Here is a 72089-nt window from a genome sequence, read left to right on the forward strand (position 1 = left end):
TTAAATTAATTTAATTCACTGAAGTTGTTTCTTTACAGGACATGCAGATCCAATTTGTAGGCATTGATACGGAACAAATTTTGGCCCAAATTAAGATTTAATTAAATTTAACCTTAAAATGAGTTTAAATTAAATCAGATTTCCCCCTACACAGTACACTGATATCATTAGATCAGGTCCAGTTGCATACAATCCAATTCAATTATGATTATGATGCTATAAAGTGATCTTCAGTTGATTGTGCAATGCTAACTTGTCAAATCTATCTAAGTAATGTATCTATGAAGCTGTTACAGTGCGTAGACCATAGTTGCTTGATCATACAAGATCCTGTGATTAAAAAAAACGTGTCAACACAAGAAAGTTGCTCATGCTTTCCTAGAAGGGGCATCTAAAAAGACACAAGCATGACTGACATCTGGTATGCTCCTTAATTGTCTGCTGGGGGATGATCCAGGTGGGAGAGATAACAAAATGGCAAAGAAGAACTTATCCTCTTAAAAGGGGGTAACACATTTTAGCATTGAGAGGAGGTCAAAGTTAAATGTAAACAAGGAATGATGAATAGAGGTGACATCCATCTGATACCCAGATCGGATATCGGCTCCGATATCGACTAATTAGCAGGATCGGATAACTGATGATGGTTGTTGATCCAGAATGGCGATCCAGTCATTTCTTCTATTATTATAATCACACACAGCAATACAGTTACGGCAATCTAGTTAGTTCTTTTCTAGGTTTGCAACGGTGGTTACGTAGAGCACACACAGCAGTCAGCGGTGTGCAAACACAGAGCAACATGGAGCCAGTACTGGACAGAGCCAAGTCTGCTAAACATTTCATACGCCAACAAGTCCGACTGCAACATGCAGCATCTGCAAGGCGTAAGTTGGGAGGGGGGTGATAAAGTTGGTAAATTCAACACCACAAACTTAAATAAGCACCTCCAAAAGCACCATGCTAAAGAACATGCAGAGCCTGATAACTTCACTCCCTTGGCAATATCCACAGTTTATTCCTTCCATGATAATATCGGATCGGGTATCTGTTGATACGCTTAGCCCAGGTATCGGATTAGGTCAGAAAAATCTGGATCGGTGTATCTCTATGAAATATACACAATGTACCAGAAACAATCTCCTGGCTTAAATCCAGCCTTGGCTTCGTCATGTTCTGCATTATCACTGATTTTATTCATTATTTTATTTTGTTCCAGCACGCTCAAACAGCTCTGGAGTCGTTTAAGTCAACCGTATGGGCAAAGTGTGCTTCCAGATTACACCCCTGCTAATGCAATGTTTGAAATAGACAAATAGTGTATACTCATGTTTTAGAATTCAGATGGGTCAATATGCAGCAGAATGATTATAATATGCTGTAATTTTGACTGTTGAGGTAATTTACATTCATCAACACAATTCCCCCCCTCCCCCCCAAAAAACCCCCAAAAAAAACATAATCTCAAATCACTTCGTAAGATCAATCAATCAATCAATCAATCAATCAATCAATCAATCAATCAATCAATCAATCAATCAATCACTTTATTTTTGGTCAATTATCCAACATTAAACACAGGAAACAGTAAAAGAAACAACAATAAACAACATAACAACATAAACACTTTGAGTTTAATTTAATGTCTTGATTGTCATTCTTAAACGTAATTGGATGCAATCCTTAGGTTGCAGGTTTAAGACCAAACAATTAATTAACATTTCTGAAACCTTTTTTTAAAGAAATAATCAAAAGACATATAAACAGACAAACTGGTGAAGAAGTATGAAACAGTAATTTGCACCTACATTTAAAATAATAATGTCATGGGATGTTAAGTCCAGCTGTGGGTCTGGGATAGAAACTGTTCTTCAGTCTCTTTGTGCAGGTTTTCAGTGCTCTGTAGCGTCTGCCAGAGGACAGAAGCTCTAAAAGCGAGTGTCCAGGATGAGATGCGCCTCTGACATTTTTCTGGGAGAACCACACACAGATGCAGTAGATGAGGTAGCTCTCTAAGGAGCACACCAGCAGCTTTTGTTTAACATTGTACTTCCTGAGAACTCCCTGAAAGTGCAGCCTCTCTGCTGTGCATTCTTGAAAATGATGATGGAGGTGTTAACACTCCATGTCAGGTCGTCCTCTATCTCCACACCCAGGAACCAGAAGCTGGAGACCCTCTACTCACAGTCACCACTGACGGACAAGAGGCCTAACGGCTGTTTTCTTCCGCCTGCAGTCTTTGACCAGCTCCTTACGTTTTTGCAGTGATCAGGATCAGGTTATTTCCTGTTGCACCTCCTCCCTGTGGACAGATTCATCCCTCCCCCAGAGATGAGCACCAGCATAAGATTAATACCTTCAAACGAGCTCCAGTTGGATAAAATCGATTCAAATCTAAATTAATTTAAGTCAGACGTTCTTCATCATTACAGTGAGATTCAAATGTATTTCTACAACAAACAAGTCAGTCCATTTAAAACAGCATGCTGTCAGATTTAGTTTACCATATCATGGCATATTATAATAAAATGTATGAGGAAACAAGCAGATTGCATCTGGACTGCTTTGCAAACCGATGCTTATAATGCCTGAAAATAATAGATAATCCTGTTTGAATTAAACACTGTTTCAGGTTTCACAACCATTAGTACCCTAAATAGAGCAACTCCATGAACTATGGGCCTGACGTTGATATCAAGCAGGTTCATTCATTTTACTTTGTTTATTATTAAGTAAAACATACATTGACAGCTGACATACAGTTTACATCTAAAACCCATTTACGGCGTGAGATAACCCTGACAGAAATTAAAAACTGCGTGCCTGGGTGTCCTCATTTTCTCCGCTGTGGCATGAGCTCAACAGTTACAGCAGTGAAACTGATTAATCTGCCGTCAGCTGCTGCATTAAGCCAATCAGTCCGCAGGGAAAATGTGAGCGAAGACTCTCTAACCACCATGTTATGCGTTGTGAAGTAGGGACACATAATCCGAGGAATACGGACACATTCTTGAGGTCTCGCGGAGATTTTCTCCTGCAATCCTCTGGGACATCTGTCTTAACACTTTATTTTATTTACCACTTGCTTCACATCAGGAGACTGTAATTAGTTACAGAAAATATAGTAATCTGACTATGAAGCCTGAACTGTTCCAATTTGACTCATAGATGAAAAAAAACTTTGCCTTTCATATAGTTTTTCTTCTGCTATTTTTTTTTTCAGTTTAGACTGTTTCTGTTTGTAATCTGTAAAGAAATTATTGACTGAAGCTGATGTGTCTCAAAGACAGATGTGTATGATATCACCGTTGGCTGGACGGGCCAAACATGGCGCTCCAGACACAGTTGCTGTTGTCATTCCTCTGATTCTGCAACGCTCCAAGTTAATAACCAGCAGGACTGTTTCATCAATATTCAATTTGTCTGAACATGTTAGCATTGTTCTGGCTTTTGCAATGTGAGCAATCAGAGCATATCTCGGCCAGGCTCCCAAATCTGAGCTTTTGTGTTTTTTATTCTGAGCTGATCATTGTGGGCTCTAAAGCCAGGAGCGGCCAACTCCAGTCCTCACGAGCCTGTGTCCTGAGTTTTTTTATGTCCCCCTGGTTCAACACACCTGAGTCAAATAAGGCCTTGCACACAGGTAGCCAGGTCCCTTCATCGTTTTTAAAAATAATCGAACACACAGGAGTGTTGTTGGTGTGAAACATCTGACCTACAAGCGTTTTTTTTCTCCTTTGCACGTTGATGTATTGGATCAGCTTGGCCTGCCAAAACAAACATGGCAAAATGCCTCTTAACCAACTGTAACATTTATAACCTTCCATGTATGCTTTTATTTTGAAGTCTTGATACCGAGACGTGGACAGGAAATGCTTTGTGGTGCAGAGGTGGAAAATAAACTACCGGAGATGCTGGTTAATTTTTTAGCAGTGTATTTACCCATATTATACATTGATTAAATGCATGTTGTAAACAATCAGTCACAACACCAACGTAGAAATCAGCACATCATTTTTATACCGCACTTTTGTGTACCAAATTGACCAACCTTGTCTAAAGCCTGTTTACCCAAGATGTGCAATTTGGAGGCATACGCTTCTTCCCAGCTGTCACACAGGGAGCCTTAGCATTGCCATTTTTTTCTTTTCTGAGAATATGGATTATTTGTTTCAGTTTTTGAAAATTATTTCTATTGCTGCTGGAGCAGTAGGAGTACACCGGAATGCAGAAATTAAGTGAAATGGGATTGCAGAGAATAGCTCCTTCTTGAGTATAAAAACATTATCCTTTAATATCCTTAATGGAAAAGCCAGTTTTAGTGCATTCAGAGTGAGTTTAATGGGGCATATACAAAAAAAACAAAAAAAGACCGATATGAAGTATCGGCTCTTTATGTTTGTGGTATTTATCTGATTGGAAGAGTTAAAGGTTATTCTTTTCTGTTTGGAAGAAATGCAGCAGACGATGGATAAATGAATCTGGCTCCAGTCTGTAGTGGTGTAGAAAGAACAGAGCCAAAAAGCTCTAAATTGACTGGTTCTTCTCTGCATTTTGATCCTCACCAATAGTCATAAGACATGGATTGTGATATAAAAAAAAAGAAACATTTGGATACAAGCAGCAGAAATTAAGTTTCCTCCCTAGGGTGGCTGGGACTGAGCCTCAGGCTGGTGGGACGACCCAGTCTGGGTTGCAGACATTGCTTGAAGGACCATAAATCCCTTCTGGCTTGAGTTTGCCTTGGGATCTAAACTGGAATGTGTTGCTGGGAAGAGGACTCTCTGGTTTTTGATCCTGTCAAGTACTGCAATGAACAGTTCATATGTTTGCCTGATTATCTAAGCTGTAAAATTTTTCTATGTTAACATTTCAAGTTGGCAATGACAGTGGCATCTTCCTGTATATAACGTAAAACGTCTGAAATCAGAAATTTATGAATATATTCTAAAACAATATTAAAAATAGTTGGTAATAAAAGGGGAACATGCATCACTTTGTCATTTAATAATCAAACAATCATATCAACCCAATGTATTGAGAAGAAAGGCCAGCTTTTGGGAACAATTATTCCTATAAAATAAAAGCGTTACAGTGATGTAGCTCCTTCCAGTACGCTTTAATATCACAGAATATTACCTTTTCTGATTCAGGACTGTTCCCAAACATGGAACATGGAAACTAGACATGGCCATTCCCCCTCTAGACTCCACTCGTTCTCCCCCTCACTGGCGTGGTTAAGACTACATTCATTTCCGTGGTTTCCAGCTGTAAACCACGTCAGCTACTGCAGGGCTCTGACCAGCGATGATGAAGCTGTTAATCCCAGTTTAAAGATGTTATTGTGCAACCCAAGTGCCTGATGTGGCATCTCATATAAATATACAAGCATTCTTATGGCTGAATGGAGCAAATTAAAGTGGAAATTTTCCATTTAAAGTGAATCAGAGCTGATCAAAAAGGAAATTACAATGATTTTCGTTGTATATCGCGGGAACAATGCAGCAACAAACTTGAAGTAGATGCAGACTAGTATAAAAACATTCCTCCATAAACACGTATTCATTTATAAAACTATCTGAAACATGTTTATAACCTTCTCAGATGAAAAAAGAGGAACATGGTTGCTTCAGATGAATAATCCTAAAGCATTTGGTGGTAAAAATGGTGGGAAGTTGGTGAAAGAGGAAGAAGCGTTGAGAAACTTTATTTTCAGAGCAAATAAAGTTCAGTGCTGATTAGTCAAGGTCCTACTGTACATTTGTAAATTTATTACACAAGATAATCCAGGATGAGGCTGACGCAAGGAAAGGGGCTTGATCTGATTTGCACGTCTCAAATATATTTCTCAAATCCTGCTTTCTTTTCATTGCTTTTCTCCAGTTTTGACCTTAATATTCTCCATCAAATAAAAATATGTGAGGAGTTCGAATTCACATTTTGGTTGTTTCTGTAAATCATGTAAATCACTTGCTACAAACAAAGTTTTCTAAGGAAAAGCACTAAAACACATCTCAAACAATGCTTTACCCTCTACAGCAGAGGCTATACTGTCTGAACGGACATGTTGTTTTGTGTAATTAGTCTTTTGTCATTCTTGATGAATATGCATTTGATGACTTATATACTTTAACCAATATAGAGAGCAGTTAAAGTCTTACCCAAAGTATATTAACTGTCTTAGTGTCCGAATTTATTCTAAAGCAATAAAATGAATCCAATGAGTCCCAGAAGCTGAAGCTGACATTTACTCGATGACAGGCAGAGACTAAAGATCTCCTCAAAATAACTTCAATCTTAAAAAAATGACACAGCGGTTTGTGCAAATTACATTTTATGATCCTATAAGCTGTCTCTTATTGCTTTGATTTTTTTTTATCATGAATATTTAAATTGTAAATGGAGGTAGAAGGTGGTCTTCTTTTTAGCAATGCCAATGGCAGACCTCTGTTTTCCACCTGCATTTTCTATATAAACAACCGTTGGCGTTTCTATAATGGTTAAAAGGTTCAAACAGTGTCTGTATAAACTGCTACGATATTTATGAAATCGGGATGTATTTGAGAGGACAGGCGTCTGTTTAGGTGAGGTTAGCCTCAGTCTCCACGACCAGCTTATACTGAAAAAAAAAAAAAAAAAAAAAGGACAGACATGTTGGTTCTAACGACGCTTTATGCGTTTGCTACTTTGTGAACCTTTGAATCATTTCCATATTTGAATAGGGTGGATCATTACACAAAAGCCAATATTTATTTATAAGGAAAATGTAGATAGGAGGCGGTGCACGGCTACAGATCTTCCTGTGTTAAACATGCACTGATAACAAAACATGCGAAGCATTTCTAAGCAGAGTAGCTCACTGAAATAAAAAGCAACCAGCAAAAAAAACCTCAATTATTATAGTGGTCTGGGTGAACTCTATTTCATTGATCTTTCCACTGTTCTATAAGACAGTAATTTTGACCAGAAGGGTTTATGCTGTATTCTTTTGATTCAGTCAAGAAGATCCTACTTCTATTTCCTGTAAGTAATCATCAGCTTTTGCATGAATGCAAACAGGTTAATGGTTTAAAGGTTTAGAAAACAGAGTTGTTGGATGCTTCAGACCTAGTTCCTCTTGGGCCGTTAGCTTCAGCTTCTGGGAACAACCAGTCTGTATTTATACCAAATGAAGATCCCAAGTGATTTAATCTACTACAGGTAAGATATTGACTGCTTATAACCTTCTAACACCCCCACTTCCACAATCCTGAATTATCAACTTAAGCTGTGCTTAGTTTAGCCAAAAAAACAAGATTGCGGAGCAATACATTTAATTTCAAAGTGGTAAAAATTTTTATGCTGCCTTTATATAGATCAGTCCTGATCTTATGGTTTTCTATTTATTACCTCATTAACTGATAAACAGATGCATCAAATAACACCGTGATTATCTTTTTTTTTGCCTTAAATGCTGCTTATTATTTGCCCTTTATGTTGTTTTTTGGACAAGAGAGCAAAGTGGAAGAGGAGAATGCTGAGCCACAGAACAGTACATTTAAATTAAATGTTTATTTTCTATGCTGAAATGTTGTTGAGTCTGGGTTAGCATCTTTTAAATCAAGATTAAAAACACATTTGTTTAGGATTGCCTTTGACTGCTCTAGTTAAACTGTTTTACTGAAACATCATTAGTTTAAGTTTGTAGTCCACCCGTTTTTAATATTTGCTTTTAGTTTCCACTGTCCCATGTTTTATTTTGTTTCAACTTGCCTTTATTCTGTTTTTATTTTCCTATGTTTTAATCATGTAAAGCACTTTGCGTTGTCTTCGTACTGAAATGTGCTACACAAATAAACTTGCCTTGCCTAGCCTATTGCATATCTGCAGATCTTGTTGCTGCACCAGTCTAGACCATTTGTTCTCGGGGTACAATGCAGCAGACTTGTCTCATGTGAAAAAGGATACATAAAAAAGGCAGGTCTCTTAACCTCTCCTGTTCTCTCTCCCTCCCTTGCCTTTGGCTCTTTTACCTCTCCCGTCACCACTGCATGTCCTCCAGGGAGATAAGGTCTAAAGAGAGATGAGGCGATAAGAAGCGCAGACTCAACACTTTTCTCATTTTGATTAGTTCTGGGTATCTCCAAATCTCGCGGCTTCAGATGCTTCACTGAACTTGGGTTAGTGAAATAACTGCCTTGTGTGCTTTTGCTGAATCAGTAGCCAGAGGGAATTTATTCGTGCCTTAAAATGTTGGCAGTCAACAAGCACAGAGCTGTTTGTTCTTGCATGTTGTTAAACGCTGAAGGTTGCCTGTGGGGTTTTCTGTAGTTGCTACCCTAAAATTCATCATTGCTCATTTTTATTGTTCTTTATTTTGATTTGATATTTGACTAAATCTCATTGTACATTTTCTCCACTTTAACTAAAGAACCAAAGTAAAAAGCTCATGAAATATTATTTTCTTTTGTGCAGCTAATCGGTTGGTTTGCACCTCCTCTGTGCTTCTTTTTTCCCACATTTACTATGAAACAAAAACTAAACTCAGGAGGTTTTGGCTTCTGCCAGGACTACTAGTGGCCGCTTACCGCAAATATGAGTGAATCAGATCTGTAACAGGCGAGTAAGCACGTAGGTCGGAGGTATTGAAAAGCAGGAAACTTGGAGATGTGTCATCCACACATCCCAGACTCATTCCAATGTTTTTGTCATAGGAGCGACAAATGTTTCCCCTTTTTTTTGACCAATGGAAATTTTGATCCGGATGTTATTCATGAAAGCCACACAATCAGCTGTGCTGTTCCGCTAATGGAAATAATCACTCTGAGCTAGATGTCCCTTATTCCATGCAACTTTAGTTTGAAGAAGGTTTGGAGAATAGCTTTTTGAGTATTTTTTTTTTAACTTATGACAAGCACTTAAATCTTGTCAGGTTATTCTTATTTACTACAAAGTTAGTTGTAAAAAAAAAACAGCCTTGGCTTTTGCTATTTTAAAATTTTACGAATTGAAAATATGGACAAAAAAGTCGAAGAGGAAACATGAAAAGCTGAAAAGCACATTTTAAAAGTATATTTTCCACGTACACATGTTTTTACATTTTTAGGTTTTTATTATCTCTCCCAGAACACCCTGTTATGCAGGATACATTGTACAGTTCAAACTAGTAAAAAAGTGTTTTATTTCTTTTTGAAGATCACTTCCAATTTATTATTTCAGTGAATACAAAATAAAATCCAATAAATTTGTTTTGTTTTTTCGTTATATCCTCTCTGTGCAAATATGTGTGTCAGAAATTTACCACCAGCTGTCAGCATTTTTAGAAAAGTATTTAATTTAAACGTCTTTTTTTTTCTCTTCTCAGACCTCTGTACATATCTTATTTTTGGGGATAAATAGGAAGACAACTGAAAAGTCAGAATGACCCATCGGCTGCTGACTTCTGACGTCCACTTAAACAAATCTCAGCAGAACTTAATTGGAAAACTGACAGACTAAGCAGTTGCGCTCTGAAAGCAAACAACCAGTGAAGCCCAAACTGCAAGTGTTTGATTATTCAGCGAAGCTACCAGCTAAGCAAACCGGGGAGGTAAAAATTTCCATGCATCCTGTTTCATTCATCCTCCTCTCTACAGCTGTCTCAGTTTCACTCTGTTTCTCAACACACAGATTTCCTGCATCTCCCTCTGTCTTTATCCCCCTTCCTCTGTTAGCTTGTTCTTCCACCAACAAGCAACCAGACAGATGATGCCTTGGCTCCAGCGTTTGGTTTATCTCATAGTGACAGACCATGACGCAATGGGCTGTTGGCCCCCCACAGGGATGGGAGGAAGTTGGGAGGGTCTCTTGGGGGAATAGAAGCCTGTGTGTGGGTGGGGATGGGTTTCAGCCCGGATATCTCACAGACAAATGTGAATGTGACAAACGGCACCACTAAAGCAATTCGCCTGACAGCAGCAACTTTTACCGAAGCTTAACTCCTAGAATTTAGCTTAGAATATATGCGGATCTGCATTGGTTCTGAAATGTTTGTCTGCTTGTTTGGGACCTCTTTTTGTGTAACTCCTCACTGAGTGGTCAGCACAACTGTATCTCGTTTCTTTAGGGACTTCTATTTAAGAGGGCAGGAGTTTTATGTTTTGACATGACCATCTTGGATTCTGTTGAAGCCAAAATGATGGGAAGTTGAGTTGTCGGTGGTTTTAATTGACATATGATTGGACTTAACTTTGGACAGGGTGGGATGTGGGGGGGGGGGGGGGGGTGAATCACTCAATTTAACAGAAAGGTTTGCATTGGGTGATTGCATACAGAGAAGCTGTTGATTATTTGCAGACGAAATGGACGGAAAGAGGCGATACTTAACGAATGACACGGGGAGTGAAACACAAGTGAGAAAATAATGTGAACATTGTGACAGTCAAGATACCTGCGTGAGAGAAACGTCACACAGCACTCATTTAAACACTTTACACACTTACATACTTTACAGCGCTTTACTTTTCTGTCAGGCCGTTATATTTTGACTAAAAACATGTTACATCTTCCCTTCTAAGTAACTGATTTACGCAGGAAGACCATTGTTGATGTCCAGCCTCCCTTTTCTATAGAGCGTATATAACAGCCCAGTTAAAGGTTCATTAAAACATTTCCTCTAAGAAGTTGACATTGTTCTTGGCCCCTTCGCACACTAGCCATTAGCTGTTAGCTTCTGAGACAAACTAATGTGGATTTAACTTGGATGAAGATGACAACTGGCATCTACTAGATGTAAGATTTATTTTTTTAAACTTATGGGAAAACACACTTAAAAGATTCTGTCTCTTTAAATGCACACACTGAACCTAACAGCCATGCTTTTGGACTGTGGGAGGAAGCTAGAGAACCCAGCGATAACCTATGCATGCACATGGAGAACATGCAAACTGCATGCAGAAAGTCCACAGCCTGGGATTTGAACCCAGGATCTTCTTTTTCAAGACAGCTGCTACAAACCGAACCACTCTGCAGCCCTCTAACAAAGCGGACTTGGCCTCTGTGTCGCACCACGTTTACGCCCCCAGGAAAACCGGCAGTCATGGATTTTTAATTAATGGTTTGAAGACACTCTGATAAACTCAAAAAGGTAAAAGTGCAAATTACAAAGTTGCTTTTGCTACATTTAATTTGTAAGACTAGATAGGATAGGCAATATTTGTGGCACCAGAGAGTTTGCTAAAAACTATTATTTCCTAAACTGGGATTTTTCATTTCCTCTCTACTGACAAGATGTAGTCAACAAAAAAGTAGGAGTTTTCCAAAGTTGTCAGTGTTAGATTATGCTAATGCAACAAAACATAAATGTATATGAAGCTTATTCACACATCTTTACCCGCGCTGCCAGTGTTTGTAATGGGCTCTGTCTCTGTTTTCCCCTCAGTTTAGTTGAAGACAGGATAAACTGGAGAACCCTCGCTGCAACACAGCGGCTGATTTATTACTTTAAACCAGTGTTTCCTGTTGCATGTTTTAGGTGTGTCCCTACTCCAAACTGTTAATTACCTAACAATTTAAATCAGGTATTTGGAAGGGGAAAATTGTAAAAAAGAAAAAAAGGAAAAGCGTATGTTGGTAACACCCATCTAAACAGACTGGATGACAAAGATTTTGATTTTAGAAAATCCCCCAAGCGTGTGTCATCTTTCTCGAGACCATTATAACTAACTCCGACATGCAAAGCATATTCCAGGAAATTTAAAAGCAACGTTTTACATTATGTTCTGCAACCAGAGAAGGTTTTCCATTAAAGTGGAATCATTTAAGATACAGGATTACACTTTGAACCCCTTTCTGGTTGGTACTTTGACGTTGCAAAAACGTTTTTGTTGATTTGATATTTGTAAAACAGTTTGTTATTTATTTGTTCGAATCTTTTCTAAATGGATTTTATGACCTGCTAAGGATATGAGTTTAAAAAAAAAAGATCTTTTGAAAACTGCAGAAAATCATTTGTAAAGGAAACACTGTGGGAAACGATGGTCTTGGATGGAGTTAAAAGGATTTTTTTTGACAGGACATCACTTTAAAAAGCCACAGGACTTGTTTTTTTAAGGCCAACCCCTTCATTAAAACCTGATGCTGTCTGTGTAAACAACTCTTTTCTTGGTTGTTTCTTTTTACAAATTACAATATATTTTGCCAATGATGACCGTGTCAGGTTAAGAAACATTGCTGTGTCTCAAAATGAACAGATAAGAAGCACTTTTGACTCATAAAAAAGATGAACTAGCCAGACAGTGACCCTGCAGGGGCCGGTGGCCTCTCACTGACCTGCATTTAGGATTCTCATCTCCACGTGTGGATGTGCTTGTTTCTGGACAATACATAGTGTATATATATCCTCCTGCAAGTAAAATCATGTCTATATAAAATAAGGACATGTTTTTTTTTAGTTGCACTTTAGCAATTCAAAATGGCAGAAATATTTCATCTGCCAAAAACAAAGTTTAAATGCGCGTAGAAGATTTATAACTGCGGTTTCTGGGGTCCCCCCATAACACTGGTGAGGAATTTCAGAGTCAGGACTTCAGAAAAAAGGAAAACACAAGAACAATGTGTTTGTGCTCGTGTGCAGTGTCTTCCAAAACTGAACCCTCCTGTGTTTTGTCACGTTACAACGATAAACTTTGTCTGACTGTGACTTTATGCGGTGGACCAACACAAAGCATCGCGTGTTTGTGAAAACGAGAAAAGGTTTTTAACATGTTTGCTTTACCAATAAAAAGCTGGACAGTCTGGCACGCATATGCATAAAATCCACATTCACTCTAATAACTCAAAATAAATTGCAGTGTCCCCAGCTGCCTTTTAACGACACACAAATAATATATAGAGTCCACCTGTGTGTAAATGATTCCCATTGAAATACAGCTGTTCTGCAGGTTTATGTGAGAGCATCAGTGAACAAATAGCATCATGAAGGCCAAGGAGCACAGCGCAGATAAGGTCGTGGAGAGGTTTAAAGCAGGAACATCTTACAGAGCGCTGTTCAATCCATCGTCCAATAATTGAGAGAATCTGGCACAACTGCAAACCCATTGCTGCCAGAAGCCCAGCGTAAGTGTCGGGGATTCATGGAGCCACGTGTCGCATAGAAGAATCTTAGCTGCACAGGTATTAGTCGGCTGATGTAGTGCAATCCAGAGTCAAATTCCTCGTAAGTCTACACGTACCTGGCAAATAAAGCCGATCCTAATCCAAAAATCTGTCGTTTGGAAAATCAGGGAAGAAGGAAGAACGAAACCGTGAGCTTGTAGTTTGCAAAAAGCCACGAAGAGGTGAAAGCAAACATGTGGATAAAAGTGATGGGGGAAAAAAATCAACCTTTTGAGCCAACATGCAAAATGCTACTTTATATTCCATAGGCACATCATGCCACCACTATGAAGCAAGATAGTGTCAGCATCCAGCTGTCAGGATGATTTTCTTCAGTCAGCTGGTGAAAAGATAGACTGGGCTTTTGTTGGAAGACCTAAATATTAATGTTAACAGACCCTCTCCATCCAGTCTGACTGAGCCTTTGATAACTTTAGGTGTACAAAGCTGGTGGAACATACAGTACCCAAAAAGACTAAAAACCAATACATCATTGTCTCTCTATTTCACAATTATACACTACTTTGTGTTGCTCTATTCCATAAAATCCCAATAAAATACTCTGCAGTTTAATGAAACAGGACAAAATATGGAGAAAAAATAAAGTGTTTTCTTCAGCAAAGCACAGTAAGTTGGTTGGTTTGGGTAATAGAATAGGAAAAAGGAAAGACTTGACAATGAAAGAAGGCACCCTACAATATCCTGCTGCTCGAATAAGTGTTGCCTGAGTCACTGTAGCACCAAAGAAAAACAGTAACTAGGGACAGAAGGCATGGAAAGTCAGGATAGCAGGGAAATGATGCCTTCCCTCAAGCATCTGACTCATACTGGGTAATGTTTTAAATAGAGGTAGAACTGCAGATGGAGATGTTTTTGCTTGTGTGTCCTGAATGTTGTGCGTTGTTTTTGTTGTGCTCTGTGGGCACAGTTAAATACGAAGACAACAACAACACACACACACACACACACACACACACACACACACACACACACACACACACACACACACACACACACACACACACACACAGCCCTGTGATAGGTAGCAGAGGAACACCGTCATATTTCTGCTTTCTATTTCACAACCATTCTGAAAAAGGGGAACCATAAAAATGAAGACAATGTTTTTCAGAATCATAAAAAATATTTGGGTCAGGGGTCAACCAGCTTCAACACACCACAGATTATTCTCATTTGATGGGTTTATAATGTGTATACAATACTTGAGCACTGATGAACATTTATTTGTGTCTGTGTCCATGTTGTTATAAATTTTACACATTAAAAAGCAATACAAGGCAGTTTTCTCCATTAGGACTGGGGCAATCTATAAAAAAAGACACTTTTAAGCGCTAACAGATTATCTTACTGAACAGTTTTACTATATTTTTCAGAGCTGGAAGTAGCAGAAACAAACTTTTATCGCCTCTGTATTATTGGAGTGGAGACAGAAGCCCAAGAGAGTAATCCTTTCCAAAACTCAGCAAAACACCACTAATGTTGGGGAAAACCATGAGTTTTATACACTGTGCACCAAGAGTTAGGTGAGGATTAAATCTTTAGCCTTGTGTCTATGTTTCTATAAAAATCTTTTACTCTGGGATCCTGTGTGAACTTTGTGGAAAATGAAACGTATTGCTTTATGTCATTTCTTTTTCTTTTTAACTTGTTACATCATAACCCGAGTGTCTCCTCTGGGTCTGAGTGGAAACCAGACGCCGGCGGAAACTGACTGCGAAATGCATATGGACGCGCACCAGAAGCTCGGCAGCCTTGGAAAGACATCTGTTTCACTGACCTGGGGTGCGAGGAAGAAGGAGCTCATGATCCGGGTTTGGACTTCAACGGTCATAAAATCTTTCCACGGTGAGACGGGGAAACACTGACTTGACAATAATAAAAAAGATGAGACGAGAAGAAGCAAATGTTTATTGGAAGGGTGGAAATCTCAAGTTATGTGACACCTAAATAACGTTTGGGTGCTTCAACAGTATATATATATGGTTATGATCAGAACGTGTCTAAGAAGATTCACACCTGATATATGAAGAGAAGGAAGTGTCTGGGCATGAATGTGTGGAGTTAGTAAAAGATCAAGAAAGGATTTAGGAGGCTTTCGTGTCTTTAGATGGGCTACATTATTAGAGGAGACCTACCTGTCCACTGAAGCACAGCAGATATAAATTAGGTCAGGGCCTTTGATGTTGTGCATTGAACTGCTCCAAAATATCTGCTCCGCGATCTGAACAGAAGAGCAACTGTTTTACAATCTCCTTCAGTCTTTTATTTGTTCCCCTCATGATGGATATCGCAAAAAGACAGACAAATCAAAGATTAGGCAAATATAATACAGAGATTTGGTGTGAAAACGTCTTAAGAACCAGAACTAAACAAGGAGAAGCCCTATGCTCTATTTATCTGGAACAAACTTCCAGAAAACTGTAAAAATTCCTTTAAATCAAGATTTAAAAACATATTTGTTTAGGATTGCTTTTGACTGTTCTAGTTAAGCTGTTTAATGAAACATAATTAGTTCAACTTTGTAGCCCAACTGTTTTTAATGTTTGCTTTTAGTTTCTATTCTCCCATGTTCTTGTTTGTTTCTACATTTTATTCCTACTTACTTTTATTCTGTTTTATCTTCCTATATTTTAATCATGTAAAGCACTTTGCATTGTCTCTGTACTGAAATGTGCTATACAAATAAATTTGCCTTGCCTTGCCTTAAGCCAACATTTTAATTTAGCCCCCCGTCGTCCAACAGATTAATTCAGTTTAACTAAAAGATAAACATCTCTAAGAATTATGAAAGAACATCAAGTTCTTTATTGTTCAAACCATCATAATAACAATAATAAGTAGAAGGCTTCCTGGATAACGTAAAGTTTTTTATTCTTCCTTTTTTAATCACAATCTAGCTAATACACAGGGATTTCATGGATGGATGGATGGATGGATGGAGTTTCTTCTCTTGAAGACTCTGGTACAAACACAATGTCCTTTTTGTAAAAGGCTTGTCAAATTATCTGTCCATTGTCTGTACCCGACTGTGCTGGCAGAGTCAAGTGGGGGCAGGTGCTTATCACCAGAGGTCACTGTCCAAAAGGCTGGATGCATCCTGCAAACAATTTACAACGGTAAATTTACAGAAGACCCTTGCAAGTTTATTTATTTCTTTATATTATGCTCATATATTTTACAGCTTTTGCTTATTTTCATATAGATTCATCAGATTTCCTGAACTGAACTACTGAGAGAGAGAGAGAGCAAACGAGGTCCTGTTGAATATAAATTTGAATTCCTGTGTTTTTCTAAACACTCTTCTCTGGTGGAGTAACTGGTTTTCAGAGAAAGGTGCAAATTCATTCCTAAAACGTCACAAACATTTTAGCCAAAAGCTGTTAACGAGCGGCATGGTTAACACGTCTATTTTTAAACTCTGGGTGTTGAGGATAAACTGTCTGGTACTGCCCTAAACTCCATCATCAAGTTCAAATATGAAGGGGATTTTGGCATAAAACAATTCTCGTTATTTATTTATTTTTTTTTACTTTTCTTTCCTCAGAAAAGTCCCAACTTAAGCAGCTGTGTATGATTCATTTTCTGTTGCGTCCAGTCAGCGAATCTGACTTTTTTTTTATACCTTTCTCTGTGAATACAACATACTGTTACCAAGTAAGAAGAGTTAAAAAAAAAAAGTAGTTTCGTGACTTTTTCATATTTCAGACTTATATAGCATCAGGGATGAAATACGATAAATGTGTTACAAATTTGCTAGTGAAAAACACGTGTATCCAACTCCCTGATCTTAATTAAAGCAACATATTATATGCATTGAATAAATGCTGGAGGACATTCAGTTTTCCTTTTGGGTACAACATGTGATTTCATTTTTGATGCTTTACTCCAGATGAAAGCAAGTATTAGCTTCCAGAGAGTGTTTGGGAAAGCGGATCCTTCAGGCAACTACCAAACTAAGAAGCACAAGAAGAAAATTGTTGTTTATTTTGTCCCTGGGGAGAACAAAGAAACTGTGATTCACCACTTTGCTTGACGTTCTCTTGACTCTAGGACCCTTTCCCCACCATAGAAGGACATAGTCTGCTGCAGCCGCCGCCGCTGCTGTGTGTCTGTGCATGCCTCAGACGTTGCAGCATTAACATTTTGTTTTGTGAAACAACACGTGTCCAAAAGGACAGAATCCCAAAAGCAAATCTTTAATTTCGCATCATAGTTATGGATAATGTCGAATAATGTCACCAATCAAAAACAAAACCACACACACAATGACAATGCAAACCGTGGTCATTAGGTGTGGGTCTGGTAAATGTCAGAGAACTGCAGATTGCTACAGTTTATTTTTTGATAATTTTGTATTTATGTGCAGGTATATGGTCTTAAACCAGACAGGAAAAACTGAGCAGTAGCGGCACACTGGTTTGCAAAAAAGTATTTACACTCCTTTAACTTTACCTACATTTGTCACATTACTACGGAGCCCGGGAGAGCTCACTTTAAGTGATATTTTTTTTCAGGTCGTGATAATGTGTGAGCATGTTTCCTTTAATTGAGCCCTTGAAATAATAAAACGTGAGCACGTTTTCTTTTAATTGAGTCCTCGAATTAATAAAACTTATTCGAGCACTCGTTTTAATTATTCGTGGGTGTGTTTTGTTAGATCGAGATCTCGGATATACTATAACAAAGCTCATGTTTACATGTGTCAAGACAATATTGAGTGCACATTTTACATATTGTGGCCACGTTTAAGTAGATCATGCACACAATGTTCTATAACCATGTTCACTAAATTGTGCTCTTGTTTTAGTAAATCATGCGCTCGTTTGAGTAAATAGTGCACTCGTTTAATAAATTGTGCCCTCGTTTTACTATGCTTAAAATGAGAGGTCAATTTAGTAAAATGAGCTCACACTATAGTAAAACGAGAGCACAATATAGTAAATTGTGCACACGATTTAGTAAAATGAGTGCACAATATAGTTAAACAAGTGCACAATGTAGTAAAATGAGCGCACATTCTCTCAACATGCAAAACATTTTGCGATGACCCCTCTAGGGCTCCGTACATTACCAACACACAGTGGTTTATTTTATTTGGATTTTATGTCATACCAGTATCAATTTTCTAGGATTGCAGCAGGCATTAAAGGGATATCACATATAACTCTGTGGTCATCACTCATTGATTTGGTTTCAGTGTGATGTTCAAAAAATTTGTCCGATTCATACAAATGACTATAAAATGTGGAGCTACTTCTTTGGGATCATCCTTAATAATTTAGATTAGATTAGATTAGATTAGATTAGATTAGATTAGATTAGATTAGATTAGATTAGATTAGATTAGATTCAACTTTATTGTCATTACACAGGTACAGGTACAAGGCAACGAAATGCAGTTTAGGTGCAATAGCAGCAACTGCAGGATAAACAATGGTTCCATAAGTACAGGACATGGGTTTTTACTGAATAAATAGAGATGGATGCTATTATAAACATAATTTTACAGATAGATTTGTCCTATGAATAAAATATATAGATAACTAGTATTGTGAACTAAATTTACAGCTAGATATGTACCAAATATAATATACAGGTGGATATTACTATAAATTAATAGTTTTGCAGATATGTATTTCCAAAAAAAGGATGTAAAAAACAAATGACCATGACCTGGTTGATTGGGAATCTTCACCAGCATATTGCAGATATGTACAATAGCATAATAATAACGTTGTTAATACTGAGTTTTTATGTACTGAATTAGCTTGAACATGAGTCTTTTTTTTAACTGAAAGAAATACGGAGTGTTTTTTTTTTGTTCCCCCTCCTCCAACCATTCCCTTCGTGACCTTATGAAAGCTCCGTTTCTACGTGCAGGAGTTGCAGATAAGCCCAAAGTGCCACAGAAGCCTTGAGGAGAAACAACAGAGGTGCAGCTCCCAAATACGTCGGCCGACTGTAACAGCAATTACTTAAATAACTCTCGCTGTTATTTTCTCAAACGAATTTCCCACACATCCCGTTTCTTGGTTTTTCCGTGCCACTTTCCCATGACTGCTTCCACGGTTGCAGCTCCAATACGTTCTCTTTTCCCATCCATTTATTTTAGCAACTACCTCTAGTTAGGTTGGCTACTGCACTGACGTATTTAATGGCATTTCTCCGGATTTCTGCATGTCTGCTTTCCTCTTCTTCTTGTTTTTCTCACATTTTCTTTGGCTTATTTATTTCCTAGGTTTCCCTTCGTGTCATTGTGTGCGTTTAATTTAGCCGCCCTGTCTTCTGACCATTGTTTCTCTCCAGTCTTGTCTGTAATCTTCGTCCTCCTCCCTGCCAGGATGACTCGAGCTGATCCGAAAACTCAGCTGTTTTTCTTCAGCCTTCTTCTTCTTCACCCTTTAATCACACCAGCTAGTCCCTATAAAAAGAGATGCTCTCTGTGTATCCTTACATGTGCAGGACATATGTGTTGCCCCTGTATCTGTGTGCCGTCCGCCGCAACTTCATGTGTCAGTCTGTAGGCTACACCCTGATAATTCATTATGATAACAGCTGCATGGGGTCTGAATGTGTGTATGTGAGCTAGAGGGACTGTTTCAAACAGGAAAACCATCACCTCATGAGTTGGGAATTACAACTAAAGATAAACAGATAATTAGCCTTTAGCTCTTTAGCTGGGGTTGCTAGGCAAAAAGCAAAAATCCCCCCCTTTGGGAGGCTTTTGGAACATCAAAGAGGACCAGATGCTGTCCTAATTTGTCAAGTTTTATCTCGTGCCTGCCTTCTAATCTGCTCGTCAACTCCCCTCTGCTCCAGAGTTTAGTCTTTGTTGTGTTTAAAGAGACAAAGAAGAACCATTAATTCAACCTTTTAATGCTATTTGGAAGGAGACGGCATCATCTGCAGTAGTCTGTTATGTTTTTACTTCATGATGGTTAAAAAGAATAACGCTCAGCAGATTAGCAGGAAAAGACTAAAGCCGTCCTTTCTAAGAATTGGACGTTTGCCAGATTTGGCTTCTGTCCCACAATCACTGTATCAGAGTCCCTCCTCCTCTTCCTCCTCCATTATCTGTACCGTACCCTTTCATATGCCTCACTTCCTCCTTCGCTCAGTTTTCCCTTTTTCAGACATCTGTCTTATCCCCAAGAGACTTCCTCTGCTCTCACCTCCTCTCCCTCCTCCATCTCCTCTCTAATTTCATCTTCCGCCCTCCCCTATCGCTATCTGGTCATCCTCCGTCTCCATGGTGTGCTTTTAGATAGTAGGGAGTGTCCATGGAAACACTGCTGCCTGCTTTAAAAATGCTATGGAAATTTTACAAATAGGAATAAAAAAAAGTTTACAGTAGGGTTTTACTGTATTTTTTGGATCCAGATGTGGTTACCAGGGAGGTAAAGCATTGGGTGGGGGCATTATAATCTATATCAAAAGGTTTTCTATTGCTTGTTTACATGTCCATTCATTTTTTTTTGCACAGTGAAGATAGAATCCATTAAGGTACATCTGACCAGTTCAATTCAATTTAATTCAGTTCTATTTAATTTTTTTATATAGGGCCAATTCATGAAACATGTCATCTGAAGGCACTTTTAAAGTCAAATTCAATCAGATCATACAGATTGGTCGAAAAAAATTCCTATCTAAGGAAACCCATCGGGTTGCATCAAGTCTCTCCAAGCAGCATTCACTCCTCCTGAAAGAGCGTAGATCCACAGTGGACAGTCGTCTGCATGTTGTCCATGACTTTGCAGCAATCCCTCACACTGAGCAATGCATGAAGCGACAGTAGAAAGGAAAACTCCCCTTTAACGGGAAGGAAAAACCTCCAGCAGAACCAGAACGAGGCTCAGTGTGAATGATCATCTGCCTCTGATTCGCTGTCTGATCCAGAGCTGCAACTCTGGTGCATAAACTGAAGGTCTGTTTTATTGTTTTCTGTAAAACTGGGGCGATACCTGATAATCTTTAGCTAAAAGATCTAAAGCGCTTTTGAATGTTAAAGAGTAACTCACCCCAAAATAAACTTTTTTTTTGCAGATGAACAGTACAGAATAGGGATTAGCGTGCTACTTTAATGTTACTGAGCATTTTTATTTTTTACGTTTTCATGTGAACTTCTCTAATTCTGTAATATTTGTCGTAGAGCTGCCCTCTTAAGGCCAACTTTTCCTATTGGTTCAAATGGTACATGCTTTCATCATCATAGCCTCATGTTGGAGTATAAAAGCGTCTCCATCAGACACTTTCCCGCCCCACAGCGAGTCAGACTCAGCAGCTGGATTCGCCACGGGAGCATTGATCGATAGTGTTCAGCGTTACAGTTTTGAACGTTAGTTCATGCTAGCAGAGCCGGCTTCAGGCTTTGCTGAGTCAGCACTTTGAGTCAGTGGCTCAAACTGATGACGTTCTGTCCAGCTGGGTTCCCTCAACCTCTGGTGAGGAGGGGGGTTTGAAAAATCATCCGCCTCAAAGGACCGATCTGTGGCCAAACCACCAGGGTCGCCCTATTTCCCCATCCTGACCACAGCCCCGTTTAACACCCACCACTCATCCCCCACATTTAGCCCCACCCCCCAGGGTCTCTTTTCAAAATTTGTCTGGGGGCCGGGTGAAGCTTTTACATCGGGGTGAGTTGCACTTTAAGAGCTGAACTGGATTTTTCAAGAGCAGAACTTTTTACAACACAGTTTGAGCTTTCTGAAAGTTTTAAAACCCTAAAAGTGTGTTTCAGTGCTTTAATGGTGGGACCCGTGAAAACGATAATATGTAGACTAGTCTGATTATCGATCACTGTGGGTTTTTTTTTTACTCACAGTTTGAGTTTGTGAAAACAAACAGCAGAGAAACAGCAGCGGGGGCTTTCCCAGGGCGGCGTTTATGAAACTAAAAGGAATTAGTAGAATGACAGAAAACAGAAACTTTCTGACTTTCCCTGCAAAGGATAACCAGTGCAGAACTTAAATAACTCAGGTTCTGTAACAAATTACAAAAAAAAATGTATGAAGAACCAAACCAGCTGCACCTGCGTGAGGAGCAGTAAAGTTTTAAGCCCCCTGGTTTGGGCAAAAATAAAGAAACAAATCACCATAGAGAATTAAATCCAGTATCTTACATTTCATCTCTCACACTCAACTTTAATCTTATTCCTACTGACTTCTTGTAAACTTTATCTCTCCTTAGTCTGAGTCCAACATAATGTCAGTGAGAATGTGAGATCTATGTGAGGGGTCTGGAGCCAGTCATGGTTCATTTGTGATGCTAAAGGTTTTATGAATCATAGCCAGAAATAACAAACCAAAGACTCCCTCAGCTGTGTTGCCTTAAACACTCAGATCCCTTTGTGGGTTATTACAAGATGGGGAGGGGGGGGGTGGCTTAGTACGTGCAAGTCTTGTATCAACACCAACTTGGGTTTTTACAGTGGTGTTGAGAAGGAGAAAATTGCTCAGAGAATTAAAAAAAAACTGATTGAATATGCTAAAATCAAAGAAAATGACATTCTTACAGATTTAAGCTCAAGAAGATTTAATATTTGCAGTGACCAAATAGTCTCTCATGAGGTTTTCACGTGACAAGAGCACAAAGTCAGTGAAAGAGCTCCTTCTTTTCCATCTTTTTCTAGTCCTCCCTTGTTTCCCTGTTGGTTGTTGTTTTACAGTCGCTCCCTCCCTGCGCTCATGTCCAAGCAGCTGACTCTACTTTCCGCCTTTCCTCCACTCTCTTGCCTAACCACTGCTGAATTTGTGCTCTATCATTTAGCCATACCGCACTGGGAAAAGCCCTCTTTCTGATGGGCTCACCTCTGTGTACGAGCTGAATGTTGCTCCTAGAGGGAGGGGACGACCAGGGTGTTTTTTTTTTGTGCTGCAAATTGACAATGCTCACAAACAAATTCACAGATACACCCACAGGGGAACAAGAGATTACAAGATTGCACACAGAGAACTGGACTCCTCCGTAGATTATTTAAGCGGATGAGATTAGATGACTTACCTTGTTATTATGAGAAAGCATGGGCAAGCAGAGCACCAAAATAGGGGTAAACATCGGTTTAAAATGTAATTAAACAACTGGTATGTCACGTCTCTGGAACTGGATTCCAGTTCTCAACTAGAAAAAGATGGGCAGCTCCCTCTGGGTCGAGGGTCAGTCCCGGCCTCAGGCGGAGGTGTTTAAGCACCTTGGTGAGTTTGTCATGAGTGACGGTTAAGTGGACTAAGAGATGGTGAAACAGATTGTGGCCTCATCTGCTGCGATGGTGCAGAAAGAGCTTTGGAAAACGTGAAGCTCTTTGTTTATTGGTGCACCTACATCTGGGCATTTGATCAGGGGGACTCCTGCAGACCTCCCTCAGTGGGAAGAATCCTCAGGGTAGACCCAGAACTCACTGGAGGATCCACACCGTGAGCAGAATCCATCCATGGTCTTCCGCTTATCCGGGGTCGGGTCGCGGGGGCAGCAGCTTCAGTAGGGAGGCCCAGACGTCCCTCTCCCCGGCCACTTGGGCCAGCTCCTCAGGAGGAATCCCAAGGCGTTCCCAGGCCAGCCGGGAGACATAGTCCCTCCAGCGTGTCCTGGGTCTTCCCCTGGGCCTCCTCCCGGTGGGACGTGCCCGGAACACCTCTCCAGGGAGGCGTCCAGGAGGCATCCTAACCAGATGCCCGAGCCACCTCAACTGGCTCCTCTCGACGTGGAGGAGCAGCGGCTCTACTCTGAGTCCTCCCCGGATGACTGAGCTCCTCACCCTATCTCTAAGGGAGAGCCCAGACACACTACGGAGAAAACTCATTAATTTTTTCCGCAGTGTGTTGAATATAACTGCATAAAAAATATCCGTCAGCCTGACAGAAGAAATACCTTCTGACATTATTTGGTGCCCAAGTCCAGAACTAATCGCTACTCTAAGGCCCAGCTGGGAAAACAAATGCATTTTAATGCCTTTCGGCCTATCATCCATGCAAATATTCTGCTTTACTTCACTATAAACAGTTATTAAAATTTTAAGAAAATCACAGTCTGGGACAAATGATCCGCCGCTGACGTCACATATGCAACCATTGCTATAGACTCGACCATGCAGTGGAGGAAAAATCAGTGCTGTCCAAGAAGCGGTTTTGTGATAGACTGTTTACAATGTGTGTCTAATCAATGTTCACCGCTATGGAATCATTAACATTAGCAACTGGTTCAGAGGCTTTTTGCTGGTTTGTTTTCACAAGCCCATTTTCTCTAATACGTTGAGGTGCAAAGAAGGGAGGGCACTTGGAGATCGGCTGTTTTACACCAAAGTTTCCCTCCCAACACAGAGGCACGACGCCATTCAACATCGCCATTGCTATGAAGGCGACGTAGGTTTAAGCGTCACTGTTCACTGACCCCCATGCATCTGGCATGTTTAAAACACCGCTCAGTGGTGAATTTGTGCTGATTCGTGTGGATGAAAAATCTCCTGAAAACGATCCCGTGTATTTAGAAAGATGAGTTACGTGTGTGCAAGTCCGTGTCTTTTAAAGGCATACTATGCAACATTTTTCAGTTAATTAATGTGTTCCATACCGTTTTGGATGATTAAATGAGTCATTTCAGGTCGAACAAAGGTTTTCTCGGCCGCCCTGGTGGTCTGTAGGGGAAATATTGTACTTGCAATTGCAGGAGCCCTCGGCGAGAGCTAAAAGAAAAAGAAGGCTGCAAGGCTGACGCGGACCTCGCGTTTCTGCTGATGTGATTGTAAGTAACATTGGAATGGTTTCTCTCTCTCTGTGTGCATGTTCATACTTTCACTGTATTAGTCATTGTTTGTACTGCTAATCTCAAAACAACCGCGCCTGGCTTGACGGAGAAACCAGAACAGCTGAGCATCTTTACAACAGTGCAATTTTACTTTCGCCCTCTGGGGGGAGCCTCGCTGGAAAATCAACCCCGGTTGCATAGTATACGTTTAATCTCGCTCCTATCAGGCTGTTGAATATGGACAATACCCAATGGTTTTCTGTTGATGTTGTGCTTTTTGTGTTTTTATTTTCTTATAATTACTCTCTGTTTTGTTCACACACTGCAAAAAAGGAAATAAAAGTAAGTACAATTTTCTTGAAATGAGTGTATTTGTCCTTGATTTGAGCTGGTAAATAAGACTATCTCTCAATGGAATAAGATTTTTGCACTTTAAATAGGGACAACTCATCTCCATCATCTTATTTCAAGTGCAGTATATCTAATTATTTTATTTTATGGGTAAAAATACTCAATCCATTGGCAGCTAATCTTATTTACCTGCTCAAATCAAGGACAAATACTCACTTTTCAGGACATTTTTATTTAATTTTATTTCCTTTTTGCAGTGTATTAATTAAAGATTTTGGTTAGTAGATGCAAGCGAGAGGTGAATGTAAGGCCTGATAGGACACAACTGAATAGGTATCAATAATGTTGTCTAAATTACAATATTTGGCCATCTATAAACAAAGCTTCAAAACCTCTGCTGGGATACTCAATTGTTGTATATGATTTCACTACGAGTAAAGAAACCAATTATAAACAACACAGGATGTTGTAAACATATATAGGCATAAATCCAGACAAAAAGACAGACAAGCAATGATACATTCAACGTCCCCCCCCCCCCCCCCTCGTTTGACCCCTGTGAACGAATAGCAGCTGTTTAGTGAGCTCATAATGGTGGAAGCCCAGTATTTGTAATGTCTGTTTTATGTGGGTAGGTGTAGACCCACCAGAATGAATATCTAGGCAGTGAGTCACAGAGATGGCAGAGTCAGGCAGATGCATATCCCGGTGTCCCGAAGCAAAAAATAGCTGCTTCCCACAGAGACCAGATTCACCTCAGACTTTAGGTGTGGATAATGGTGCATGAGTTGGGTCCTCTACCCGCCCCCTTACCGTAAAACATGTCTCATTCGTGTCCCATAAAAGAACACAACGATTAAGATTTTTCGAAAGTTCAATTATTGTACGCTCTGAGGTTAACGAGATGTAGACTGTTACACCCACTGAGACATCTTACATCCACAGACACATTTTTTCCCTGTTACCACTGCTTCCTATTAAAGATTCAAGCTCATGCTCTAAAATCATACATGTTCTGTGTTATCAGGACGCTTCAACAAATTTTCCAAACCTCTTCCTCATCTTGTCCAGTTTCAGAAACTTGTTTTGTTAGGTGCTAATGTTCACACGTCACAATACTGCAGCTCTCATCTCCATCTTCTAAACCGTTCCTTTCTTTCATCCGGCTATCAATCTGTCACAAATCACATCTGAAACGAGTCTTCGTCTGTTCCACCCTGCCAGCTCTCTTCTCTGTTACCTCTATGTGAAATGGCAGAGGCTTTGGATGTTTTACCCCAGGTACTTAAACTTGTTTCCTTCTCATTTAGACACATTTCCCATCTTTCTACCATTTTGATTTCTGTTTTTCTCCACCTTTCTTGGGTCTGTGCTGACCTATTCCCGCTCTTCATCCTGTCTTTGTACTTCAAATACTGTTCTAGAGCCACAGGAATAAATCCCGACTCTTCCTGACCACCTCTAGAGTCATCAATTTTTGACTCTACAATGGGGCATGCTGATGATGCAAAATGCACTTTCCGTGTTGTTAACAAAGAAGGTCGAAGGTGTACGACTGCAGCTGGACAAGAAATTTAGCCATATGCATAGTCACCACTAAGATTATCTTAACAACAACATTCTGGCTGCTATTTTATGTAAAAGGTGTTCCGCAGCGACCGAAGGAAGTGCAGAATGGAAGTTTGTGGTAACAGGCATAGAAAATTGTCTTATCAGAAATATCTTTGCTAGGCCTTAGATTAAATTCAGAAGCCAACGGGTCCAATAGCATCGATAGCCATAAATTCAAGATTATGATTAAAGGTATACTATGCAACCGGGGTTGATTTTCCAGCGAGGCTCCCCCAGAGGGCGAAAGTAAAAGTGCACTGTCATAAAGATGCTCAGCTGTTCATGGAGTTCTCGCCGTAAAGCAAGACCGACTCTCGCGGTCTTGCACGAGACTTCTGAACCTGTGTGTGCGGGCCGAGGGCTCTTGCAATTGCAAGTACGGTATTTCCCCCACAGACCACCAGGGCGGCCGAGAAAACCTTTGTTCGACCTGAAATGACTCATTTAATCATCCAAAACGGTATGGAACACATTAATTAACTGAAAAATGTTGCATTGTATGCCTTTAAAGGTTCATTTAAAATTTCAGAGCAATGAGAGATTCTAGCTTGTCTTGTATTGTGCTTTCTAAATATCTGGAGAGCTAGTGTGCCTTTATCAGAATGTCATCCATCAAAGGTTACTGACATCTACAAGGAGAAAATTAGCTCTTAGCACTAATTATGGTCAGATTTCGTAGTCCATGATGTTTAGTGACCTGTCTGACCAAAGCTGCCTGAGGACCTAAACCTAAACCTAAAGGACTTTAGAGCAGATCCCTCATGTCTGTCTCTTCCACCACACACCTCGCCGTTGTCTTTCTGCAGTTGTTGCAAACAATCTCAGACAGATCTCTGCCTTTCCTTACTCATAATTTGTCTTTGTACCGCTATAATATGCTTTTCCTAGAGCAACGCCTTTATTGGAACTCCTTCTGACCTTTTCTTCATTTTTTCCATCAACACTCTCAAAACATGCGTCCAGCCGCGGTATAGTGGCTTAACTCTCTGACTTTAATTCGGGGGTGTGGATGCATCAGGCAGGGCACCCTGCATAAAAAAATCTGTGTGCAAGTTGTAATAACTTGCAGTGGCGACCCCAGATGAAAGGACTCACTCTGAAAACACACTAAAGGTGTCCCAGCTGACTGCAGAGCACCAGCTGGGAATTACAAAGCAGACCCTGAGAAGTTTCTGTTTACTTAGTATGAATGGTCAAAGGTGGTACGCAGCTATTCCATCTGTTTATTAATGTGACAGAGATATATGTGCTGACACGGATAAGAATATCTTTGGGTTGTGGTTAGTAGTGGGTCTCTAAGCACAAACCACTGTTTTATGTTGCTCTTGCTAGGTCACTGTTGTTCTTGCATTTCAGAAGCCATACATGATATTACAGACTTTTATATATTTTATTTATTTAACCTTTACTTAAACAGGTGAGACCCTTGAGAACTAGTTCTCATTTACAACAGCAGAATCCGGTTGCAATGATTTGAAAGAGTCCAACCATGGGGTGGACAGCGGTGCGCTTGAAGTCTACAGGTTTAATGAGCCTGTACTATGTATTTAGTTATGTCATTTAAAAATTAAAAAATCTGGTGTGACGTTTTTACAGTTTTAGCTACATCTAAACGTCAGCAACAATTGTAATGAAAAACAAACTCTTAGCAATAACTAAATATAGGAAAAAGGGATTATTTTTTAGAATTATTTGGGGCACAAGTGTTTTTTTTTCCTGTGATTGGCCAAAGTTTAAACAAAGTTTAAACCTTCTCAATAAAAAGCAACATTTATAGGCCTTACTGGTTTTGGCAATTTTAATTTGTGTGCTGTGCCTTATATAAAACTATCAATAGGTTGCTATATCAATGACAAGAGGGCTTCTGGATACTTTTGAGATGTCATACATGAATAAAACGGCAAATGCTGATTGCAGGACTCTTAATTTACACGTTCTTGCACTTTACTCCTTTATTCTTCTTTTGTTATCAGTTCTGATTAACGGGATCAATATTTCACAAAGTATTGAGTTGGAAATTCAGCTAAAACTGTGAAGAAAGACCAGACCATGAAGTTCTGACCAATCCTGTAGAAAAATAGAAAAAAATAGAAAATTAGTATTCCAGGTCTGTTTCTGTCCACCATCCCAGCAACGGTGCGTTTATTTCATGTTATACACACACACAGACACTTATTTGGATTTGATGTTTTAAACACAGACCTGGACTATTTTAGCACCATATACTTATACTTTATGATGTTTATACCCACGGCTGCAGCCTCCTGCCCGTGCAAAGGAAGCTCTTTTCACATGTGCACTATTATTACATGATGTCAGTCAAGACAAGTGTGCAAAGAAGGCAAGGCGAGTTTATCCGTGCAGCACATTTCAGCAACACGATGAATCACAGTGCTGCACACGATGAGGAAGAAGGATCCCCTCATCTTAGGTTCACCTGGATGCAGCTTATGATGCAACCTGTAGATCCAGACTCTGATTCATGAGATCAGAACGGTGAGTGTCTTTTACTCCGAGGCTGTTGTGCTTTTGTGACTGCAGGCTAGGCGGTGAGGGCACATATCAGAGGAGTTGATAGACATCCCAGCCAGGTGAATGAATCACTGTCTTTTTATGTCCTGAAAAGAAAACAAAGCTGCGGATGACTCAAAAACCTTTAATAGCTCTTAGATCATCACGAGCCTTTTCCCCCTCTTTTACGAGTGTCTCCATTATAGTCCGATAATACTAAATAATGTCAACTCCAGGAAGTTATATTTGTGTCTCAAGGATCAACCCTTTTCCTAGGATCCAAGCCCTTCTGCTGTGCTGAAGAGAATGAGCGCATCGCTGCGGTTTCCACCCACAACAAACTGCTTCATGATTGAACCACATCGGCTTTTGTGACACATCACTTTTTTTTTGTGTGGTAGCAATGACTATTTTAGAGATTCCAGCGGAGAGATGCTCACAATGGAAGTCAGTGGTTGCTTTTTGAAACGCCAAATCCCTGTTAACCTCTCATTGTCTAACTTTTCATGCTTATGTCCATTTCTATTTGTTTTGTGCTCCTCATCGTGAGCTCGTGTTTTATTTCAGGGACATTACAGTGGTGGTTTCAGTCCAGCGTGCGGCATTCTCCGGATAAGGCAAGGCAAGGCAAGGCAAATTTGTTTATATAGCACAATTCAGTACAGAGACAATGCAAAGTGCTTTACATGGTTAAAATATAGGAATAAAAGCAAGTAGGATAGAATGTAGAAACAAAAAAGAACATTAAAAACAGTAAAACAGTTTAACTAGAACATTCAAAGGCAATTTCAAACAAATGTGTTTTTAATCTTGATTTAAAGGAACTCAGGCTTTTCGCAACTTTTACAGTTTTCTGGAAGTTTGTTCCAGATAAGTGGAGCATAGGAACTGAATGCTGCTTCTCCTTGTTTAGTTCTGGTTCTGCTCAACAGACAGGCAAGCGATTTTTGGTTGCATAAAAGGAAATCTTTTGCTCGTCTCTAATCGGAGGACGAACACGTCCGCACATGTCTGAGAGTCTGCATGGCAGTTTGGGGGAAGCCAAGGCCGTGACAGCCGCGTGAGCTCACTCAAACATCCCGGACCACATCAACGAAGGCCGAGACATGTCCACACCAACTGCATGTGCGCACACTCGCAGCTGCATCTGGACGCATCCTGTACTCCTACAGCCGTTCTGATTGGTCATCCAAACGGGGACCTACACAGCACATCTGTTGTTTACAGGTAGATCTAAACCTAGATTAGTGATTCCTGGATAGGAGTCCTCGTGAAACGGGGGGAAAAACAGCAACCGAGCAGCCTAGACAATGTGATCACGCCGGTGGAACCGGTGAAGTTAAATGATTAACAATTACACGCAAGGGAAGCCCTATTATCTTATTCAATTTGAGGGAAATAAATCAAGATATTTCCAGAGCATCGGTGGACTGGTGTAATTACTCTTCCACCACCGATGACCACAAGCATGCTGCACACACCCTGCCCTGCCTGCAGATTTGCTCAACCAATGTGTCCGTGTGTGTCTATGTGTGTGTGTGTGTGTCCCCTGATTATTATCTTCTGGGTGACCTAAGAAACTAAGAATGGCAGTACTCTGTAAAGCAGCTTCCTATTCATTACCAAAGCAAAGTAATTTATTGCTGTTTCTTGATGTCCAAGCTATATATCAGATTCTAAAAAAACATTTAATTGCATCTGTTAAGCCTTTGGAAGCCGAGGAAGGCTAGCAAAATGGTCACCATCGCAATATAATCATTTGTAATTAAAAAAAATTGTTTAATTAACTTGCAAATGTTACTTCTGAAATACGCTGCTTAAAACAAAGAGAGATGGGTTTGGATGGCTAAATAATTTCTTACTTTTGTTATAGAAATAGGATTAGTTTCTTGTTAATTCAATAAAGTGTAAAAAAAAAAACCACGCATTTTTTCTCAATTAATAATAGCGTAACAGATGTTGGAGGGTTTCCACTTGAAAACAGATGCATAATGTTGCTTTTGCTGAGCAGACCTTTGACTTCTGACCGTTCGTCTGAAGTCAGAGGGGTCAGCACATCGTCGCTTGGTTTGTTTGTTCCCTTCTCTAAACATCCGTTATAAATTGCTGTGTGTGCACGTGAACTTATCTATATGTCTGTTACCGTCTGTGTGTCTGGGCGTAACAGTGTCTTATCAGAAAATACCCTGGGAGATAAACAGCGGAAGCGTTGAGAGGAGTTAATGTGGATCTGGCATCTGGAAAAGCACGATGTCTGGTCCATTAAGAATAAGGGTTAACCATTTAAATCTGTAGGGCTGTGTTTTAAGTTAGAGGCTGGTTATTGAATCAAGCCATGGGGAGCATCAGTTTGATAAAAAAAAAAAATCAAAGTACCTTATGAGAACAATTATTGAGTTGCTCGCTTTTACACTGTTTGAGTTAATTGGATCAGAACCAGAGCGCGGACAAAAGCAGGGAGGCCGCATGTTGACATTGAGTTGTTTAATGAAAATAAAGCAAGGATGCTTACAAGAAGGCAGGGAAAACAGGAATCAGAAGCACAGCACAGATGAGACCGGAACGGGGTAATAAGACAGAGGACTGTAATGAATTAGAAAGCTGGAGACCCGATAATTCAGTCAGACACCAAGGTTTTTTATTAAAAACCTGATGTAGATGGATCGGAGCACACACAGGAACCACTGTAGAGAGGAGGGACAGGTTAGTGGCTGAGTCCAACTCACTGAGGTTTAATGAACACTGAATAAAAGCCAATGACCTTATCAATGACCGGGAGGTTGATCCGTGGGCTCCATTGAGCTGATCTAGATCAGTGACTGACTGATCTACATCAGGCAGATTGATTGGGGGACAAAGGCAGTCGGGGAATCCGATGTCCAGGCTTGGGTCATACACAGGTGGTCAGGGGAACTGGTTGAGGTCTCCACAGGGGTACAGGCATAAGGCAAATCCACAATCCAGGCGAAAGAAATGGTCACCGGTGGCACACTATGGGCAGAGGAAGAAGACGAATCCGACGTCCAGGCTTGATTCAGTAACGGGAGGCAGCAGGATCAGACAGGGGCACAGGCAGACAGACGAGGTCAAGGGACGGTTCAGGGTTTGTTGTCCAGAACAGAAGCCAACTGGAGAGTCCGACAAGGCAATCAGGCAGAAATCCATAGAACTAAAACTGGTCACAACAGGCAGGCAAACAAGGAATGTTGGATGGTCCACTAACATGAATGTTTTCAAGAATCTGGCAGCTACACACTGGGAGAGGCAGGTATATATAGTGATCTCCTGCTTAATTAGAGCTGCTGCAGGTGTAGCTGCTCAGACCTGACAGCCAGAGCAGAGCTGAGCCGGCAGGGAGTGACACAGTCCCTGCAGACAGGTTCTGACAAATAAGATAATTACGGAGGACCTAACAATAGCTATGTTTACATGCACAAAATTTCACGGTCGAATTAAAATGTATTCGGATTAAATAATCAGATCGTACTGTTTATATGGGCACACAATGGTAAATGGGTTGTACTTGGTCAGCCCTTTAACTAGTACAACGACCCCAAATCGCTTTACACTACAGTCAGTCACTCATTCACTCCCTGACGGTGGTGAGTAATGTTAGTCGCCACAGCTGCCCGGGGGATGATTGACAGAAGCGAGGCTTACATACATCGGCGGCAACGGGCCCTCTGATCACCACCAGCAGTCAATATGGATGAAATGTCTTGCCCAAGGACATAACGACCAAGCGAGTCCGCAACGCCCAGTGGAGGTGTGCAAAAAAAAAAAAAAAAAGAGGATTGGGTGTCGTTTTACTGCGAGGCATTGGAGGACGGTCTACTGGCTTTTACAGTAGCTGCAGCAATTATCGCTGTCTTGTTTTATTTGTTTTTGACAGCATTACTGCTGACTGCCAAATGGCACAACATTATATCTGCTGATCATGGCCGGTGCAAAGTTCTTTTCAGGCTCAGAAATTGCTGAAATAAGCACTATCAGGACGAACACTTGGCATGTATTGTTTCATTTGAAGATTAATATATGTTTTGGGTGCTTTTACCATATGGCCCCTTTAAATAACAAACTTCCGGGTTGCATTAAGGGAAGCAGCAAGAAAAAAAAAAACAGCAAGATATGGGCAAAATACATGGCAACATACATGTAAAACCAAAGGATCTGGAAAGGGAATTGCTGGACAGAAAGGCTTAAATGCTGAGGAGGCGATTACTGGAAAGCAAAACAAATGAGTGATTGCTAACAGATAACCGCTGCTGGGAAAAAAGGATGAAGGAACAGCAATCTGAGGAGAAGGGCTGGGATATGTAACCAAATAAATACACGGAGAGGCTAACTAAACACGGCAGAAATGGCTCTATAGAACTCAACAGACTGCAAAGCAAACACAAGGGAAGCACTGGGAAATCAAGACCGAACAGTAAGACCGTCAGCATAGAAAACATAATAAATTGAATTGGTGTATTCCCCCAGGCCCCAAAAACAGCAACCATCAAACCACTGTTGAAAAAGAACAAATTTGGACATTTTCCCCATTGAATAAAAGTATTAATATCAAATGGTTGGATCTTTCTAAATATTATCTTTGAAATTCTTCTACTGTCAGAAAACATGAATTTATTTCTTGGCTCTTTACACACGATTTGCCAGTGGGGATCTTAGGCCTGTGGTGCGTGTATACAAACACAAATGGAATATGTATTTGCTCTTAGAGTTGGTGCACACATGCATCTGGACCAACCTTAAAGTGCATCATGACACAGGCCTTGACATTCACCAGTCTAAACAATTAGTCACTGTCGCTAAGAGCTCTGGATGTTGACCTAAACATAAAAGTCATGAAGTCCTGTCACATGTCTCTGCCTTATTAGCTTTCTACAGAAAAGGGTTTTACTGAGAGACGGGATGCCCTCAGAACCAGGTCTGCCTGCTGGTGTCCACACAGACAAAGGAGGGTCTGAGGGAGTCGCAGGATCAAATGACGCATGGGAAGCATGTGAGGACAGATGGATGTTGGGGGGGGGGGGGGGCGGTTTTATTGAGAATAAACAGGTCAAAATCCAGGACACCTCATTATTGCCAAAGTTATTTTGTAATATGACAAATTATTGTAGTGTTTTTCATAGCTACAGAAATGACAATAGTGTATAATGTAATTACAGAGCTACAGCCATAAGGGCGGGAAATACGTTTGAAATTAGAGTTTACTAAGCAAATAAAGAAATCTTTAATATAAGCAACTTTATCAAGCTTATTATTATTATTATTATTTATATTTTCTCTGTTGTATGTGATTTTGCGCCTGTGTAAAGGGAAAACTGAGGCGGCGACAGAATTTATTCCAGGGGCAACTGTCCACTTAAATAAACCACAATAATACTTTACAAATAGTAAGTCTTTATCTGTTTATTTTAGATATTTTCTGGATGTTTTTATTATTTCAAGTCTGACTTTGCCTGGTTTTTATCCATTGTTTTACATATCTTTTCAGCATAGGTCGGTTAACGGGTTTGACTGATAAGGACACGACAAAAACACTCCTCTCTTAATGACAGAAACTGGACTGAAAGGGGCTAAAGTTTGAAGAAAAACTTTGAAAGATGTCAAAAGAACCTCAAAATTACTTTAAATAATACAGTAAGGTCGGGCTTTTTAGACAGAAAAAAGGAGAAGAAAGGGTTAGTTAAAGAGCTTTGGACAGTGCCACAGGGGGCAATCAGAATATATTGTACTCATTTATATCTCCTCTTTTACACCTTTCACAAATCAATGAGGCAGTCAGCAATACATTCTAATTAAATGTGTATTATTTAGGTTCAGTAAGCACAGACTGATCAACTCCTTCAGCCCAGGACTGCAGGGGTGTGTTTGGAGAATGAGATTTAGGTCTGAGGAATGATGTAAGCACTGCACACAGACATGCACGCACGCACACACACACACACACGCGTGCGCAGGTTTAATGAGAAAAAGGTGTATCCAGTTCAGTGTCTTTCAGTGCCTCCATCCCGTTCGGCACCCTTCCCCCAGCCCCAGCGTTTCCCCTCACTTTGTTCCACATCTGTTTCCCAAACTTGGGAAGGGGCCTTGGAGAGAACAGAATCTGGGTCAGACTTAACTTTCTCTTTCTGGGAGCACACGTGTGTGCACCACACATGGCAAACATGGATTGTATGATCCCTGGCTCAGATCGATTGACGGTGCTAATGGTGCATTTTGATTCAGTTTGACTCTTATTGGTCATCAAGGGAAAGGGCCTGGTTATTTTGCCACAATGGGTCATTTTTTTCATCCATGCTGCATTAGTCTTTCAGAAAAAGAAGTTTTGTTTCCCTGGGATGACCTAGATTAATTACAGGTATATGTTCATTTAACCATGTTACTATTTACACTTTTGAATATGAAATGAGGCTTCAAGCATGGCTAGTTTTATAGTAAAACTGTCCTTTATTTCCTTTTTTGTTTAACTTCTGGACAAAAGAAACAGTAAGTCTGGTAGTAAAGCCCACAGAAATGTAAACATATGCTGCCCCCTACTGACAAAAAGCAGTTACAATTCGCTGAACACCCTAACGTCTAAATAAATGTCATTGTCTGGATAGCTGAAATAAATTACTACAAATAATGAAACAAAATGTTAATGCTTATTATTTTCACCTTTTAAACAACGTTATATTCATATGAAATAAGTTTTACGAATGCCTACTTTTGTTCAGGTAGGATTAAGTCTTAGAAGAAATAAAAAGACAAAAAAATCAAACAGCTGTAAATACTAATTTGTCTTATGAAGAAATAAAACTATACAGATTTTTTCAAAGAAGCTAACAGCACTGTTAGTAATTTGGATTTTTTACAAATAACTTTAAGATGGAAAAGTAATCATACAAATAGCATTTTTCAGAAGCAATCACTCCACAATTCTCTGTACTTTTCTAACAAGAACCTTTTATGTAATCTGTTAAAATTCTATTGAGAAACACTATGCATTGAAAAAGTATTCACGCCCATGAACATTCTGCTATGTTACAACCAAAATATTCAGTGTATTGTATTGAGATTTTATGCAATAGCCCAACACAGAGTAGCTTATAATTGCAAAGTGTAGCATGCATCTGTGTTGAGGCTCCTTTATTCTCCTACCTCTAAGTAAAATCCAGGAGCTTTTATTTTACTCTACTTTACTTTTGCTGCAGGTTGTAGTGTAAAGAGGTTCAATATGTGTAAATGCTTCTGTGTGGATTTTAGCTGCATTTTTACAATTTTTTTCTGAGGCATTAAGCGGATTTTTGAGTCTTACTTCTGACTGGAATAAAAAAACATAAATCAGCCAAAGTCTGAAATTCAAAATTATCTGACTCTTCAGAAGCAAAATATAATAAATGTTTTGCGTTTCAATGTTTTTGGACAGCACTGTATCTTGTTTAACAGTGCATATAATAATTTTAAGATGGTATTTGAACTTTCTCCTTTATTCTGCTTGTCTTATCCCTCAGCCTTCCTTCTTGGGATATTTCTCTTTGGCCAGTTTAATAAAGTCATCGGCACTGTCCAGTGACACCAGACGGTCCTAAATGAAACACAAAGGGTAAAAAAAACAAAAACATCATTAGAAAGACCAATTACTACACACTTAGATGAAAACAGAACATCCCTGCTTTACATTTGACTTTTTTAATAATCTCTAACTGTTTTTAAATCAATTCAGCAAACAGACCAACAAAATAAACTGAAACTGATCTGTAGAGAAATATTTAAACATAAGTGGATATGAAACACCGGGAACAAAAAAGTGAAAGAATTGCTTTTTGTTTTTGGCAAACAAAAGCAATTTTATAAGATTTATTAAACATGATCGGAATAAAAAAGGCTGACTGAGAACAAAGATGTTGTTGAAGTCTATTTTAGGTCATTTGTCCGATTATAGCCGCCATCTTTGAAAAGGAACTCTTGGTAGACGGGCATCATTTCTGAACACCTTCCTTTTTTAATTTCTTGTACATACAATCATAAAAAGCAGAGATTTTCTAAACTCAACCATTAAAATGTAATTAAGAAAAACAAACGAATAAAAAAAAAAGATTTGCGTGAATGTGCATACCATGACATGAAGGTATATGTTATGATGTCCTGTTCCACGAGGGAATAGAGAACTGTGGTCCAGCAGCTGTTTCAAAAGGTCAGCAGCTTTGTCAAGATGTTCTTGATTTGGACTGAAATGGCTCTGCCTGTTCATGCACAGCAGGGAATCCACCTCACACTGATAACCTGCAGAGGTACAGGGGCGAGGAGCACAGGAACCTTACAAAGGAACTGCTGGAGATGCAAAAAGGTTTCTCAATTTAGCTTTAAACAAACGCTTTAGATAAATAGGCAACAGTTAAGAATGAAATAGGTTTAAATCCAATCCTGCTTGTAAAGTTTCAGATTTCTGTTTTGTCTCTGATGAAACACAGTCATGGCATAGTGGGAGACTTGATAAGAAGAGGGGTTTTCATAATGTCATTACAATACTACTACTACTACTACTACTACTTCTAATAATAATAATAATAATAATAATAATAATAGGCTTAAAATGTTTACTGTGACAATATGAGGTAACCTCTTTAAGCCGGTGAAACTTTTATGACAATTCATAGGCGTTTGCGATTGAATAAACAGATTATTAAATCAGAGCTAAACATCAGGTCGGAAGTGTACATTCAACCTGCATGGGCATGGATATCATATTAAACTTATGGGTTTTAATGACACATTGAAACAATCAACTTTCTCAGAGTAAATGGAAAATATAACACACAATGTCAATGACTTCATGAGTTGGGTGCACAAGTCTGAATTTATTGTGAATTTGTTCTAATTCAGATAAGCAATTGACACAAAAAAAAGATCAAAGCTAATTAGTCCACATATGAGGTTAAGGAATATTTATTCAACCCATGAAGGAAAAGAGCCAGAAAAGGCACGGAAAGCCAAGAAAGCAGCTTAAATATGTCAGTATGTTGAAAACCTTCCTGCTGTAAAGCGCAAATCAATGAGTGGGAAAATTAGTAAAAGCAAAGGTTCATTCATAAAAAAAAGTCTTACTCTTGCACAACATACATAAGGCTATGGTTACGGCTGAACATCTAACAGTTTGGCTGTTCCACTGAGCGCTGTAGGAGACATAAGCCAGAAGTGGAAAGAATATGATTTCACCATAAACCAGGCATGGCCAAAGAAGTCAACAGAATGAACTGAAAGAGTTATCCAAGAGCCAAGAAGCATAAACAGATATCTTCAGACATACCTGGTAATAGCAGGTATCAGCTTTTTCCCTTGAAAACATGAGAAAACGCCACAACACTCAACCCCAGTGACCTCTATGCACACTCACTGCACAAGACTCCACTACTGAAGAAAATGCACACTGAAGCTTTGATGCAGATTTGAACAAGGCAAGGGGGTACTGGGAGAATAAAGTCTGATCAGATGAGGCACACTGTGTTTAGAGAAAGATTGGTTCTTCACATCTCTCCAGAGTCAACATGCCACAAGCGAAGTCTACAGATGGGGTGAAAGACAACTTTACAGCATATGATGCTAGCAGACTGACACTTTAAGAAGAGGGAATGATGACATGTCCCAGGACATTGTTAATAAGACTCTGAAGCTGGTATGAGTGTGGATTTCAAGGAGAGACTATAGTCCCAGACATACAGCCAAAGAAAGTCTTAATTGGTTTATGAGAGAGGAAGTAAAACTCCTAGAATGGACCAATCAGAAACCTGATTTTTTCCCCCCCTGCTGAAACTCTATCTATGAGCTTTATCAGATGGTTTGTGTTGAAGAATGGGTCAAAATCACACCTGAGCAATGCATGTGACTAGTTTCTCCATAGATGAGACGTCTCAAAGCTGATTACCATAAAGACACTTTTTTTTTTTTACAAAGTTTTTCCATACATTTCAGCAACTATGTTCAATTATTATCCCCTGCATCCTTCCAAATTAGAATTGCGCTGTCTCACCCAGCTGCAGCAGGATCTTCTTCCATCGAGATCTGACCTCTCGCCTGGCGTAGCGCAGCGTGTGGATGTCATAATTCAGCTTCTCCCATTCCTGAACACAGACAAAAAGCATATATATGTATATAATATAATTTCCCTTCATAGTTCCAGCGGGGAAACTTACACACCCCTTAGGCTGCAGTGTGCTACCGACACTGAGCGGCACACAGGGAGCCATCTGTGGTCAAGCGTCTTGCTCAGAGTTTCAAACCGCCAACCTTTGGGGCCTCTCCAAGACGCAAACAGCCACTACTCCCACGGTAAAATCATGTTTATATTTGTTTATTTCTCATTTTTAACGGTGCATTGAAAGAAGTAGCACATGCAGGTTTTACTGTTTTATTAGTTCAGGCATTCTTCTGTGGATCCGGACATTTTCCGGCACAGAAAAGGTCAAGGTGTAAACAAAGAAAAACTATTCATGGGAAATTGCAGTGAGTGGTTTCAGTTTCAGCCTTGTGAGTTTTAGTGCCTGGACAGGGTTTCCCAATTTGGTTCCTTCATTTTATTGCTGGAAATTAAAAAAAGATAAATGGTTGTACATGTTTTCTGAGCAGAGACTGTAATAAAAGATGTTCCAAAGAGTGCTGACCTTTATTTTGTGTTCGTGGCCTCATGGTAAAAAAAAAAAAAAAAAAAAAAAAAAAGCAGTCTCACAGCATTCTAGGGATGTTTCGGTAAATATTTCTTTTGACCAAACTGCTCCACTTCTGGGATTGTTTTATCAGTACAATAGTACAATGTGTCCAGTGTGTCCTGCAGCCTGCTGTTCCCAAACACAAACACAATCACATGCTGAACACAGTCACACAGATAAACGGGAAAAATGTGAGCTCCTCGGCGGAGGGTTTTATGAAGCTGCAGTCCCATCGTTTAGAGGAAATAACGTCTTTGCAGCTGTACCAGTGCAGTTCAGCTGCGGGGTGAAAAAGAGAAGCTCAGCAATAATGCTCTGGGCCATGACTTAGCCGTCAAAGGCATGAAAGAGGACAGATCTATTTAAAAAAAACTAAACTGCAGCAGCAAGAGTCACATATGAGGCGTGGTTACACTTGGGCACAAATTCATTAAACGTTTCAAACGTCGTCTAAGAGAGGTCCTGCGACAACTTTTGCCTCTTGGTAAATTAAGATGGCGAGCCTTTAATCATCTCTATACTCAATGTTTTATATAAATACTTACCCTAGTGAAATTTTTTTTTTTAAATAACTTTAAAGTTAACAATACGACATTTTACATAACCAAATTGAAGTGAGCATTGCTCTTCCTGTCAATAAGGGGTGTAAAGCTTGAGCCCTTTAGTTAGAGTTTGGATAGCGGCGTGTCTTAGCAGTTCAGGCACTTAGGGAAACATGCTGCACACGTCTGTCTTTCTGGGGACCCAACGTCGAAAATCAACGTCTCTGGCCTCAGTTTAAACTTGGTTTAAAGCAATGTTTTATTTTCCAGCCATCAAATCGGGTCACACTGAGTTGTTTCTGCACTCTAATTATGTTGCCACCACACTGAAGCTCGCTGCAGGCTTGTGCAACATAAAGGAGCAGAAGAATCAAGCTGCAGCATTCTGTCACTTCTAACTTTACACTCAGATCATCAGAGAAGGAACTAAATCCCCCCAAAAAACAGCCCAGAGGAATGATTTTGTCTTTCCAGCTGATGTGGTCAAACAGAGGAAGGATTTTATTCAAAGAGGAACTTCAAGGCTCCCATACATTTTTAACGGGCCGCTTTTTGTTCAAAATTCCAAACTTATTTTGTTTTCTGATAAGCAAAAAAAGGAATATTATTAAATGGGATCAGCTTTATTGAGAATTTAACCATGTTATAATCGATCTAATGTGAACAAAAAATGACGCTATAGAATGAAAATGATTTGGCAAAGGCCAAACAAACAAGTTCACTGATGCATGACTTCACTGAAGAAAGAAAATTAATGAATGAGAACCAGGGACTGTACATTTACGCTGTGAAATGTGACCATGAATCAATGCAGTTTTTACGTTGTGAAACTGAACTCAGATCTAGTTCGTAATAAGAGTCAACCTACTTTTGTTTTTACCTGAATGCAGCTCAAACAAAAAAGTATTATTTGTCAACGTTTTCTGTCTGCGGACATTCATAATCAAGAATCTTTATTGCATTTTCTTTTTGAGACACCGGCTCAGGAAGCTCATGCACTCATAGACAATTACGTAGAATGTGAGTTAAACCTTTCATCAATATTCTGATTCATTAACTATGACTGTATATTCTTTAGCCTGCTTGGGTTACAATCACAGCGCTTGTTTCATATCCAAAGAGCTGACAAATCTGGAAACAAAATAAATGCAGGAACAGATGGTATTTGACTAGACTGGAGTCTGTTGAGCACTGGCAGCTTGCTAGGGCACCACGGCGCTGCCCATCAAAGTTGCAGGAAAGCGTTGCAGACAGTATATGCCAATTTATGGTCAATTAGAAGTTTTTTTTGTGTGTGCGTGTAAATCATTTTTTAATGGTATGGAACACCAAACAGATTACCGTAGTTTGTTTGTATGCTTTTAAACTTCTGGCTTTCATGTGACTATATGCTGGTCTCTAATCAGTTACTTCATGTTGCTCCCTGCATCCATGATCAATTAGAGCTTTTATTGCATCATTCTTCATTTAATCAGATCAGTTCATCCTACCTGTCAATCAAAGTCACAACCTTGGTAGCTCAGATGAGCAGGTGTGAATGTCACAACAAATATACGAATGCAAAGGGAAAAGTTTACAACAACGATAAGATAGTATAAGAAGATTTGGTTACTTATTGACAAAATAATACCTTCACGAGGCTTGTTGGAGGAAAAGAAAAGAAAGACTAAAACATCCAGCAGCAGTAAGCATGGACAGATTTATGTTCATTGTCTCAAAAAAAGCTAGAAAAAAAAGCACCAGCCACCGCAGGTGTTGAGGACACTTTCATGTAACATGCAATCAAAACAGTTATAACATGAGAGTTATTTCAATCATATGCATATTATTAAAAGTAAAGCATGTTGTGTCCCAGTCCTCAGATGCACAGACTTATTTCATCTGTTGTCATGCTTTAATCACAAACCCAGAGTCTATTGATACTGTAAGAGCTGCAGAATCGTCTGACTCACGGTTTCTCTTTAGCCCATTAGCACTTTGGAATGAAAATATAACTTAGCTATGTGCTATTTTTATTATAAATAAAGACAGAGTTTGTTAAAAGACATTTTAAAACTGTCTTCACAACACAGTGAATTTGCAACACAGGGTTAAATGTTTGTGCATGAGATATCAAATTATCATGGAATTTAGGTCAATGTCATTCACTAATGTGAGTCAGCATGATGGAGAATCAAAGACTTCTTTGAGAGCAACCTGTTCAGTGCCCTCTGATCTGATCCAATTATTTCATTAGAGTGCAGGAACTATAAGAATAAAGCAGAGGGATAAAAGTTCTGGCAACAAAATAAGCGCAGACTTTTTCAGGATGTGTGGTTTTAGGAAGAAGCCTTTTTATATCTGAGGCTGTCCTCTTTCTGTTTGGTGGATTTCAGCAGAACTTAGCAAAAGTATTCCTACCCCTGAAACCTTTTTAAATTTGACATTACAATCACAAATATCAGGATGCGGTGTTGATTGTATAGAACCATACAAAACAGCACATAATAGTAAAATTTTAAATTGTATAACTGAAAATCTGTTGATTGATTGAAGTGTGATGTGGATATTCTGCCCGTTTAGACTTCATACCCCTAAGAAAATTCAGAAACGACTAAATTAGCAAATAGTGGCCAGTTTAATAAATATGAATCCCTGTGTTCTTCAAAGGACTTGGAGGTTTTTTTGGAGAACGTTGGTGAACAAACAGCGACAAAAAGACCCAGGAATACAGCAGACAGGTCAGGGATAAAGTTGTGGAGAAGTTTAAAGCAGAGTTGGGTTATAAAACCACCCTAACCAAACCTTGGGCGTTTCACAGAGCTCCGTTCAATCCCTCGTCTGAAAACAGAACGAATATGGCAAAACCGCAAACCTATTAGACATGGTCATCCACATAAAGCAGAAGAGAAACAATTAGAGAAGTAGACAAGAGGCCCAAGGTGTCTCTGGAGGAGCTGCAGACATCAAAAGATCAGGTGGGAGCATTTGTTGACAGGACAACTGTTACTCGTACGGTCCATGAAATTTGACCTTCATTAATAAAGGTGTTTGGAGTTCTGCTTTTTATATAAAGTCAACAGAAAACGGACAGGAGATATATAATAATGACTTGGGAATAAGAAAAAAATAGCGTAGATGTGGGAATGTTGTGCTAATGTGTAGCACATGCTGTCCATTACCTCTGTAGCCTTATCGGCTCTGTCTCTCATGTTGATGAACGCCTGCAGCTCTCTGTCCGATCCACATCTGATGAGAGATCCCTCGGGTCTGTTAGGATCAGCCCACCCATCCACAGTTAATCCCCGGCTCTGCTGGTTGTCCCTCTGCTGTGTATCCAAACGCTGTGGTCCAAAGAGGCTCTCCTCCTCTGTGTCACTGTCGCTGGAATCACTGGAGACGTGCTCCGGTGGTCCGGACCTTGAAGTGGACCTCATGCTGTAGGAAAGATGGAAGAAGTGGAGAAAATTAGTGATATCAGAAGATTGTTTTAAACTTTCTGAGCTACTCCTTTAGAATCTGAAGCAAACATGCATTGAATTATTATATTGTCCGTTTCTCTTACCGCAGAATGGCCTTCTTCTCCTCTCTGTTCTGCATCAGATAGTAGTGACAGCAGCAGAGGGTAAAATTAGCACCCATTCCTACTATTTAAAGGTTTTCAGCAGACAAACATCATATGAGTATCCGTCAAAAACAAGCTTTCTGTCGCAGCTCCCTTCCAGAGTCTATGAGAAATCTAAATATTTCCAAATAGCAAAGTCCACATTTTTAAATGTCCAGGAGAACAACAATCCAGGCCACGTCCTCACTCATTACATTCCTCCTTCTAGCCCGGCCTGAAAAGGGGCCTAACCCGGCCCGAACGAGAGCTGTCTGCCAATTACATTATCCACGTGAATGGGAACAGGGGACAACAACAACACACAAACACACCAACACGTTGGCTAGTTCAGGAATGAATGGCACCTTTATGCAAGAATGGAGGGACGGACACGCAGGTTGCCAGGAGCGTTATTGTATTACGAGGGCAAACTACTGTTGGGTAAAAGTTTTGTATCAAAAATATCTTCAAAGTGTGATTATGTAACAGCGTTATAACAAATCTTCAATAGATAAAGCAACGTTGGGGTAAAATGTGACATTTCATGTTTTTAAGCATGTGCGATCACCTTGGATTCCCTTTTTCTTTATTTTGTTTCTCATAAAACGCAGATATAAATGTTTAGCTGGTCTGGTTGAGCAAACTTTCCATTTGGCATGACTACTGTACGAGTTAGAGTAGAGGTTCAGGAGCTAAGAGTGAAGATGATTTCTAAAGGAGCCAAAGAAAAGTCTTGCAAAATGATTTTAGCTTAGCTTTTTTCTCCACTTTATCCCATCATAGACCTCAGATATTTTTTTTTTACCAACAACAACAACAGTGGCATAACTAAACAGCTATTAACCTCTAAAACATGTTCTCTTTGCATTGTTTTATCTGCATAGCTGAAGCTTTTTTACATTTCATAAACCGTCATATTCAATAAATTAGAGTATTATTAAAAAGTTCATTTATTTCAGTGACTAAATTTACCACGTGGAAAGCGTTTTTATATTAATTACACAGTCTGGTGTGTTCAGGCTTTTATTACCTTTATGATATTTTCCACTGCTGGTAAATGAAAACATAACATCTAAGATTCAGAATATTACATCAGAACAATAAAAATATTTTTAATACAGACATAGATAGATAGATAGATAGATAGATAGATAGATAGATAGATAGATAGATAGATAGATAGATAGATAGATAGATAGATATCTTTATTGTCATTTTGTATGCACAAAGTGCGTACAGAACGAAATTTCGTTTGCATACAGCTTGAAAAGAATCACTCTAGAAATCACTCTAAAAATCACAGTAGATTGCACTAGTTTTCAGGATAAAGATGCAGCAGCGATTTATGTAAACAACTGAGATAAAAAAAACAATGTAACAATGTAAACAATAGTCCATTTGTGGCTTCATCAGTTCAGCAGCATGAAGCATATGTGCAAATGTGTAAATGTGCAGTTAGTGCGAGTGTGTTGCAGTGTCCATTTGGGTTTAATTGAAATTATTTTTATCCAAACAGGTCCAGGACAGACATCTCTCTCCCTAGCAACACCCTACAGCTCATTCTGGGGGATCCCAAGCCGTTCCCAGGCCAGACGGGCCCCTCCAGGGACTTCTGGTTCTCTTCTCTGGAGTCTCCTTCCAGAGGGAGGGGCCCGAACCACCTCAACACCACCTCATGACATCAGGAGCAAGAGGCAGACAGGGACCCGGGAGCAGCATGGTGAGACAAACTTAGTTTTAACGACTGAAAATAAAAACTTACAGAGGCAGACGTGGAGCAGGGAGCAAACAGGATGTGACATCACGGAGGACCCGACAATTGAGAATGATGACCAGGATGTTTATATGCAGGGAGGAGATGAGAGGAGAGCAATGGCGAGCAGGTGGAGTTAACCAGGTATGAAACACAGGTGAGAAAAATGAAGGCAGAGGGAATTGAGGCAGAACGGACACAGAAACGGCCATGGAGGAAAACACAGGAGGAAAGTCACCATTTACTTGCTTGTGCTCTGTATTGTAATGTGATTTGATTTGAAAATGACATGTTTCTCATAAAAGATCTATAACTAATAACAGCCTACATCGATTCTCACATTGTGCATATTTAAATCCTTGAGAAATAGCATTGGTTTCATTTTGTATACAACAAAAACACAAAACAACCCCTTTCACAGACATGATGGTAAAGTTGTTCCCTTTCTCCACAGGAGATGGCGCTGCTGCTTCATTTTAAAACAGCACACACCTCATTTATTCAAGCTCTTTTCTTTTACAGGGTTTTAAACTTTTCTGCATTTGTGCTAAAATAAACAAGCCTTTTGTTATTTCATCCCAGCTACTTATACTCAGTTTAACTATGTAGTTGATTAACCCAGTCAGAGACACACCAACACAGAACAGATGACAAACAGACTTTTGTTTACATCTGTTATTATATATAGTTTAATCAGTTGGTTTAAAAAAAGTTATGAAGCTAAATGTCTCTTTATTTTAGCCTACATTTTAATGTTGTTATCCAAATAGCAACATTAAACACAGTATCAGTATCGTTACCAAACCTTCACTTAAACCTGGAACCTACAGGATTTATTCACAAATGTTTTCTCAAACATAAGCATGTACGCCAAATATGACTTATCGTCTCCATTACAGTCAAATGTGCTGAAAGAATGTAGGATCATATATTAGTTTATTATATAGATCTATGGATAAACTTGTTATGAACTGATTTAAAAATACAGCGAAGATAGACTAAAACGTTTTGTAATGTCATTTATGGTTTCTCTTGCAATATTTTGTTTAATCACTGTATAATCAAATCATTGTTTTAAATACTTTTATTATTATTAAAATAACACAATCTCATGTCTTCATTTTCGGCATGTAATAATTACAATGTCAAGCTGTGTATGTAATTTATTCCTATAGTAATTATAACTACAGTGTAAAATTTGATATAAAAGTAATGCGTTACATTTTTGTATGTAACAGTTTTACTTTGCTTGGGTTGCTATTTGAAGGGCTGGGCGTGGCTGGGGTTGCTGGTGCCAAAGGATTGTGACCTAATAATCGGGAGGTTTTTCAAACGGCTCATTTTCCAGACATGAACAAAACATTTACTTACTGCCAAAAAAAAAGAGCTTTTTTTTTTCTTAGACTGTTTCTACGAGCAGCAGAGACTAAATTGGAAGAACAGAAACACGAAAAAAGTATTTTTTTTCTCCCATTGCTCAACGACACAGAGACGGCGGTAACCTAAGAGTCAGGTTTTTGGTCTGAGGGAGAAAGCCAGAGTACCTGGAGGGAACCCATGAATGCACAGGGAGAACATGCAAACTCCATGCAGAACCCAGGACCTTCTTGCTGCAAGGCAACAGTGCTACCAACTGTGTCGCTGTGCAGCCCAGCATGAAGCTAGTTAAAAGCCAAACTCATTAATTGGGTCCTTAGCTGCTTTGGAGAAGAAGCAACAGAGTCAAGACACCACAGAGATGGAGGCTATCAGGGTTTGGGGTGAAGGACCAAAGCGGCAACAAGACAACGGCAGACACACACTGAAAATAATGTTATTTTAATAGAGGAAACTCGCAGAATCTTAGGAACAGGGAACGAAAACAGTGGAAGAACATAGACAATGCAACACAGGAGGAAAAAAAAAAACTGGAACTTAAATACAACTGGGAATCAACCCACTGCAAAAACGGAACTTAAAATAAGTAAAATGTTCTTAAAATTAGTGTATTTGTCCTTGATTTGAGCACGTAAATAAGATGATCTGCCAATGGAATAAGATTCTTGCACTTAAAATAGGAACAATTCATCTCCATCATCTTATTTCAAGTGCAGGATGTCTAATTATCTTATTTTAGGGGTAAAATTACTCATTCCATTGGCAAATAATCTTCTTTACCTGCTCAAATCAAGGACAAATACATTAACTTTAAGAACATTTTACTTATTTTTAGATCCGTTTTTGCAGTGCAAATGCTCAACACAGGTGAGTGGGATTAACTAATTAACCCAAACTTTCAAGCATCATGACAGAGGCAACACATTCCGGTCAAAGTCTGGACTTGTTGATCCGAGTCCCTTTTCTATTCTTCATTAGGGTTAGACATGGATGAAAACACTTCAGAAGGGCACAAACCTATACACAGTTCTAACTATAAAGTTCACTAAAGCTAACTAACTGTTATGGGAATTCTAGACAATTAATAACTGAGTTCCCATCTTTACTAAATTAAGAGATGGCGGGGATGAAGTTCAAGCACTTTTATTGAGAAACAGAGCAGAGATCACATAGATGGAAAGTAATCGCACCCCATGGTCCCGCTGTAGTCTGCGTCTGCCCTGTCTCTGCCTGTCTCGCTTTTTGGCTCTCCCTAATACTGCACAGTGGCCTTGGCCTGAGACAAAACAAAGACAGTCTATCCTAGACAATAATCATTGTACGCAGAATTCGGCCTTGTAATCAGCAAACAGTGGATGTTATATATAGCCATCATGTCTACAGGCCTCCGATGTCCAAGTGGTGTGAAGCCATAGAGACTTCAGAATAATGTTTTTATAACATTCCTCTCTTTTTTTAATGATGAGGTTGTCAGCAGGATCTGTATGATCCACACAAAACAAGATGACCCATCACATGAAAATGTGAACAAAACACAAAGGACCATTTCTGTAAACTCGTAATGTGGGACCCAAAAGGGAACCAGGCAGTGCTGGAACTTTTAGTACAGATCAATATGAATGCTTCATAGAGTTTTATCACACAATATCAAAGGTTTAGCTTTTTTCTACAATTTAGGTTCCATCTAATTAAGTAAGGCCTGTTTTAGGTCCCTATGCGCACATTATTTTAAATTTACATTAGGTTAGGTAAGCTAAAACCTGTTGAGTAACACCTCAGGAATTGCAAAGTCAAACCAATACAAGGCATGCCGTGGTTCTTCATTGTTTGGTTTTACTTTGTATGTTCTAAAAATTGCAGTGTATATTAGAAAGTCGTTGCACAGCTTTAATGTCGTTGTCATTGCTTATTTTTGATTTAAAAGAATTACACCGCTGACCTTCACAGTCAACAAAAAGTCTTTTTGATGGCAATGTGCCACACTAGGAGTCAATTTCCATCAGAAGTCCTCAAAATGTCTCATGTTTGGTTGCTGGGATTGAGACGTTCTCGACCTGTTAGGCTCTGACGCCCAAATAACTGAGAAACAAATAAAATTACTCGATTTGAAATGTTCAGATGAATTCAAAAGAAAAGAAAAAGAAAAGTCCGTGGCTTACTTTACCTGAGGGCATGTTTGCACAGATGTAAAGCGTTCTGGTGAGCAAATTTACAGATATTTGCTCTCTTCTTTTTCATTCAACACGAGCTTTCAGGGGTGTTTTTCTTCTCTCTCTCTCTCTCTCTCTGTTGCCTCAGAGGCTGCTGCCGGCTCCACCGCATTTTTATGGACACATCCACACAGCCACACACTTGGTCAATGACAATGTGACATTGATGAAGTGCAGCTGAATACCTTATGTGAGGGTGAGTGATGGGCCGCTCACCCTGATGGCTGTTATCTAATAGCATGTGTGTGTGTGTCTGTGTGAGTGTGTGTGTGTGAGAGCAACACTGTAAACAAAATTATATTCCAACACACATGAAACTTTGACAGAAAAGAGAGACGGGTCAGACGCTGCAGGGGCCGGGGAGAATAGCAAGTAGCAACTGGACGTACGCTCGTACACAGAACCCCTGAGGGAGAGGACTTCATCGCTCACATTCATGAGGTTTGTAAAAAAAGATGGAGCCCATGTGACTCGCCTCCTACACAGGCGCACACACACGGATGGGGATAAAAACTGGGCAGGGTTTCAGACGCACAGATTGGAGGTGATTATGATTCACAGTGAAGTCTGGCTGGTTTTGGTTATCTCCAGCTCGGCCGTCTACTTCTGTGTGTTCATGCGGCTCATCAAGGTAGCGGGAAACGGAAGAAAGGCCCCGGGAGCAGAGAGGCGGAGGGATTTAGAGCGAGGGAGAGGAAGAAACCATGTTTTGACCTCGCAGAAAAGAGGGAAAGAGAGAACAAGGGATGGAGGGGAAGGAATTAAAACCTAAATCAGTTTACAGGACAGGAAATTTAGATTTAATTATCGGAGACTAACCTCAAGTGTTCAAAGCTGATGAAAAGTTTCAGTGTTGTCACTGTGCAAAGATGAATGAAACTATATAGAATGGAAAGCTTTTATTTTGGTACTGGTTATGTTGAACCTCTGACAGCACATATAAACTTTATCCTGCAGGGTTTATCCTAGCAACTATTTGGCGGCATACAAAGTAGATCTCTGAAGTTTACATAGCTCTGATCAAAAGTATGTTTTTTTCTGTAATGTAAAATAAAATGTACAAATGAAAACATGTAAAATCTGTTGGTGAAGATTCTCAGTCACACAGGTACATTTTGCATGTTCAATCCAAAAAAAGGTTAAAAAATAAAACAACTGGACTTTCAGCTTCAGAATAGAAGTTTTATTATTTAACCTTTTTTGGATTGAACATGTAAAATCCTTTTTCCACTTTTAATGCAACATATTTATATCCAGCCTGATTCAAATAAAAACATACTTTTAAAAACGACACGTAAATAAAATTAAAAAAGGTGTCATATATCCTTTTAATATCTTTGGTTCTAAAACACCATTTAGTCCTGGATGGTTGGAGCCTATCAGGATGCCACAGCTTGGCTTGGTTGTAATTCTCCACTCTGTCTTGCAAAATGTCCTAAACTCCATATATGTTGTGGCGACATCTTCCAACTTTATTTAGAAGGCACTTAAAAAAAAAACACACAGACACCAAAGTGCTGTACAGATAAGAGAAAAATAAACCAGTAAAACCAGAAATGTGGACATAAAACAGACATGACAGAAAACCAACATCTCCCTGAGTATTAAAAACTTGAGAGAGAAGATGTCTTTTTAAAAGAGATTTAAAAAGGTATGATTCCTACGTAATGTACAGGGACAGAGCATTTCAGAGTTTAGGACCAGCTACAGAGAAGGCCTGGTCTCCTTTGAGCTAATTCTCCTGTTCTCAGCACTAATAAGAGCTAAAGGCTAGCTGAGCTAAGACAACAAGGATGCACTTATGGTTGTAAAAGCTCAGAGATGTGGTGCAGGGCAAAGCCATTTAAAGTCTGAAAATTAAAACACAAAAATAATCATAAAATGGATTCTACAGTGGATGCTCCAGTTAAGTGAACTCAAAACCGGTGCTAAAACTAGGGAGTGTTAGTTAAAAGACATATAAAAAAAAGCAGCAGGGAGGCTGTAAAAGTTCAGTAAAAGTGATTTGCTCACAAACATTAAGCCGCAGATTCTGGGTCATGAAAAAGTCCTTCGATATAACGTTGTATTTTGTTTTGTTTTTTGGCAGAGAGCTGACATTTTTCAGGGCTGTTGCAGAAAGAACCGTCAGTCCATGTCTCCAGGAAGCCTGATGCAGGGGCCACAGAGATTGTTTCTTGTCCACGGACCTTCTCAGGAGTCTCCAGCACATTTCTGCCAGATATGGTTTTGGTCCCTTGTTAGGCCATTCCAATTTTTAATCAGGTGAAATAACTATAGATGTCACAATCCTTGGGTTTTGTGCTGGACTTTGCTTGTTTGGATCGTGCTTTTAGTTAATATTCCAAGTGTTCTGACTTGTTGTTTCAGTTCCATGTGTCCTGTATCACTGCCTGTGGGTATTTTTATGTAGGTTGGATTAGGCTCTTAGTTATTCTGAATATTTCACCCTGTTATAAGAACGCTGTGATTCTGTTCCCTTTTGATCTCTATTTTCTCTCCCTACTTTTTGCCTGCCACCTTCTTGCCTGTTACTCTGATTAGTGGCTCATTGTCTTCACCTGCACTCTTGATTTGCCCTTTGCTCTTCTCCTCTATTTAAGCCACCTGTCTCCCTTCACTGGTTGCCAGATCCTCCGTTAGGAGACCCTCTGTTCTGTCCTCACCAGGCTTTGATGTCCTGCGCTGCAGTTTGGATTTTTGTGAGTCTGATTTCTCTCATTAAATGATTCATTCCACACTTCAACATGCATCTTCTTGGCTGTTGTCTGCACTCTGGTCCGACAACCACTCCTCAAATCATGACAATAGATTATTTGGATAAATGCTTGGACTGATAATGACGCTGAAAAATAAAATCCCTCTTCATCTTAGGTTTTCAAGCAAACAGGCAGGCAGGAGGCCTATTATATTATTATAATATTCACTTAAATTTTCGATATCGCATGTTTTCCTTATATTGCGCAGCCCTCTTTTGATAGTTGTGATGTCAATAAAAATTGGAATTGCTCCATTTTGCTGACTCAAGGGGTCACATTACATATGCACAACCCACTTTCAGATTTTTATTTTCAAAGAGTACTATTTTTATTCCCTTTTGCATTTATCCACCACTTTATGGTGAACTGTCAAAGATATAAAAGATGTAGCCCAGTAAGATAAACTAGAACTTTCTAGTGTGACATGTGAAAAGGTTCAAGGGCTAATTAGACAACAAGGTGTTGAATCAGTTTGTGATTATTAAAGTTCAAAAAGGACAAGTTTTTAATTTAATTCAAGATAGTTGTGAGAATGATTTATCTGCACTGCTTTGCTTGAACATCTGTAGCAAGACATTTTGTTTTTTGCACTGAAATAAGACTTTTTCCTCCCTGGTGTCCATCCTGATTTTTCTCCCTTTCATGTTAAATTTCCCATTTGCACCACACACATTCAGATGATGAATAGAACTGTGTGCCAAAGGGCTCTTCTACCATGAACAAGTGACACACTTTTGTCACATGCTTTTATTGCTAATCGATGCAGATGCTGCCATCTTTTACACTCTGTCATAGATGATCAATGGAAATGATGCCATGCTTTTTAACTGTCACCAGTAATCAATGAGGATGGTGCCATCATCTGCAGCTCCTGATAATTGCAGCCGGTGATCATTTACAAATCTGGCCCAGGTCGACACACTGTATGATCACCGAAGCAGTCCATGATTATATGTTGGGACCAGGCGGGTGTAACAGGAGGAGGGAGCATGAGAGCCGTGTGAAATGTGTACCGCTGCTGGAAAAGAACCTGACACAGGAGAGACACAACGAGAGGAAGCAGAGCGGCCATATTTCAGCCATCATCCTCTAAGGTCTACTAAAACTGTACAGTAGGCACAACACAACTTCCTTTCTCTCCTTAATGAGAACCAAAGGGGATGTAGATTACTGCTGTGCAACAGTCCAGCATTTGTAAATCAAATGTAGAATACTTGTTATGCGCCCACTGGACATCCCCTCTTTGTTGTAGGCTCTGCAGTTGGTTTTGTGCACTTAAATGTGAACTTCTTGTAGAAAATAGTGTTTTCTTACCCTTCGTGAAACAAAGTATGCGTATGTATGAGTGTGAATGGTCGGTGATGGGCGGATGCCTCTCTCCAGCGGTCACAGGGTGAAACATGGGGTTTTCCCTGGTCAGGTCACCGCACCATCACAGGTAAACAAAGAGATAAAGACAACCAACAACCACGCACGCACGCACTCCAGAGGGCAAATTAGATTAACCAATTAATTATTGAGGGAGGAAGACGAAGTACCCGGAGAAAAGCCTGTGAAACACCAGGATATCTGAAGTAAAAACTTTGTCGGGTTCAGCGCCAATCTAAAAGTTGGTGATTGTTTCAGCAAAAATCAAACGGTCATATCGACAAAAACTGACATACCTACACAAAAAATGAACCTTCTCCCATTATCATCTTAGTCCCAGAGCTTAAAGGTATACTATGCAACCGGGGTTGATTTTCCAGCGAGGCTCCCCCCAGAGGGCGAAAGTAAAAGTGCACTGTCATAAAGATGCTCAGCTGTTCTGGTTTCTCCATCAAGCCAGGCGCGGTTGTTTTGAGCTTAGCAGACAGGCGAACGCAAGGAAAAGTGGAAAAAACGGCAGTACAAACAATGACTAACACAGTGAAGGTATGAACATCAGGGTTTCCCGCAACGCTATCTTGGCGAGGCGGCCGCCGCGGCAGCCTCGCCAAACTCACGCTGCCGCCCCACTAACATAAAAAAACAAACAAAAAAAAAACCTTGCGGTTCTTTGTTGTTGCTTTCGCCCGTGCATATAGTGAATGGCAGGGCAAAAACACATGGGGTTCTCGCCGTAAAGCAAGACCGACTCTCGCGGTCTTGCACCAGACTTCTGAGCCTGTGGGTGCGGGCCGAGGGCTCCTGCAATTGCAAGTACGGTATTTCCCCCACAGACCACCAGGGCGGCCGAGAAAACCTTTGTTCGACCTGAAATGACTCATTTAATCATCCAAAACGGTATGGAACACATTAATTAACTGGAAAATGTTGCATTGTATGCCTTTAAGAGGAGAGTCCATTAGAGAAGAACCAAGACTCTAGACCAGGGGAGCTCAAGTCCAGTCCATGAGCAATCAGATGCATACCTTCATCAAACGTCACATAAATGGTTCCTGACAAGTCCTCTGCAGAGCTGAGTGACGTGCTTAAGAGGCCATTTGATTCAGATTTTTTTTTTGGAGGAGGGATGCATCTAAAAGCTCTTGAGACCTGGACATGGGCACCCCCACTCTAGACGATCTAGAGATTGTACAAATATGAATGGCCTGAGATGCTTTTCTCTTCATGCACCACCTTCTAGGAATGTTACAGGTTGTTGCTGGAAAAACAGGAAGGCATACATAGCATGTATATTGTAATATATTTCGTGTTAGGTAAACACACGACTAAACATAGGGGTTTTCCCCAGCATTTTTGCAAATTTATTCTTCTATCCTGAATCTAACAAGAAAAAATCTAATTAAAGGGTCAGTAACCACCTGATTCAAAGTTTTTTTTCTTCCATGTAAACATCCTCAGTGAAGCTCTAAATGATGTAAGAATTCGATCTGAGTAAATTCTCTTCTGATGGTCCATGATTAAAAGCTTGCTGTACTTGAATCACCCGTCAGGGAACCTAACCGACTGTCCCACATACGTATTTACAGGGAAAGTTTAGCTTACTGGGAAGCAACCTCTTTAAAGCAACCATCTTACATGTTGGTTGTTGCTTTTGCACGTCGTCAGGGAAGGCAGGAAGCAATGCTGAACGTTCAAGCAACTGAGTGCAGTGCCCCTGTCAAAACATTAGAAATGTTCCTCTCTATTCCAGCGCTAACATATATTACTTTTGACATTAGCCTGACAAGGATGAACCTTCCCACAGAGACAAAGCTCTTTTTAAGTGTTCTGCAGAAACAGAATGTGAAAAAGTTAATCCATTTTATTTATTTTGGACTTGCATCACAAAAGTTCCCTGTCTCTCTTTCTCTCTCACTCTTTCTATAACAGCCGCGGCTTCTTTTTTCTTATTTTAACCTTTGCAACTGACCGCTTTTTTTTCCCCTCATCCACGAATGACTGCCTCCTCTTGAACTGTAAAACAAGGCGAGACATACTCCCTCCGCTTCCTGCTTGGCACGCTCGCTCTAATGCTTGACCCTGCATTCTCAACATGAGATAACTATGAAAATAACACTCTGTCTTTACTTTACTTTACTTTATTTATTTATTTGTTTGTTTCTCTCCAGATCACACATCTACAGAAGTGAGAGACCAGAAAACAAGCAAAAGGAAGCAGAGTGACGGCGAATGAAGAATATGAAGGGATATAGGAACAGAGACCAGCGGAGACTCCACAGCAATCATGCCAGTCACAGACCATCAGTAAGAGGTGAGCGAGCCATCTGCTTCTCTGTTCGCCCGTCTTCAGCACAGGAAATAGCCAATATTGTGGTAATACACCCAGGGAACACACGGAGGATTTTCTATCCACGACTGCTCTGAACTTTGGATGCCTGAATGTGCAGGATGTCGTAGCAAATAAATCTCTTGCTGCGATTGTTGTCTCACAATATGATTTACTACAGTTCGGGTCAGACATTTACAAAAAACTCATCATTAGCATGTATTTTACATTTCTTTTGGGCCACACACAGGGTCAGAATAATACATGCAAGCTAAAATATATGCATAGACCTCCCTCAGTTATTTAGATTAGTGTCCCTTAGATAGTTGAACCTCTCACACGTTTTATGTGGTCATGAACAACCGTCTGGCCTAATTTCGACAGGATGTTTGACTACTTTTCTGTTTAGAAACAATTAAGCTGCTTTTTAGCTTTTAAAATTCTCATAAGGATTTAGGTTGGGGTCAAACTTATCAGATCTCGTATTGAAGTGGTTGTGCTGAAATGCACACAGACAGAAAAGTTTACTTGATTTCCAGGAGTCGTTGCTTCAGAAGCTGTGATGCCTGAAAACAGAAGTAAAATGAAAAGACATCATGTTCCACCAGAGCCGGCCCAAGGCAAAACAAACTAAGCTGCTGCTAACGGCCAAAAAAACCCAAGCAGCCTGCCAGAAATGCTTGAAATTTAACATAGACCAACATGAGAAACTTAAAACTGAGAATACCAATAAATTTGATTGGACAGATCCAGCAAATGAAATATCTAAAATAGCGAAAACTTAATTGAAGGACAGTTTACTTTGTGAAAGTAGATTTACAATCTGGCTCTTTGAGTCCATGATTGCTTTTAAGCTCAGCCAATTAAATGTGGCCCCCTCTTCCAGATTTCACCAACTCTACATGTAAACGCTGTTATCGGTGGCAGATTCTGCTTGAGGCTCAATGCTCCTGCTTACCACCAACATGTTTGAAATTTCAGAATAAGAGATGTGTGTCAACTTGAAGGCTTCCGCTCCACGCCTTCTTCAGTTCCACGGTGGCAATTTCATATATCAAATCCTAAAACATGTGATTTGTAATTCATAAACAGCAAGCGGCTACGATGAGAAGTTATGGTGTAGCCATTTTCCTGAAAAGACTTGAACTTCAGTCTGATTCCTGCAAACATGGGTATTTCTGTTGTCCAGAAACAAAGCAGTACATTTCATTCATAAAATGCAAATTTCAATTTAAACAATCTTTGACAGCGGCAGCTTTGGGCCAAATGGTTCAAATTTGGACACAACTGTTTGTTCAAACAGGATATAAAGACCAAGCCCATTTAAAACTGGTTTGGGTAGGGATAAAGTAGTTAAACATTAAGCTTCTGGAATGACTTTTCCAAACTTACTGATAATTTATGGACCAGGGCGTGTGACAGGAAACCAAAAGACTTAAAGAGGCTCCACCAATTCTGTCAAGAACGGTAAAAAAAACAAAAAACATGACATTGGCTTGTTGCTGGTTACAAAAAGCATGTGGTTAAGGTGCTTTAGCACTTTTGTGTGGGCTGTATGTACATAGTTAAGAATGTATGTATGATTATCGGGGAAAATTCCATGTTAAATAAAAAAAACCTGAGAAAATGCGTCTTTGTTTTCGAAAATTGTTAATGTTGTATAATCATCATCCCAGTTTGCCTGGAAAAAGAACAACAATTAGTTTAGTTTAGATATGAAAGAACAAGATAATTAGTAGCTTTTTAAATACATGTTGATTCATGGTACATTTTACACTTTGTAGCGAACACAAGGACATGATTCTGGATGACAGCAGTGGATATATGTCCATATAACAGCTACTCTCCTAAAGGCAGAAGGTTTTTATGATAATATTCAATCAAGCATTAAACTAAAAACATAGGCATTGATGCTGCTTTGGTGAATTCAACATTTCAGTTCATTTCCACTGAAGCTGTTTCCAGCTGTTATACCCTCCGATACCTCTAGGTGACACTGTTGAACAGTCCAGAACAATTATCAAGCAGGGCAGCAAAAGATTTAGCTGATTTTCTCTGTTTTTTTTTTTTTTACCCTTTAAAACTTCATGCTAGATGGAAACACAGGTGGAGTTAAACTAGGGGAAACATTCATAGTCAAGTGAACTAGAATTAGTCTGAAACATTATGTTGAGCTTTCTAAGTTATTCTAGCATGCAGTTAACAGTTCAAATCTCATAACAATCAGTGAATTGTAAATGATGGATGAATATCAAAGGTCTCCTCGCTGTTTATGAATGTGTTTGGATGAGTGTGTGGGTGTGTGTGTGTGGGTGGCGGCACACACAAACGAAGCGTACAACCATGAGCTCAAGCTAGAAATCTTCCTCTCCTGTGTCAAATGTGAAAGTTTCCCTACTTTAGCTAATATTTAATCATGTTCTTCTTCTTGTTATTTTTCTCCACTGGTATAGTGGACTTACTCGGTGCCCAAAGTCACAGTTGTGGGTAACACACACACACACACACACACACACACACGTACACTCAGCAGAAGATGGATAGTGCTTAGGTAATCAGGTGTGGACGTGCGCGCTCTGAAGGCAACATATGTTTGGGCCTTTTCCTGATTGTCCTCAGAGGAGAGAGTGCCCTCTAGCCCGTAATGTTCCGGCATCCGTCTGCGTGTCATCATTTCTCATGCTGCTGAGCCACTGGTGGTGCAGGCTCAGGGTCAGACTACACCTAGAAATCACTCAGGTTGTTTGCCCGTGATGTAGACAGTGCCTGGCTCATCTGTTTTAAGAAAAAGAGGATTAGAAGGGGCCCAAAAGAAAAGCAACTAAAACAAACTTTTTTTTTTTTTTTTTTTTATCCACATGTTGAGGTTGAAAGCTAATTTAGACATTGCCTGGTCTTCTTGTGAGTGGGTCGTTTTCTGATCTGCCTGAAAAGAATAATTTACAATTTCAAACAAAAACATTTAAATAGTTAAATGTGAAATATCCCTTTCATTGTTATTTACACACTTCTTTTAGCAGTGGATGAGGAACATCAGCCCAAGCCTGAAGGGTTTCTACCTGAAGTGTAAGACGAGAAGAGTTAGGTTTTATTTACAAAAAAAATATTTTTTTTACATGAATAGTTTTTGTGTTTCTTGGAAACAGTCATTTATGTGCATTCATTGAAATAAATCAGTAGGCTTGTGGTCATGACTTACTTGGTGAGAAGGTACTTGAGCCTAGAGTTTTTGATCACAAATATGCTAGTGGCTTTAATTTTGTACTCATAATGTGCCTCGCAAAAGTATTCACACTCCTTGAACTTTTCCACATTCTATCACATTTTAACTACAAACGTCTATGTATTTTATTGAGATGTCATGTCATAGACAAACACAAACTAGAACATAATATATATATATATATATATATATATATATATATATATATATATATATATATATATATATATATATATATATATATATATATATATATATCCTATTCTTGTGTCTAAGCAGTAATGAGAAACATAAATAAAAGCATCAGATACACACAAAGGTAATCACCTCCCTCCTCCCCAAAAGAATATTAAAAATAAAAATAGGTCACTGTGCTGTAAGGGCAAATTTGCAGTACAGCTACAACATAGTCAAAAAATGTAAGATCTGTGGAAATGAGAACAGTAACTTTAAGAAATGTGCTAAACATGCATTTATGCATTTACAAAAAAACATCAGAACATTTAATTACGACCATGAAAAAAAACAATAGTGCAAAAACAGCAGAGATAGAAACATTTAGTTTGTTGGGATCAGAGTTGGTTGTGATGTCCAGCAGCTGCTGGGAGAAAGGATCTGTGATAACGCTCCTTTGTGTATTTAGGATGTCTGTCACAGAGGGAACTCTCTAGCTCTGCAACAGCTTATATACATGTATGGAAATTCACACTGACAGTATGTGACATGATTATTGCACACCATATCTGGTTAAATCATGAATTAACTGTTATTAACCAAGATTTCTGGCTCTATTTCAGTGGTCAGATCCATGCTTCACCATTGCCAAAACTGAAAAGTCAATAAATCAACTAAATAGAACCTGTCAGACAGCATGGAGCAGGCTAGAAGATTTAAAAAAGGAACCTATTCTTTCCTGGTCTAAAGAATATTAAGAACAGATAGAAAACAGCCGTTGACATTTGTGCATCTTGAAAGGTTTTAGGAGATTAAAGAGTCTCTAAGGTTTTAGGACTCCAGCAAACCACATTGAGTCAGTATTGACAAAAGGGAGAAAACATGTTAACTGCAGTGCAGGGCTGCACAGTAGAGCAGTTGGTACCACTGTTAGCCCTGCAGCGAGAAGGTCCTGGGTTCAAATCCCACCCTGGGGCCTTTCTGCATGGATGCCTGTAGAAATTCTCAGTTTTCCTGCTCATGGTTAAGACAAATGGGCTCAAATCGGAGGCAACCGGACTTTATTTTCAGTATTTCCTGAACCCATTTTGATGCCAATCCAGGAGTCTTTGTCAGTTCTGGCAACTCGCACTTGAGGAACTCGCAGAAATGACAAGCTGCTTCAACTACAGGTCGCCTCCGATTTAAGTCTGTCTGTGGTTTCTGCACGGAGCTCGTATGTCCGGCATGGTCACACCTGGGTTCTCAGAGTACTCCAACTTCCTCCCATAGTCCAAAAACATGACTGTTGGGTTAATTGGTTACTGTAAATTTCCCTTAGGTGGGAGTGTGTGTCTGCAGCATTGTCCTTTGTGTCTCTGTGTTGTTCTGTGATGGACTGACAACCTGTGCAGGGTGTATACCGCCTCTCACCCAGTGACCTCTGGAAATAGGTACCAGCCCCCCGTTACCCTGCAAAGACAAGCAGGTAGAGACAATGGCTATTTGTATTTTATCACTCTCAATATTTGTTTGATTATCTGAAAAATTTGAGAGTAACAACCAACCAGAAGATATCTGTAAGGGTAGCAAATAGTTTTTACTGTCACTGCATGTCATTTTGTTCTACAAATCTAGATAAGATAAATGTTGCAAATTCAGGAACGAGTTATGCAAATCCTTGTCCGCATGCACGATTGCCAAGACAAGGGCCGCACAGGTGCACGCACACACAGGACGGCAGCTGGTTATCACAGAAATGCACACAACATCAGTGTAGTTTAGCGAGTCCCTGTGCATACAGACCGCCTGTTTAAACAAATCATTGCTTTGCTGCAGACTCGTGTCTAACACTGAGGAGCAGGAGAGGAAGATGCAAAGAGGCAGGAACAAGATTAGTAACAGTTCGAGGGAGTAAATAGGGTTGACAAAAAAGGAGTAAACCCCTGTGCCATGTTTAAATCCACCTCAAACCTTCAAGATTATGTGTATATGCCGATAGGTCGCATTTTGGCTGCGAGGACCACCTTTGGCAAGAAGTTATTTTGGGAATCCAAGAAAGGACGAATGCGACAAAGTACAAAGTGCAGTTCACGAGGCAACCAAAAAAAAAAAGTATGATTTCAACTTTGAGAAACGTGATGACAAAATTTTCTATTAGAAAAAGAGAGTAAATAAACTGTCTGCATGAGAGCTAAAAGAGAGAACAAAAGGGCAGCTCATTGTGATTTAAGAGAGGAGAATGGATAAACAGGGGAATATGTTACATCAGGTGGACGGGTGTGGTGCTGCAGAGTCAGGGAAAGACAGAGGACGGATGAGATAAAGAGGGATATAAAAGTGAAAGAGTGGGAGGAATCACACTGAAAGGATGGCTTGATGATGGGGGGTTATGTATAATAGAAGGAGGAGGAAGAGAGGAGGTGCTATGAATCAGGGCTGCGTTCAATGCTGGGTGAGAAATGTTGATGCTGGAGGTGAGAACATGGCAGGAAATTATTAATGAGGGGAAGAAAGGCTGAAACAATAAAACTTTGAAAAAATAAGAATGATAATGCACCGTTACTCTTGTGTGTAAACTATAACGTCAGTCACCTGTGCCGCAGCTCTACAGCCACTCTTGGATTTTAATTTTTACATTTATTTAATCTATTAGTAATAAAAAAAACACAGTATCTTGTTAGTTTCTCTGGGGATTTGATTATGTAATGTAAATCTGTATGTATTTAAGGATTCCTTAAAACAATTCGCTAATTATCATTATTTAAAAGATGTCCAATTCTTAGGGAATTCCTGAGAAGGCATACAATTAATTTAATTTAATTCAAAAATACTCAATTAACCCCAAAGGGCCATTAAGTGATGTTTCTTCGAAAGGTTGTTGTAGATCAGGGGTGTCACACTCATTTTGGTTTTGTTGTTGGTTTTTATATTAAATGAATTTCACTTTCATACAATATATTCAATTATTATTCGTTCAATTAAACTATGTACATGTTTTTTTCAGTAATTGTTTTATCATTCTCTTCCTTTTATCTCCTCTTTCTTTCACCTTTTCTTTTTTTCTTCTTGTTCTTCCTTTCCTCTCCTACTTCCCCATTGCAGTGTCCATATCCTTTGAGATATTTCCCGCATGAATCATAATAAAACTATTCACATTCATAAATCAAGCGGAGCACTATGGCAAAAGCCGTACTGCTCCACTTGTGAAAGTCAAATCTGATTAGCTCTTTTTGGCATAAAGACAACAATTCTTATTGCCACATTGCCAGACAGGACACTGGAAAACAAAAAATCATTGTTGAATAATGATAATGCATTTAGCCACCGGGCCGGATTAAATTGTTCGGCGGGCCAGAACCGGCCCGCGGGCCGTATGTTTGACACCCCTGTTGTAGATGTTGATGGCAAGAAGGGTATTCTGTAGCGGTCGGTCTCACAGCTGAGCTGAAGAAGCCTGACGACAACAGTCTGATGAAGAGGATGCTCAGGGTTGTCCTCAATCTTCTTCCTTTTATAAAGAATCCTTCTCTGCACAATCATCTCCAGAGGTTCAAGATGCCTCTGTTCTCCTGCAGACAGACAGAAGTGAGGCTACTGACCACTGCCAACAGGAAAAGCAAGTGAAGGGTCTTGCCCAGGGAAACAACGACTGAGATGGTCAAAGCAGGGGGTCGAACCGGCAACCCACTAGTTACCAGACGAACTCCCGAGCTCCTGAATTAAAGGTCCTGAAAAGAATACATCAGAATAAAAGTTACTCCAACATACTGCTACTGATTAAATGAAGCCTTTACCTGCACAAAATCAATCTATCTATCTATCTATCTATCTATCTATCTATCTATCTATCTATCTATCTATCTATCTATCTATCTATCTATCTATCTATCTATCTATCTATCTATCTATCTATCTATCTATCTATCTATCTATCTATCTATCTATCTATCTATCTATCTATCTATCTATCTATCTATCTATCTATCTCTAGTTTAAAAGTAAACCATATAGGGACATCTAAATAAAGATGTCTATTTATGGTTAAATGTGGTTAAAACGTGGTTGAAAAACCTAAACTCTTTGAGGTTTTTTGAAATAAATATTTATGGGAAAATAGTCCAGTTTTACATGTTTTAGGGGTATAAATGAGGTCCAGGAGTGGCTAAACGTAATCAGCCATAACAAATATGTCTGTGGATATCCAGTGTTTGTGATGCTTTGTCCACCAAATTCTCAGAGATTACATTGCATTTACTTGAGTACATTATAAACCACGAAAGTAAAAATTTCAAGCCACGTTTTACAGAAACTATGCATGTATTGCGTCTGAACTCGGAAGGAAACAGAAAAGCGCCAATACTTTAAATTAGCTATCAGAAATGTGAAACCAAGAAGCAGACAAACGGGAGGAAACACGGAGACAGCGAAGAGGAATTCTGAAACGAGCAGTAGCATGCAAAGCGTGGCAAATGGAGGGATAGTGGGAGGAAGCAACAGATTGACAAACGGCCAAGCTGGGACATGGGGTCTGAGTAATGGTAAACCAAGGTGGCAGAATGGACGAGGGGAGCTGAAGGGGAGGACGGTGAGGCACAGATAGATGGGAAGGGTGTCACGCAGCCTGACTAATGATTTCCAAGCCTGTAGTTCAATTTCTCTTCAAAATTAAAGCGTCATCTATCACCCCAATGTGCCTCATTAGCGGTGAAGCCCTAACCAATTCCAACACAAACCATTTATATTTTAAGTAAGATGGAAGGCAGATGTTTCATCCTTTGCTTCTGACCGTCCACGCGTCGGTTGTTTTACCTGTTTCCGTCCGTCTCACACACACACACACACACACACCCTTGTTTAATATACATAGTGAGGATCGTGCCTTGACTTCCATTCATCCTGAAGCCTTTCTCTGGCCTAACCCTGACCTTTTCCGGTTTATACCTAAGCCTAACCTGAACCTAATTGACATCTTAGTCATAAACCTAACCCCTAGCCCAGAAAATAAGTACACCAAAGTCGTCACTTTACTAGTAAAATTAGCTAAAAGGTTTCTCGCTCAGCTGCAAGTACAAGAAAAAACACACACATACAAAAAAACACACAATCTTGATGGTATGCAAAGAAATGTTAAAGGAGTGCTGAGTAACTTGTAACCATTGTATAAATAATATGAAAGTTGGTGCACAGCACAAATCTTTCATAGCAAACTGTAACTCTTTCATGAGAAATTACAGGAAATTAGTTTAATTGAAGTAACATTAGATCTGCATTTTATTAAACAGTTCATTATTTTTTACTTTACTCTGATGGTAACAGTAACCCTAACTCCAGCCTAATTAGAACCATGCTATCCTTTTTCATCTGCTTTCTACGACTCATGTTTAATATGCAGTGTATGTACACTTCCACGTGCCCGGTAATTGCGAAGCAGCCAGCTAATAATGACTGGGTTGTATTTCTCACAGTTCAATTTCAGTGATGAACTGGAAAGCTCTTAATTGCTTTTAGTTTGGCTTTTTCATAAAGCTGAGTCATTTTCCGCAGACCATTAGGGGAATTGGAATATTCAGCACACCTTTCATTTTCAACAAAATGATGAATATGTCACAAGCTATACAGATGAAAGCAATCTTAATGGGTTTTTTGTTTACATTGCTTATACCTAAAAGAAAATTATACAATTATGGCTTATAAGAAAAGGATAGAGAACATTTATATCTTATCCCTTTCTATCTAGAACAAACTACATATTTCCTGGTTTCTATCTCTGTGCTATCCTGAGTAAACCAACCTGTTTTGCTCATATTTGCATTGCAATATAATTTGTCTGGAAATTACAGGCATAGTTATTTTAATCACAGTTTATTATAAGCAGATTGATTGATATGTTAAAAATTTAAATTTTTGTTATTTCAAATGATTATGGCTTAAAAATTTATTATTCAGTTCCTTCAGAAAATGTGAACGTTACACAAACACAATAAACAAGATGCTTAATGCAGAAATGTTATGTTACGTTGTTATGTTACGTTGTGTTATGTTATATTAATGTCACGTTACGTTGTGTCACGTTACGTTAATGTTGTTACGTTATTGTTGTGTTACGTTATGTTGTGTTGTGTTCAGTTAATGTTGTGTTGTGTTATATTATGTTATTTTGTGTTGTGTTACGTTAAATTACGTTGTGTTATGTGATGTTGTGTTAATGTTATGTTTTACTGTGTTGTGTTATGTTAATGTTGTGTTATGATTTGTTGTGTTGTGTTATGTTAATGTTGTTATGATTTGTTGTGTTATGTTAATGTTGTGTTATCTTGTGTTGTGTAATGTTATGTTGTGTTGTGCTGTGTTGTTACGTTACGTTGTTACGTTACGTTGTTACGTTACATTACGTTGTTACGTTACGTTGTTACGTTAATGTTGTGTTACGTTAATGTTGTTACGTTGTGTTGTGTTATGTTGCGTTATGTTATGTTAATGTTGTGTTACGTTACATTGTGTTACGATACGTTGTGTTACGTTAATGTTATGTTATGTTAATGTTGTGTTACGTTTTGTGTTGTGTTCAGTTAATGTTGTGTTGTGTAATGTTATGTTGTGTTATGATATGTTGTGTTATGTTAATGTTGTGTTATCTTGTGTTGTGTAATGGTGTGTTGTGCTGTGTTATGTTATGTTATTTTGTGTTGTGTTACGTTACGTTGTGTTATGTGATGTGATGTTATGTTGTGTTGTGGGGAATCATGGGGATGACTGCTCATTTGACAGTTGTCAAGCAGACGATCACTGATATCTTCCACAAAGAGTGCAACACACAAGAGGTAATTATTAAAGAAGCTGTTCACAGAGTGGCGTTTGCAGCGATGTTGATGGAGACTTTAGTTTGAGAGGGTTGTTGGAGATTTACAAGATGTGGACTGCGGCACAGACAAATCCTACACATTGTTGTTACACACCTTATGTTAGGCCTCTCCTGAAGAACAGACAAAAGCTTCTTATCTGGTTTAAGGACAGCAGAAGCTGGACTGGTGCTCAATGGTCCAAAGTTCTCATTTGACATCAAAGTAAATTTTACATTACATTGAGAAATCAAGGTCCCAAAGTCTGGGAGGAAGAGTTGAGAGGAACAGAATCCAAGATCCTGAGGTCCAGTGTGAAGTTGTCTCAGTCGGTGAGGTTTTTGGGAGCCATGTCATCTACTGGTGTTGGTCAAGTCAGCTGCCCAACAGCAAACTTCCTGTTTCCTTCTGCTGACCAAATTTGGACTTGGCACCTGTCCACCCTGTCAGAGGTACCTACAGCTGGTTCAGGGACTATGGTAAATTTGTGCGTAATTTTCCACAAATGCACCTTATCTAAACCTCACAGAGACCCCATAGAGCAGCGGTCACCAACCTTTTGGAAACCGAGAGCTACTTCATTGGTGTGGTGTCATACGAAGGGCTACCAGTACCGACATTTGAACTAGAAGAGTTAGAGTTCCCCTTAACTCTATATAAAATAAATACATTTTTCATGCTTAGTTATAGATATTGTAATGTTGAAATCTATATAAATGCAAGTATGAATAAACAAGAAGAGTAATGGAATAAAATTAAGTTTTAGATGCAGCTTACTGATGGATTGTGCTTTTGTTTGTTTTTTGTTTGTTTTTTTAGAACAGGTAGTCCTCCACATGTAGTCCTCAAGTGCTACTTGGCGCCCGCGGACCACATGTTGGTGACCCATGCTATAGAGTATTAGGAGGAAGATGAGGAAGACGACAGCCAACAAAGCTGATGACACATGACAATGATACATGATAAAGTCTAATCTTTTATTATTATTATTATTATTATTATTATTATTATTATTTATCTCTGGAATAGAGAATGAGTTAACAGGAGGTAAGACTCTTATCTTTTGTCTTCATTTGCTCTTCAAACAAAATATATCAAAACAAATCTGTTTGCTAACGGAGGAGAACCCCCTAGCTAGTCTTACTCCCTTTGGCTGAAATAGTTTCAGTGAAACGCTTCTTGTAGCCATCTGTTCGTCTCTGATGTCGGTCTGAGGAAAGTTTGCTACACTTCTCATTTTCGGCTATGAGATTTTTAGGGGTTTCTTGCATGAATAGCAGGGATGGAGGGCTTTTTACTTCAAAAGTCAGGAAGTACTGACTCATATGTCTGAGGGTTTGATCAGCAAACCTTCGAAAAGTGGAGAAACGACCTTCGGATGCTGTGCAACTGTTGTGCCATGCTTGTGTGGAATCTTAGCTTTTTAAAGAGAGGATAAATGGCACCCCACCAGAAATGTGTTATATTTTACAAAAGTATTTAAAAGATCCATCCATCCATCCATCCATTTTCTAACACGTCTATCCTTTGTGGGGTCGCAAGGGTTGCTGGTGCCTAACTCCAGCTGTCAGTATTTAAAAGATTGTGTCATAATATTTTATTGTTTATTTATATTACTGGAATCACTCAGTATTGGTACTCAGCATTAAATCTCAAGGCTTTTCTTGACTGAGTACTAAAAGAACAGAAATTTGTTGCATTTTGTTGTCATTTTATTAGTGTAAGACCAAGCCTCATGCGGTGTTTAGCACGGTTTACCTCTTTTCTTTCCAAAAATTACCTATTTGGACTGGCTGTAACAGCCCTAAACCTTGTTAAGGATAAGTGGACACGATAATGTTTTAATGGATGAGCTCTTGATACCTCCAACCGTTGCTGTTAGTCCTTATTCATCATTCCTTGTTATCTATCCTTTGTTATTTTAACATGCAGTTCACTAATCTTTATCCATCCATCTGAAGCAACACTCTATGCTACTTTTCAACACAGCTCTGTGTTCCCAGCAGCTCTTTCCATCTCCCTCCGTCCGTTTGCCTGCTAATGCTGACGGGGGCCATTATTAAAAGCCGTCCTGTCAGATATGTCGCACATGGCGGTTATTGATGTCCTCTCATTGCTCATTATCGGTGAGTGCCTGAATTAGTGCTGACTGGACATACCCTGTCTGCCACACACACACTTAAATATGTCGCCTATTCAGTACATAAACCGTTTAAACAACCACAAAACATCCAAAAGATGCTGTCTCCAAGTATTTTTGGGCTATCTACCGGAATTATGAATGGGCCTGTGGTATGATTCTATTTATTTTATTTTGCTACATGATTCCATCACTGATCCTTTGCTTAGCAGAAGTCTAAGTCTGATTTATAGGTCACAGGATACTGGTAGTGTTTACGCTACAGATACCTCCCTCTCACTCATATGAGAAAACCATGCTCAGTGTTGAAAGTTACCTGACAGATGACTGTTATTAGTATAGCACTCCTCCCCCTGGTTGCAAACACATTAGTTACATCAGACCGCACGTACTCTCCAGCATATGGAAGCAGTTCCCCTGTTTGGCCAAGAGCTCGGTGGTGTTGTCTTAGTGTAGGGTTGCACGCCATAGGAAGCCACGCTGGATGTCTTCTCGGCACGTAAGGCTGGAAGGATCGCTAAACGCGCTAAAGGGAGGAGTGCTAATGTTAAAACTAATTAAAGTGGTGAAATGCTTGTCGTCATTTCAGCTGTTAACCTTTTGTTCTCTGTCTTTTTTCTCTTCCTAGAAGATACACCTGGTCTGGCGTTCTGTTAGCTGTGACATAATCCAGGGAAGGTCGATCACATGCCATTACCATATAACATAGAAAGGATTCCTGGATCAATGTGTGCTTCTGTGCTTGTTTGTCTCTCTTGTTGTGTCTCTGCTCTGTCATCTCTTACTCCCAATCGGTCGAGGCAGATGCCCGTTCACACTGAGCCTGGTTCTGGTTCTGCTGGAGGTTTTTCCTCCCTGTTAAAGAGGAGTTTTTCTTTTCACTGTCGCTTCATGCTTGCTCAGTATGAGGGATTGCTGCAAAGCCATCAACAAGTCTGAGAGTCGTTTGCATTGTCCATGGCTCTGCAGCAATCCCTCATTAGGGGACATAAATACTTTTGCAAGGCATTTAACATCTCCATGATTTTTGATTCCAGACGGAATATCTCCATCCAAGATGAACGTCTGAAAAAGAGAGTTGGAAGATATTTACGCTTTAATTTTGTTTATAGCCATTTCTTTAATGTAAGGTCGCCAAAATGCTAAATAGGTGTAGGAAATGGACAACCCAACATGTACACAACACTGTAGTAATGGAAAAAAAGAACATGCAGTTCAAAGCTGTAGTCTCAGTTTAAAATTCGAACAGATTTCCATGGAGGTTTGTTCGGCGGGTGTTCATAAGTCTGGATTCACACAGTGCTAAATATTATACTCAGACTTTCTGGAGTAAAAGTCAATGCATGGACTGATGTGACTCTGGGTCGGCTGTGATTTCCTGTCGTTTGCTCCTCCTCTTTCAAACTCTCTTTTCCTGAGCTGCTGATCTCATTTTTCGGGCAGGCCTGATTCTGCTGCGCTGCTCGCTCACCTGCAACCTGTGTTCTCATCAAGCCACATTATAAAAGGACCAGCAGGACTCCAACGTCCCCCGATTGCCCCATTTTGGCTGCAGTAATTCCTCCTCCCCCCCCCCCTGCTTGTAATGCTCCCAGTGGTTGCTCATCAGTGCCGACTAAGATCAACCTGAGTCTAACCTTGAGCTTCTCCTGTCGCGCTTCAAGTCACTTCCTGTTAAGAGGCCACCACAGGAAGTTCACCTTAACCTACAGGAGACAGAAAACAACAGTATACAGGATGCTGAAAGGTATGGAAGCATTACAAAGCGGTGTAATTGTTTCCCGGGAAAAGTAACAAAGTAGACAAGGCAACCCGCTATTAGGTTATGTTCATGCGATTGCAGTAAATGTACGAGTCCTCGGCCAATCAATCTAAACCTGGAAAGCTTATTTATTCACTTAATACTGAGTGTGTTTATGGAGTTAAAGTCACTAAATAAACAGAAGTACATCTATATTACCTGTATTGGAATAGTATTTTTTTTTTTTATTCTGTAGTCTGTGTACATTCAAACTTTGCACACAAACGACAACTGTAAAAAGTGGTAAAAATATTTTTCAGCACAAGTTTGCAATTTTGATTTAGGAACTATGTCTCATCCTGAAATGTAATCCCCTGCAAAAGAGCTATGAAAGGACAAGATGGCTGCTTCGTTAACGATAACGAAATGATCAGATCGCTACAGTTTCTGCAAATCTGCACAAGCATAAAGGCGCAAGCCAGTGTGCAAATGTGCCCAAGAGTGCAGCATTGTGGTAGTACAGCGTGCAGTTATTTATTTTATTTGAACTTTGTTTGGCAAAAGGGGGACGGCTTTTACTGAAATATGTTGGGAACTACCACCTCAGGATATGTATAAGATTCAACAATTTGTAAAACGCTAATCAATAGGAGCTTTACAACAGCTGAAGGGTGCGTTTGGGAGAGAGCACGAAATGCTCGCCGTTTTAGGATTCCGGTTTAAAACTCGACTTTTTGTGTGACAGGACTACAGCAGAACACCCCTGATCTTTCTTTAATGGTGCAGAACCTTTATTGATAAACACTACAGGGACAGTGCCTGTGGGGTTGCACCAATGAAATAATAAGGAGACTGAGGGTGTGAAGTCTTGCAAACTAATTACAGTGTGATGAATTTGTCCTGGAACAACAAGCAGCATCTGAATGCTGCCCTGTCTCCTTGACTGATTATACTGAACAACCTCCAGCTTCATCCATCATGCATCTTTATGGCTTCTTTGGGGAATGGTTTGCGATCGTGCACATTAATTGTACGCTGGTGTGCTTCCATGAGCATGCACAGATTTTTACACACACACACACAAACACACGCGTGTCTTTGCAGGACAACCAGGAGGATCGGTGCGTGTTCTTTTGTGTGTCAGGAGAGGTGTGGTCAGGCAATTAACCAGCTGTGCTAACGATCATCTCAGTGCGGAATCACACAATGTTTTACAGCACCATCCAGTACTTTACTGCCTTTGTTGTCACGGTGATATAGTGTTCTCCGCCATAAAGTGCTGATACTGGTGATTGTTTTGGCCTCTCCTGGCTTGTTCTTTTACATATTTAAACACACACGTATAGTGCACAGCCAATGCAAATGTATTTAATCTGTCCTTTAAACACACAAACACACACACACATATATACGCGTTGGCAGTCTTTTATGGGTTGTGTATGTTTTATGGCTGGTGTCTACCGCTCTGCCCTGGGACCAATCTCAAGCCACAGATCTCCCTTATCATAAAATGAGCATGGTGTGAAATAACACGGTGGCGGCCATGCTAGAAATTCTCCATCCACTCAGGAGATACCCTCCATCATGGAAACACCACCCACAGCAGCTCTTTCATGCAAATGCACACACTGTGAACACATAAAATGAGTCATGTACTGCTGTGGGGAACACACTTTGAAATGATTCTGAGGGATTTTCATTTCCCCTTTTATTTATATATATATATATATATATATATATATATATATATATATATATATATATATATATATATATATATATATATATATATATATATAAATATATATATATATATATATATATATATATATATAAATAAAACAGCTGTTACTACAGTGGTTTTGTGCAACAATATCAATCAAACTCTGCACATAGAAGGTTTTGTGCAAATGCAAGAAGCTTGCATTTATTTGTGGAACCTTGCCTTACAAAGTGACTGACAGAGTGCACAAAGTTTGCTGCTTCAAATCACTCCACAATAAAAAAAAAAACAGAGATTTAATAATTTTAAAGA

General features: G+C 39.5%; 1 protein-coding gene across 1 annotated transcript; it reads right to left on the reverse strand.

The window, feature by feature from the left end:
* Window positions 1-35797: 35797 nt before the first annotated feature.
* On the reverse strand, window positions 35798-44501 carry LOC105940111 (melanoregulin). The gene is made up of 5 exons (XM_012882566.3): window positions 44124-44501; window positions 43741-43996; window positions 39362-39452; window positions 37451-37617; window positions 35798-36919 (listed from the first exon to the last, which is right to left on the reverse strand). The coding sequence occupies exons 1-5, from the start codon at window positions 44198-44200 to the stop codon at window positions 36842-36844; spliced, it is 669 nt and encodes a 222-aa protein (XP_012738020.2). The 5' UTR covers window positions 44201-44501; the 3' UTR covers window positions 35798-36841.
* Window positions 44502-72089: the final 27588 nt, after the last annotated feature.

Source organism: Fundulus heteroclitus, chromosome 7 (assembly GCF_011125445.2).
Source record: "Fundulus heteroclitus isolate FHET01 chromosome 7, MU-UCD_Fhet_4.1, whole genome shotgun sequence".
In the NCBI taxonomy this organism is placed as follows: Eukaryota; Metazoa; Chordata; class Actinopteri; order Cyprinodontiformes; family Fundulidae; genus Fundulus; species Fundulus heteroclitus.

What these genes read in the sequence shown, in the direction of transcription:
- LOC105940111 (XM_012882566.3), bottom strand. Translation starts at nt 44,200, where the DNA reads ATGGGTGCTAATTTTACCCTCTGCTGCTGTCACTACTATCTGATGCAG. An exon ending in GAGCCGATAAGGCTACAGAG is followed by an intron (nt 39,453 to 43,740) that starts GTAATGGACAGC and finishes GTCTGTGTTCAG; the next exon opens with GAATGGGAGAAGCTGAATTA. An exon ending in ACATATACCTTCATGTCATG is followed by an intron (nt 36,920 to 37,450) that starts GTATGCACATTC and finishes TGTTTCATTTAG; the next exon opens with GACCGTCTGGTGTCACTGGA.